Here is a 72,089-nt window from a genome sequence, read left to right as displayed (position 1 = left end):
CAGAATTCTTATAAAGTTTAATGCAAATCCAAATTAAAGAAAAAAACAGCAGGCTTCCCATACCAGGATGACCGAGATGACTCACTCATCATCAGGGATTGTTGGACCTTCATTATCACTAACATATTGCCACCTAGTTTCATCTTCATCATCGCTTAGCTCATTTTCTTGCACATCCTGCTCCCTTTGTCTACGAAGCTCACCTACTACACTTGCATCGACATTTAAACAATCTTCATCATCTGGATGCTCATTCTCCAAATTTCCTTCATCAGCCAAAATTTCCTCATTTACTTGAACATGAAAACCTGCATTGTTATCATCATACTAGGCGGCCGGCCGGTATGAATTATTTGTTGTAAAGTTTGTGACGATTTGTTAATTGTTTTGTGTTATAAAATATTAATTTGTTTTTCTTGACTTACAATAGAAATCATTATAAAATGTTAATTGTCTTTGTGTCAACAAAGATCAGATTTTGTTAGATTTGTGGTTTTGTCTAATGAGTTTTTTATTCTCGAAAAAAAATGCAGATTATGTCTACATAAATTGCAAAGAACAAAAACTATAATTTTAGCATAAAACATATGTAATAACCGTCGCCTAAAAAAAGCTAAAATTTCAGGCACCTAAATTTTAGCAAGTCCTTTTTTTTTGTCCAGCCCCAGTTACCAAGTGCTTGGCCACCAGCTTATCCGAGTCGGTAATTTTTCCGTTTTTTTTTTGTTTTTGCGTCGGGTTCCAAAGTCTTTTTTTCTTTTCTTTTCTTTTTCTGCCCGTGTCTATTTTGTTTCCCGTAGGACTTTTGCTTTTTGTTTCCGTGGGACAGGGGGACTTTCACCTTCCGTGAGTTCCTTTTTCTTTATCTTTCATTTTTTTCCTGTAAACATAATAGCGTCGGTCTTTTCTTTCTTTTATAGTATAGAAAAATGGAAATGGATTATTTTCCTTTTTCTTGTAAATATAAAGTTAAATAATAAATATGGTATTATGGGATTTATCTTTTATATATAAAAATGGAAACGGGATATCTTCCATTTTTCTTGTAAATATAAAAATGAAATAATAAATATGGTATTATGGGTTTTTGAATTATTGATCCTTCTCAAAACTACAAAAATAGTCATTGGCACCACTAAATAATTGAGGTTGTTTCCACTATGAATAAAACTTATTAGGGAGACCAGTATTCTTATTCATGTCTAGCAATCTAATTATGATTTTTATGCTCTTTTTTAAATTTTGTTATTTTGCCGTCGCGATTTGAAACCAAACCTTCGTTTCCCCTGATTTGGATGCCCATTAGTTAAGGGTGGAATAAACGATTTAAAAAAGCAAAACCTAGGGAAAAGGAGGGAAAAGACGAAGTTGCCCCTTATCTTTATCTCCTTCCCCTCGCTCCACCGTATCTGAAATTCAGAAATTCGAGTCAGGCTTGTGGCAGGTCCGGCAGCTCGGGGTGGGTCCAATAGCGGCAGCTCGTGGGGCGAGGCGATGTGTGAGCCAAGTGGTGTGCAGACGAGCGGGCCAGGGGTGGACCATGCGGCGCGACCGAGGGAGTGTTCGGCTGCCATTATAAGTCGGCTTATAAGCCATGGTATAATATTTTTCTCTCCCAACAAATCAACCTTACAAATCAGCACAAGCGGCTTTACGAGTAGCCGAACAGAGCCCGAGAAGTGCGACGAGTGACGCGACAACCACGGGAAGCTGGCGTTCGTCCAAGAGGAGTAGGCACGGTTCAAGCTAGAGGACCTACTCAGTGTAACCGCCGTGGTGCTGGGCAGGGCGCGTCATACAAGGTGACCCTGCTAGACAGGCCGTCCCTTGTGGTGAAATGATTCAAGGAGATGAACGGCGTTGGACGGGAGGACTTCTTGGAGCACATGTGACGGCTTGGAGGGGGGAGTCATCCACCCAAGCACCTACCTCTTCAAGGAGGAGGAGAAGTTGCTGGTCACTGAACTATACGGTGAACGACGGCATGGTTCATGCTCGATATCTAGATAGTATGAAAATTAAAGTTATGATAATACAAATAAATATTTCTATGTCTTATAATGAAGGGAAAAATCTATTAAGGTAGTATTTAATTTAATACAGACTTAATAGTACATTGTCATATTGTTGTCAATAATAACTTGTATATACAAATGCGATAATCATTATAAATTATAGCTATCAAATTTTACATAAATAATAATAAATATATATATATGCCACATTCATGTCCTCATTTTCTATTAATGTTTGATAGTTTTTTTTTTCTGTCGTTGCAACGCATGTGCATTTTTGGTAGAATAAAAAAAATCGTAACCGGACGTTTGCGATTGTATCCCTAAACCAGACGAGCAACGGCCGTACGGAGGGTGGGTGAATGAGATTCCGGCTCAAGCAACGAATCAACGAACGAAACGAAACGGTACCCTCCCGCATCCGCATCGCATAAAGTTGGCCTCACTGCCCGGCGTTACCGGACCTCACGGCAATATCCGGTCCCACCCGTCAGCCGCCCTCTCATCCACACGAATGCGCGAACCCCACGCGGGCCAATAGCACACGCAGCACGCCGTGTGCGTGCAGCAAGCAAGCAGGGCGCGCACGGCCGGTGGCCGCTGGCCGCACGGGCATCCGACCCTTTTGTTGTGCGCATCGACACGGGACGGGAACCCGAACCAAATTGATCTTATCGAGCTTTTCCACCCCCACCACCACCACCATCTCGGGAAAAAGGAAAATTTTGGAGAAAATTCCCATTGGCCCAGAATACTCAGCGCACGCCGCGACCTTCGCTCCCGTCTCCGGTCTCCGCCTGTCCCCCCTTCCCCCACCTATCGGGAGCGCTCCCGATTCGCGGGAGCGAGAGAAATAGAGCCCTCCCGCTCGCCGCCGTCGCCGATCGGAGGCCCTCGCTTCCCCCCGGCGAGCGGCGCGAGCCGGGAGATGGACGGCGGCGCGGGCGCCGGCCGGAGGAGCGTCTCCTCGTCCTCCGGATCCAGGAGGAGGGTCCCGCCCGCCGAAAACGGGCACGGCCATGACGCCCCGCCGCCCTCCAGGCGCTCCTCCGTCTCCCTCTCCCGCGGCCACTCCACGTACGTGATCCGCCCCGCCGCACCCGCCTTGCTCATTTTTCCGCTGCTGCTCTGCTTTTGCTATCCGTAGACCGTGCTCCGTACCTAGCGCGGTAACGCCTCTCTGGTGTGGTGTCTTCGGTTCTAGACTTACCTTGATTAGCTTCCGCGTGCCTCGCTCTGTTTGCAGCTGGGAGCTTCGTTAGCCTAGATTTGACCCTGCTTTATGGAATCGATGGATGTTACGCACTTTTAGTCTAACAATACCAAGTACGATTCCTTTTTCAGTTCCTACAACAGAAAGTGCTGAATCCCATTCAGCTCGTACAACCATGTTGTACTACATACGCATGACTCTGGCTGTGGAATTTTTGTGGGTAACGTAAACTACACACGTTTCACTAACACAACCAAGCTTGGCTACAACACGTGTCAAACCGTGATTGGTCAACTATGCCTGCTCTCCCAAATGGACAATACCAAAATCCGCTCCGCGCATTACAGACATCACAGCTGAAAAGCACTACCTCGTTGGATCCATTTCAGGTCACTGACCGGCGAGAGGACCGTGAAAAGGCTGAGGCTGTCCAAGGCGCTGACGATACCGGATCACACGACCGTGCACGAGGCTTGTCGGAGGATGGCGTCACGCAGGGTCGACGCCGTGTTGCTGACCGACTCCAATGCTTTGCTCTGTGGGATCCTTACTGACAAGGTGAGGGGATGTTGCCCTTCGCCTTTTTTTCGTGTCTCTGCTGCCTTTTAGACGTTCCCGATTTCTCACTGTATGCTGTATTTTGGCGACGCTGGTCAGGACATAACCACAAGGGTGATTGCCCGTGAGTTGAAGATGGAAGAGACACCGGTTTCCAAGGTCATGACCAGAAACCCTGTATTTGTTCTTGCGGACACGCTTGCAGTCGAAGCGTTGCAAAAGATGGTGCAAGGTCTGTGGATGATGTGACGATTTCTGCGCGCCTTACCTATAGTCATCTTTTAATGTTGCCTGATGAAAGGTATCCCTTGTTTCCAGGTAAGTTCAGACATCTGCCTGTTGTGGAGCATGGTGAAGTCATTGCAATTCTGGACATAGCCAAGTGCCTATATGATGCTATTGCACGGATGGAAAGGGCGGCGGAGAAAGGAAAAGCAATTGCCGCTGCTGTTGAGGGCGTTGAAAAGCATTGGGGAGCAGCTGTATCTGGTCTGTACTTGAGATATTCCCTACCCCTTCTCATCTTCATTCTACTTTTGAAAATGAAATTATGCATTGAACTTCACTCTACGTCTCTACCCTTGGTCTTTATGTTTCGAACGTATTATAAACTTTATGTACTGAAAAGTTTGCCTTCATGGATTTTCTAGTGTGCCCCCTTTAATCATTTCTCCTCCTATTTTGCAGGTCCTAACAATTTTATTGAGACTCTTCGAGAACGGATGTTTAAGCCATCACTGTCTACCATTATCTCTGAGAATCCAAAGTAGGTAATATCCTTTCTTTTTCAAATTAAGTGCCTGCTTGAGCATTCATATAGTAAGTGCCAGTTCAGAAAAACTTACGCGCTGACTTAATTCTTTAGAGTGGTCACTGTTGCACCATCAGACACAGTTTTGACAGCATCAAAGAAGATGCTGGAATTAAAAGTGAGTTCAGCAGTTGTAGCAATTGAAAACAAACCTGGGGGAATTCTAACGTGAGTACATTTTCTTTTTCTAATCACAGTAACGGCTATTTCTAAGCCTTTAACTAAAAGCCTTGCTTTGATTTCTATGACAGATCTAGAGATATATTGATGCGTGTTATCGCCCAAAATCTTCCTCCTGAGTCCACTACAGTCGAGAAGGCAAGTCACATTATAATTATCTTTGCATCATTATGCAGTCACATGTCATTATTCTCGACCTTCTCATCAACTAACTGCCATCATGTTTGAAACTCCTTTCAACAGGTCATGACTCAGAGTCCTGAATGTGCCACAGTGGACATGCCAATCCTTGATGCTCTTCACACAATGCATGATGGAAAATTTTTACATTTGCCTGTTCTGGACAGGGGTATGTCTATGAACCATGATCTAACTAAATTCAGGCGATGTCTTTTGTAAGACTGTTAAAACGGGTATGACATGTTGTATTTATCCAGATGGAAATGTTGTGACTGTTGTTGATGTTCTTCACATAACTCATGCTGCAATTGCTACGGTGAGTGCCAACTTCCTTCTACTTGAATCTAATGCAGATATTTGTGCTTCCATCTTACTGCTTACCCCTATGCACATAATTTTGGGGTCTGAGGTTAGAAACCATTTTTGGCTATATGTTGGTGCCCACAATACTCAGTTTTTCAGTGTGCAAAATAAAGTTTCTTGAACTCAGACTCAGTTGTCATTTGAACTGTAATTTGTATAAGCTGTCACTGTCATTCGTACTGCAATTTGTGCTATAATAACTTTTAGTAAGATGTACGTACATGGTTCATTATGCTAGTGTACTTGTTTTCTCAACTGAGCATGCCTGATTACCTTTTTGTGTTTAGGTTGGAAACAGCGGGGCAGCTGGATCCGAGGCAACATCTGCCATGATGCAGAGGTTCTGGGATTCAGCAATGTCCATTGGACCTCTTGATGATGACGATGACTCCAGAAGGTTAGTTTGCTCTTGCATCCTACTCCCTCCATTCCAAATTATAGTTTGCTTTGGTTTTCTCCTAATTCAAACTTCTTCAACTTTGACCAAGTTGTTGAAAAATGTATCAAACATCAAATTAATTTCATTAAGTTCTCCATTAAATGTATTTTGATAGAGTATCTTTTTGAATTTGTAGATGTTATTTTTTTTTTTTCAAAAAACTTGGTCAAAGTTAAAGAAATTTATTTAGGACAAAGCCAAAGTGATTTATAACTTGGAACAGAGGGAGTATCATTCTGATGGCATCTTGTGTCTTTTGTGTGACTGGTTTACCTGGCATTTTCCCAGTGAAGGATCGACAAAAGTGGCATCTGAGGCAACAGATATAGGAAGATCAGCCTTCTTTCCAGCTTCTGGTTTACCAAACACTTTTGGGTTCAAGATTCAGGACAAGCAAGGGAGGATGCACAGATTTAACTGTGGTATGCATCCTCACCTCAATCCATGTGGACTGGAGTTTCAGTCATTTTGTTGGCTCAGCGATTTAAATTGCTCTCTGAACTTTGTGTTCTGAATGTCAGAAACGAGCAGCTTGACAGAACTGATAACTAGCATTCTTCAGAGGGTCGGCGATGACATTGACAGAAAACACCTGCCACAAATTTTGGTACTGGCTGAACCTAATGCCTTTCTCAATATATGTAACAATATTCACATCGCTATTTCAAATTCCTAAGTTTGTTCTTTGTTCTTTCCCTGTGCCACTTTACAGTACGAAGATGAGGACCATGATAAGGTCATACTTTCGTCAGACAGTGACCTTATAGCCGCTGTAGACCATGCAAGACAGATCGGTTGGAAGGTAATGTCGTTTCCCAAGCAAAGGTGCACCTTTGTTTCCTGCCAAAGATGCTTATCGACGCTCCTCTTTGCAGAGCCTAAGGTTGCACTTGGATTACGCCGGTGTTGGCCGCCGGAAGAGAGGGGGTGGTTCTTCAGACTTCGAGTACGCTGGCAAGGACGCATGGGCTTCTGCGTACAGTGCTGTCGCGGCTGGGGCGGCTCTGGTTGCTGGGCTCGGCGTGATGGCATACTTGAAACGGTCAGGGTAAGCTTGGAGGCAAGCACGGCAGGGAGCACGCTTTTGATCGTCTTTGTGATACAAATGCAACTGCATCGGAATGAGCAGAATGACTGTGTAAGTAGTTCTTGTGAGAGAAAAAAGGAAGATTTTAATAATACTACTGTCAAGGCAGTGGATGGCCGCCTTCATACATGTACACGGAATTGGTCGAGTTTTTTTGGTGGGCTCACAGTCTCCATGATTAATTACCATGGCTGTCAGCGTCGTCACGATTGTATTTGTATCATAAATCACATGATCATTACACAACTTACTAGAGTCATGATTGGCCTTTCTCAGGCAGCGTCTCCTTGTGCAAATTCTCAGTGTCTTGTTGAGCCTCACTCAGTGTCTCGTAGAGCCTAACTGGCTGATTAGGCCTTATTTGTCAGCCTTGTTTGTTTTAGCTTCCGGCTGTCTTATGTAGGCGAAGCTGAGCCTGAAACAAAACTAGCAATGAAGGTGATTTCTGAAAGACAGAAGCTATGTTCGTACTAAAAGCCAAAAGCTGGTTAGGCGTTATGCCTGTTATACGTTTGTACATTTCATTCATAATACAGGAGTTTAACCAAGGCGATTGTTCTCCAACAAACAAACATGCCGGGCGTGAATTACTACTACGGTTACTACCTAGACCGGGCCTCTTTGCTGCAAGGTCATATTGTTCCTCAAGACCCTAAAGCCTTGTTCCAGCAGACTCCGGATGGGTTGGTTTTGCTTTTGCCATATGGCCCAATGCTCCGTGAAAGAAAACAACCACCGCACAAGGCACACCTTACCATGACCGCCTACAGTACAGATGCAAATGGCTCCGATCCCCGATTCTCCTATTAGCACATGTTTGTGAAAGTGCATCAAGTGTGATTTGGCGGTCGAATAACAAAACAATTTAAACAACTAACGAGTTTGATGAACTTTAGATAGGTTTCATGCTAAATGATCATATCAAACTTACACCATATTTCAAATTGATAAAAGACAAGCCATTAATAAGGCAAAATGAGACAAAGAGAAATGAATATAGTTTAGTTTAGTTTAGTTACAATGATGGATTGCTTGCATAAATGAGAAGAGATTGATAGTTAATTCATATGGTTGGAATTAAATCAATAATGGATAAGTGAACAAATGACAAGCAAAAAAATCAAATAAAAAGAGAGAAGATAAAACGAAAATATAAGATTGTCTTAATATTGATTTGCTTGTATGGACATGTATATGTTGATAAAATTGATATATGTCAAAATATGTGATCAAGAGCAATGGTGCATCAAGGTAATTTCCATCATGCCTATTTATTTATTGGGCCTAAAAGACTAAAATGACCCAAGCCCAGACTTCAACTTCAAAAGGGCTTAAACCATTGATAGCCTTTTTTTTTTTTTTGTCTAGGACCCATATGTTAGTGGGTGGGGGGGGGGGGGGGGGGGGGGGGGGGGGGGGGGGGGGGTGGAATCCCTCATCTTCTTCCTCTGATATATGATGCTGGAGGCAGCACGGCGACGTCTACCCAGCACGACGGTGGCGCGGCAAGGGCGGACCGCCCTGAATGGGGCGTGGCAACACAGTATGAGCCTGAGACGTCGTTGGAAGAGGAAGAAAGAAATGGGATTAAGAAAAATGTTATTTGTCCCCCTTTGTTTGAGGAAGAGAGGGCTGATTTTAAGGGGTTGAGAAAATTTTTAGGGAAAGGGGATTGGAAAATGGGATCTACTAGAGCCGTGTTTCTGCAGCTCAATCCCCTTTGTGCAAGAATAGGGAAAGAGAGATCTTTTCTCAATCTGGTGGAGTTGCTCTAAGAGCGTGTTTGGCAGGGTTCCGAATTTTCATAGAAATGTTTCAGATCTGGATTCCCTTTGAAAACGTTTCTATGATGATGAGAATAACCGCATGGAACCATTTGGCTACATAGCTGAATTCTTGAAACTAGAGCTGGAATCATGGACTAGTATAAAAACAAGAATATGTTCTAAGTTATTCTTCCTTAAACGCTTCTCTCTTGTGATGTATCTTTGTGACGTATGACAATGATTCTAGTGATTATACTATGAATGTGAAACGTTTTTCATTGCCAAACAAACACTAAACCTACAAATCAATGTAACTTAAGACATTTCTAAATAGAAAAAGACAACCGCCGCCAAGATCGAAATAAATCAAGTGAGGACTATAAAGCTCCTCAGGGTATATTTTTTCCTACCGACGTGGACGGGCTAGGAGCCATTCCCAACTGAAATTCTTAGTGTTTGGTTCTCAAACTAGTCTCGTCTGGCCTAGCCTTGCCCCATGGACACGGACAACAAGAAACTCGTTTAAAGGAGGCGAGCCATTTTGGCTCTCTCCCATGAGCAAGAAAAATCTTGTCTATACAGATTCAAACACATTCTATCAGAGGAACCAAACCGTGAGACTTGCTTGCAATCTTTGCTCAGCTAGATACATGGGCATGGCCCTGCTGCCTGCTGCTCCTGTCCAAAGCGCGCGGTAGGGACGGCGTCACGGCGGGCACCCCCACGCAGGCATCCACACACACACACACACACACACACTCCATTGTGATGCCACGCGCTGCAGGCAGCAGCCCCATTGCTCCACTAGCTGGAACAGATGCTGGATCAAGCTGACATGGGGGCATTTCAGCATTTGATGCCTATGCGGCGGCGCGTGTTCCAGGTAGCGGCCCGGTGCAGAGGGAGGCATGAGTATTAGCGTACGCTGCGCTGGACTGGCTTGTTCCGGTGCGGCAGCTAGCCTAGCTGCCCTCCCTCCACGGACCACCATCTCTCTGCCGATCCAGCCAGCAAAACGGCAGGAGCCGGACCACGCGAAACAAGTGCAGGCGCTGTCACTGCATGTGCCAGGGCACCAGCTAGGGATCATAGACCTGTCACGTACCACTGCACCACACATGCCTGGGCAGTGGCGCTGTGCAGCCTAGCCCTGTGTGGCATGTGGGCTCTGGGCTGCGTGCGCGGGGGGCACGTCCTGCGTGCTCGCTCTGGCCGTCTGCGGTGGCAGCGCGCAGCGGTACCGGCACGGTGGCCAGTGGTCACCACCACAACTAGCGCGCGCCATCCTATGTTTCCGAGTTCCGACGCCGGGAACGACAAGGCTGAGCTGGCGCGCGCGTGCCGGCCGGCGAAGGAGCCGCTGTGCACGCACACACGCACAGCGCTCGGCGCGGCGGGGGGCCCTCGTTCGTCTACCACATGGCGGACTGCCGCTACCTGTTGGTGGATGCCTGGATCGCTGGCGCCGATCGAGCACGCGCAGCGCGCGCTTGGTCCAATGGTCCAGCACACTCACACACGGCCACGGCCACGCTGGCGCCCGCCGCGCCGGCCCGGCGACCGTCGGCCGGAGTCTCCGGCCCAGCCAGCTGGCTGGCCGACACCAAAGCCTAGCCCTCTCGTCCTTGAATTAATGCGTCCGCCCACCAAAATCCGTGCTTGAGTTCCAGTAACTGTTATGTGAGCCGTGCGTGTGCCCACCCCACGACACCGTACGTGTACATGCGCGCGCGCACCTCGGCCGCCGGCCTGCCCGCTAGCTTGTCGCCGCCGGTCGCCCGGCCCGGTGCCGTACGTGCATGCGCATACCCATGCGCTTGTGGTGCTCGATCTGATGGCCCTGTTCGCTGGTCTGAAACTTGGCTGAAACTGGCTGAAAAACACTTTTTCGGCTAAATTATTATGAGAGAAAAACATTATTTCGACTAAAAAATAAAGTCGGACAAGCCATTTTTAAGAAGCGGACAGGGCCGATGTCATGCATGCACCTCGTACTGATGTCGTCGCCGGCCGGAGCCACGCATCACGTATGCATGCATGGCGCATCCCTCTCTCCTCTTCCGCCTCCGTACCTAGGTACCACACCCCGCAAGCTTTGGCGCGAGGCACCTTGCCAGGAATATAACTGAGGAGAGTATAGAGCAATTTGGCACGAGGCACCTTGAGTTTGGTTCCAGGCAATTCAGTGGCATTATATATTATAATATGCTCGTCACTCTTCAGAACTCGGAATTAAAGGGATCGCGACGACGATGTCAGGACGACGATATGATGCGTGTTGCACGTACTGTTGCGTGCGTGCATGCACATGCACCGACAAGAATAAGAACTCGAGTTGAACACTGAGCAGCAATATACTCCGATCAGCAGGTGGGGGTAGTTATGAACAGATCCTCCGATCTAAGTGACCGTCAACGACTCAACGACATGCATGCATGCACAGCATGGTCCCTTCCCTAGTTCCTTCCCTCCCTGCATGTAGACTTGTAGGAGCCGACTCGTAGAGTGCTTGGAATTCGCCATCGCATGCAGGCGCGTACGCCCTTGGATACTTGGATTCAGAGCTATCGCGCCCTCGCTCCAGCGTATATATAATTAAGGTATGGTCTTCAAACTTGTTCCGACGTGTTATGCTAGTTTTTTTACTCGTAAATTACGTTATTTTGGTGTGTGTCACGCTGGTTCTCGTACTCTCAAATTGCATCATTTCAATCTTTAATCTCTATTTGTGTCTCGGTGAACATCCGTACGAATCTAAGAACACACCCACACATCGTCGTGGCATGCTGACATAAAACCAACATACATGTCACCTTCATATCTTCTCTCCTAGCTCACTCATGGTCATCGCCGGTTGGGCCATGCTGCTCGTCGGTCATTCGGTAAGAGCGAGGGGTGCAGGCGGCCGAAATTTTTATTTTTTAGTTTTTTTTGAAAAAAATTTAACAAATATCCTTATGAAGGTAAGATTTTAAAATCTGGACTCTTAGCTCGGTGCCATCGTTGCTGGCGCCGAGCTCTTGGGCTCAAAACAGACGTGGCGGTGACATGGCGGAAAGCTCGGCACCAGTCACCCTGGCGCCAAGCTCGGCGCCGTAGATCTTGACGTCGAGCTTGGCGTCATGATCTATAGCGCCGAGCTGGTGTTTTAACCCCGGCCCCAACCTTCCTGTCCGAGCCTTCTTTCTCTTCTTTCTCCTCCCTCTCGGGTTTTTTCTCTCCCCGCTTAGCCCTACCTCACGAATCGACATATTGGACCTTGGAAACTTTGATTTGATCTGTAGATCTTCGAGAGCAAGGTATCCTCGCTCCCCTCCTAGTTTTTTTCGCATCGATTCGGTATATATTAGTCAGATTTTTGAACCTAAGAATCGTCATTACTTAGGGTTTCATGCAATTTTTAATATTTGTATTATATCTAGGTAACCGCAGCGCATGTTGTTATGTTTTATGGGTTCATTGTTGTGCATAACATTAGAAACCCTAGGTTTATGGTTTAATGTTAATTGCTTTCGGTTCTTAGAATGAAATTGGTTGTATTATAGTTATGGTTCTCATTGACATAATTTGTGATTTTTTTATTTTTGTTTGTTAAATTACATCCGTTTTGTTAGATGCAAGAAATGTATCGGGAGGAGTTTTGGCGAAAACAGGGTCATCCTCGAGAATTATACCCCGACGCGTCTAGCAAAGATGCCCCCGTCCCTCCTGACCTCCCCATCCCTAACTGTGACTGTTGTTTCCTGGCCCACATGTTTCAATCGAAACATCCGGACACAACGGCGTGCTGCTTCTACACATGCAATCGTTTTAATGTAAGAAATTATTTCCACTATATTTTTTTTTTCTTTATTTGTGTAAGTATGCTACTAATATTTTGTTGAAATCCTGTTGTGTAGGACCATGAGAGGTGTTTTTTCTTTCAGTGGATCAACGGTGCAGACAAGTTTGACCCTAGGTACCTCCTTTTCGATGATTGGTTTAGAGGAAGACATCCACGTGAGCACTTCAAGCGGTGGGTTCCACCCCCCCTAACCCCCCGCCAATGACAGCTAAGGAGAAGCATCTAGCCGTAGTTAGACGACTCGAGGAACCTCCTCTGTGCGAATGCGGAGATCGAGCTGTGATAAACCCTGAGAATACTTTGGAGTTTGTGTGTCCGAACAAACACGAAGTAAGTGGAAAGTGTATTTGTTTAAATGTTTAGCTCTATGTGTGCGTGTACTAATGTCTCCTCTTTTAGGTGTATGGATTTGCGAAGTGCCATTTCAAGGAGTGGCTCTATGGTCCTAAGAATCAATGGCCGGAGCCACCAAAGGCAAAGGAAAAGAAGAAAGAAAGATTAATTTACAAAGCACTTCCAGTCAAGTGCGAATGTGGTGTTAAATCCAACTACAGTCTAGTCCCTTCGGAACTTAGAATAGGCCATTATTGCGGCCATATGGTTGATTATGATGAGGTTGGTTATTTTTGTGGTAAACATAAAATCATATTTTGTTTCTTTTGCTAAGACATATATGATATAATTTTTCGTTTGAACAGAACACTAGAAAATGCAGGTGGGAATGTTATGATGGTCAAGCTAAGTTCTTGGATGTACTCATAATGCATGCCTGGATTCACCGCTTTGATTGCATTGAAGAGTACTGGCAGCTGCTCATACCCATCTTCCCGGTCCCCATATATCATCTTCCACGCTCGCTGTTTAGCCCTCTAAGCTTTACCATAAGTTATCACATAATCTCCATACAATGCCTCAATGGTCCTGATAATTGTCCTAACCTTCATGTTGGGTTCTCCCTATAATATTCCCATCAACCGCTTGACAATGAGGGTAGATGTCAACAGCCGATGCCTCAGTGTCAGCACATGGTCAATACAATTGTGTGGCCCAACAACTTTTGTGATCTTCCACTTTCCGGTGACCTTTTGCTTCCAACAGGGTGATCATCATCAGAATCAAGAGCCCTTGGCATCTCATATGGCTTCGAATCATGCATAATTTCAAGACTATTGGAGCCACAGAATTCATCTTCACAGTGCACTTGCGCAGCAACAGAGGGGCACAGCCACATTCTTAGCAATGTCTCCTGCAACATAAGTAGAGAAATGAGGAAAGAATGAAAGAAATGGATGTAAGAAAGGGGGTAAGCTCCCAATAACCATGCGGTGAAGACATTTACTCAAAAAATGCTGTGTCCAAGGGATCTCATGAGGATCTGCAACAACAACATGAGTCTGATAAGCATCTCCAACTACCGCATTGGGGCAGATTGAGCATCGAAAACCGTAGGTGCAACCTCCACATCCATATCAGGTTCCGGGACAGGAGGGTCGATGTGTGCCTGCTGACCCATTGGTGGAGAAAACCCATGAGGGATGGGATCGACTAACACCCGACGCACAACCCACGTCCAAACATTGCAGTTGGTTCTTCATAGCCGATCTCACATAGTTCTCCCACTGATCCGCACGGCGGTCCGGCGCGTGCGTGGAGCGCAGCGTGGCCACGATGGCAGCGCGGCGCGGGCGGCCGAGCACGGGGCACGGCGAGGCATAGGCGAGGGCGAGGGCGCGCGGGCGCGGCCGGCCGGGGGCGGGAGATGGCGCGGACGGCGGCGGCGGTGCGCTGCTCGGGCGAGGGAGGTGCGAGAGAGAGAGGGAGAGGAAGAGAAAAATAATTGGGACCCATACGTAAGACAGGCTCGACACCAGTCATCCTGGCGCCAAGATCTACGGCGCCAAGCTCGGCGCCAGGGTGACTGGCATCGAGCTTCCTGCCATGTCACCGCCACGTTTACTTTGAGCCTAAGATCTCGGTACGTGTAAGCTCAGCGCTAGCAACAATGGCGCCGAGCTAAGGCTACAGATTTTGAAATCTTACCTCCAGAAGCATATTTATGAATTTGTTTAAAAAAAAAGAGCTAAAAAATAAAAATAAAATTGGCCGGGCACGCCACCGTCGCCGGTCGACTATCTGGCCATGCCTCGTCGCCTCGTCGGAGCAGTGGCCCCAAGGTAACTTCCAATTGGACGGTTTCCAGTTGTTCTTGTTTGTTTATTTTTTTGCCTCACATGTGAAATCTCCTAATGATTAGCTAACTCATCCTTAATGCTAAAATTAATAAATAAGACGTTAACAGTTGATTCTATGAATAATCTCCCTTTATATATATGACTGAGTCAATTGCCCTGTTCGCTTGGCTGATTAGCCATGGCTGAAAGTACAGTTGACTGATTTGTTGTGAGAGAAAAATACTGTTCGTTGACTGAAAAAATACGGCTTATAAGCTAAACGAACAGGACGAATATATATATGTTTATTTCACATTTAACTTACTATAACCGTAAATTTTGTCTACATACACTCAGGGGTTTAGTCCCAGATAGACCATTCCTATATCTGAATCCTGAGTTTGTCCTGTTGCTGCTACACTATGAGTACTCTATCCGTCCTAAAATAGAAGTCGTTATGTGATACGTGCAGGTCAAATTTTCTTATATTTGACTAGCTTTGTAAAAAAACGTGTAATATTTATGTCTCCAAATAAGTTTATTACACACATAAGTGGTCAAAGTTGAAAAATGCTGACTTCTCGGGAAGTGAGAACGACTTCTATTTTGGGATGGAGAGAGTATTTAATTTACTAGACCTCGAGTACAGTAACATACTCAAGTTAAGTCCTTGTTTAGTTTCCCCAATTTCAAATTTTAACACTATACAAAAAAAAAAAGAGATTCTCCGTCACATCAAACTTGCGGTATATGTATGGAGTACTAAATATTAACGAAATCGAAAACTAATTACACAGTTTGGTTGTACTTTACGAGATCAATGTTTTAAGCCTAATTAGTCAACGATCGGACAATTATTACCAAAACTAATTGCACAGTGTTTCAGGCGGCGCTGGATCGGGCGAACTAAACGCGCGGCCTAAGTATGTCGGCAGCATGCAATGGAACCGATCCGATCCAACTTCTCCGCCGGCTGCTATCAGCTACTGGGGTGACCACCGGCACGGGTGTAGGACGACGTTGACAGTACTGCAGAGGATACAGCCATGCACTCTCGGTCAGTACAGTGACAGGCTAGGGACTAGGGTCGTGGGAATGGAATCGAAAATAGCTGTACTGATGTCATAGTGGTGTGCACATGGCAAGACTTTGCTGGGATTAACCAACCGCAGGCGATGGCTAAAGTCAGTGAAAGTTGCTGCTCGTTTCACACTCTGTACGGCTCTCTGAACAGGGCTGTGTTTAGTTAGCAAAATTTGAAAATTTGGCTTATGTAGCAATTTCGTTTTTATTTGACAATTAGTGTTTAATTATGGACTAATTAGGCTTAAAACGTTTGTCTCGCGATTTCCAACCAAACTGTATAATTAGTTTTTTTTCGTCTATATTTAATGCTTCATACACGTATCGTAAGATTTAATGTGATGACTACTGTACCACTTTTTGAGAAAGTTTTTATGAACTAACCACAGCGTGGAATACTTTATATGAACAGAAGGAGCCGTTATATGAGCGTGGAATACTTTATATGAACAGAAGGAGCCGTTATATGAACAGAAGGAGCCGTTTCTCGCGGCTCCGAACTGGCTCTTTCGTGACAGGATAAGGGCACGCACACCACGCAGCCTCGTATGCCCCAGCTAAATTTGTCAGACCGCACATGCAAGTAATTGCTGGTTTAGTTTCCTAAAAGTTTCCTAAAAAAATGCTACGGACATCGAATTTTACGATATATGCATGGAACATTAAATATAGATAAAAAAAAATAATTGTACAGTTTGATTGGAAATTACGAGACGAACATTTTGAGTCTAATTAGTCCATAATTAAACACTAATTACCAAATAAAAACGAAAATATATGGTAGTTAAATTTCCAAAATTCACGAAATAAACTCGCACTAAACCGTTTGGGAGGTGTAGCCCCCAACGCAGGCAGAGCAAAATATGCTGCTTTTCGTCAGAAGCATTTGACAGGGCATGGAGCAGCCTTTCTCCATTTCTCTGTTCATGCAAACTTTGAATAGTGCATAATTTTGTTACTGTAGCATTGCGTTTGTATTTATGAATTATTGTCTAAACATTAACTAATTAGGCTCAAAAGATAGTCTCGCAAAGTTAAAGCAAATTGTACAATTAGTTTTTGATTTCGTCTACATTTAGTACTCCATACATATACCATAAGTTTGATATGACGAAAAATCTTTTTTTAAATATGCACTTTGGAGAACTAAACAGGCGCAGTCACTTTTTCTCCATTCTTCACTGCTAACTTTGTGCTTTATGTCAGGCCAGACCATCGGCTCTTCTGTAGGAGACTATAAGCCCTTATTTAGTTTCATCCTAATATCCTTAAAAGTGCTACAGTACCTGTCACATCGAATGTTCATAGCCTGTGCATAGAGCATTAAATGTAGATAAAAAAAATTAATTGCACAGTTTGATGAGAAATTACGAGACAAACATTTTGAGCATAATTAATCCATGTTTAAACACTATTTACCAAATAAAAACGAACATACTACAATAGCCTCAAATTCCAACTTCCTATAACTAAACACAGCCTAAACAACCGTGAAACCACCGGTCTAGGTGACAGAGTCTGGACGCCTTGGATGCTGGGGTGGACGCCACCGTGAGCCCTGAGAAACCGGAGCTAGAGTGATGAAGTAAAAAATAATAGTTTTATCGTCTTCTTATTATAGAAGAGATAAAAAACGACTACAACCATCGAACAAACGGACCTAAATGATGTTTTTCTAATTGTTGAAAGTTGAGAAACAAATTAAGGTCTGATACATGCATGGTAGATGTAGCAGAACGTTTTAACCTAGAGCACAATATATAGGTCATGTTTTGACTCTAGCTAATAGCTCAACTAATAACTCAAAATGAACTATTTAGCTAATGGAAAGTTATTAACGGGCTCTTACTGGCTAAGGCGATGGTTGGATCTAGTTACCTATTATTTGGGTATTGTTTGGACCCACTAGCTAGCTAAAAGATGGATGCATTGCTGGTTTTGTCTATTCGTTATTGGTAGGGCACATGGATAAAGGTAGATGAGAGGGTGAACATATCTTTTTGCAATCTATAAGTTGTCATTAGCTGCGTTGTGATAGCTAGTGAATTAGTTGTTATCTGAGTCTACTTAGATCAACCTTAGCTAATTTTACTCCGTAGCAACTAACTATTGACTGGATGGATTCAAACAGAGCCTAGCTATTTGCTGGTGGATCTAAACACGACTCAACTAATACGTCCGCTAATAGCCCCGCTGGTAAAATTTACTTGTTGGCTGGCTAGCAACTAACAATCAACTACCTACATTTTTTTCTACTGAAAATTAGAGTAGTGTCTTACAAAAAGTTTGTGTTTTCAATTTGCCATTGAATTTTTTCTTCCCAATTTTCTAATTGAGAATGTTTTTCTTCCTTATTTGCCATCTCTGTCCGTACCTTTGTAGCCTAGTAAAATGTAACTTTTCCGAACACCCACATTTCCCTTATGTATCCTTATCCCCATATCTGATTGGCATGTTCTCTCCCATCTCTCACACCTCCCTTATGCGCTTCTTCCTTCTTTCCCTAACCTTGTCCTTCTGCAACCCTAGATCCAAAGTTCTAGAACCACCGGCGCTAGAAATGGTAGGACATGAGGAAAATGGAGAGGGTACAATGGCTGAAGAATTCGAGTGGTGAAACACTTGCACAAGTAGAGCGACTCGGGTGGGCATAAGCGTAGCGCTATGGTGGGGCGGCCCGAGTCAGGAGACACGGCGATATAACTCGGGTGGTGCAGACCAACTCCGGCACCCTGTTGTGTCGACAACCTCTCTCTCTCTCTCTCTCTCCATCTCTTCACCCTGCAATTCCCTATCCAAATCATGCTTAGTCCACCTCTCGCCGAGATCCCAATGACCGGCCATCCCTACTCATCTAGCGGCACGTGTGCTCCATGCGTGCCTAGAAGAAGTCGTCCTTAGCCATCATGGTGCGGTCACGGACCAAGGGCCGACTATACTAATTAGCAAAAGTTTGCTAAATTAGAAACTAGCGAAACACAAACAACCTTTGTGACTTTATTTCTGTGGAAACAAATTGTTTCTACAACTTTCCATTTTCGAAAACTTACAAAGTTATACTCATAACTTTTGTGCTAACATTGAGTTAGTCACATATTAGTGGGATGGCCATAGGACGATAGGGTTATCCACAGCGATACTATGCCCTTGGTAGAAATGACTTTGCCGAGTTCAAAAAAAAAGACTTTGCCATCAATAACAAAGTAGTCACCGTATGATCCAGCGTGCCCGTCTCACACCTGGTGGATCGTCCGGTGAGTCCTAGTTCTTGGTTGTGGCCAAGTGGCCATCCCACAGATATGCACCTATTATCATTGTGCCTTGGTGCCACCATGGATCGTCCAGTGAGTCGATTACTTAATGACAAGTTGGCTAGGTTACGGGTGTGCGCCTTAGATCCTTTGGGGACTTCGTGATATCCCGACGGATCATTTGATAGGCCTAGCTTGACTGTGGGACAAGCTTGACTAAGACTTTATGATGCACCGTGTGTTCCAACAAACTATACAACGAGGAATATTTTGATATACTCTCAACTACTCGTTGTCATCTGGGGAGCAATCTGTTTTCGTCTACAGTTCACGATTGGTAGGGGAAATATGTGCACGGGTGTCGTCATTTTCATCTTCAAAGCATGGTGTCACCATTTTTCGCAGCGTAGAAGTTTAGAGAGTCTGTGTACAGAACTGGAGTCTAATTTTTATTATTCCTTGCCAAAAATCAAGATTAAAAGTGGGTTCAGTAAATTGTTGGATATACTTCTATGGCCCTGTTTGGTACAGCCTATCTGGGAAGCACTTCCTAGTTAAACTGCACAAATAGAGTAAAAGCGGCGGTCAAAATAAGCTGGTCTGATCCAGCTTCAACTTTTTAGTACAAATTAAAGCTGTGGGAATAAGCGTGCCTAGAATAAGCTGCTGAAAAACGTGGTGTTTGGCTGTTAATTTCAGCTTATTTTGGCCATAAGCAGCTCATAAGCTGTACCAAACAAGCCCTATGTCTTACTCCCTCTGTCCTAAACTAAGTGCACATCTCGCTTCTTAACGAGTCATTTAAAAAAATAACTAAATTTATATAAAATAATATCGACATCTATATTTCTAAATAAATTTATTGTAAAAATATGTCATATATAATCGAATAATAACTATTATGTATCATAAATATTAACGTTTTTAGTTAAACTTAAAAATATTTAACTTCTCGAAACAAGATGTGTATTTAAAAGACAGAGGAAGTACAAAACTAGTTGTTAAATCTCAGTCCGTTCGGATAGGGTCGATCAACGATCATCGATGCTCCGATTACGGTGAGATCGATGGAACTGCAGGCTTGTTTGGATTGGATTGGAGGTGGCCGGTGCTGCCCTGGCCTCGGTATCGGCTATACTTCTAACAACCAGACGTACCAATCATATGTGCGTTATCGCTGAGTGTCAAGGTTGATATTTTTATAGTCTCAGGCCTTGTTTAGTTCTAGAAAGTTGTAATTTGTAGGGTTATTGTAGCATCTTCGTTTTTATTTGGCAATTAGTGTTCAAACATGGACTAATTAGGCTCAAAACGTTCGTCTCGTAATTTTTCACCAAACTGTGTAATTAGTTTTTTTCATCTACATTTAATGCTCCATGCACGGGCCACAAACATTCGATATGACAGATACTGTAACACTTTTTTTGGAAGTTGGGATCCAACTAAACAAGGGCTCAGCATGTAGGTACGTGGTACCATCTGCCAAGCCAAGCCCTACTTTAGTTCACGAAAGGTCCATCCCATTCACGACGAGGAAGCAAATGCTACTTGCATCATTGGGGCTTTGCAGTTGCAGTGATCAATGTATCTTGGACAGTAATTTACTTTTAGGGCGTGTTTGGCGACTGCGTGGGAAGAGGGATGAGAATTAGTGGTGGAAGTTGATAAAGGGAATTAAGGTGAGAAATTAGAAGAGGGAATTCATATCCCCTATTTGGTGTGGGGGGTTTAAGAGGGAAATTAGAAGGCAAATCATGTTGGACGGTGAGTATCTTTTTTTTATTAACAACACAACTCCCACCCAATTCCTACCCCTCCCTAGAGAATTAATTAGTGGAAGTTGGTCCTCTAAACTCCCCATTCTCTTCCCACCAAAACTTCCATTCTCACAAAACAAACAAAATATTTCTAAACTCTTATCTCTAAATTCTCATTCCCTGCTTCCAATTACCCCAACCAAACGAGCTGTCACATTTTTATTTTCGGTTAGGACTTAAAGAAGTGAGACTGGCTCAATCAACTGGGACATAATTGTATATATTATAACGCCAATCTTAATAGAGGGTTTCATCTCCTAGTTTTCAAGACTCAATGTGTTGAAAACAGTGTAGATGAGTTTCATCCTCATCAAACTCATTTCATCCCATAAAACTTTTGTCATCTTGCTCTTCATCTATTCCATGCTATATGAGCTTATTTAATGCTATGAAACTCCCATTGAGGTTGACATAACTATTCGAACTAGCTTAACTTGAATTTAGCTACCTATTATCTATATCTATACCTAATAATAATAAAGAGGCAAAAAATTTCTCCACCTTTTTTGTCCAGCCATCCCTTAACTAACTTTGTGAATGTGGAAAACCGCCTATAACCACTCTCTTTATATAACTAGGAATCCTAATCTAATTAGATCTCTCTGATTCGGGTGAATATGAATCTTAATCCAAATAGAAAAAATAAAATAATATGGACAACTGGGAATCTTAATCCAATTAGATCTCTCCAACTCCGAGTAACCGGAATAGGAATCTTAATCCAAATGCAAAAATATAAGAATACAAATCTAATAAAGAGGAAAGAAGGGTAGAATCTTTTTGTTTAGTTTCTTTCCGCCTATAACCCTTCTCTTTATATAACTAGGAATCCTAATCTAATTAGATCTCTCCGATTCGGGTGAATAGGAATCTTAATCCAAATAGAAAATATATAATAATATGGACAACTAGTAATCTTAATCCAATTAGATCTCTCCAACTTCAAGTAACAGGAATAGAAATCTTAATCCAAATGCAAAAATATAATAATACAAGAAGGGTATAATTTCTTTGTTTAGTTTCTTTTCTGTTCTTTTTTCACTTTTTCTGGTTTGTCGATTTTTACTTGCTCTGAGTACGTGTTGCTTTACGTTCATTTAGACGCTTTTCACTTGGCTCTGAATATGTTCTGATTTTTTTCCGTTGCTATTTTCTAGAGTACATTCTAATTTTTGTCATGACTGTTTTCTATTTCGCTCCGAGTATGCTCAGCTTTTTTTTTCCGTGGATGATTTTGACACTGGCTCGACTTTTCTGATTTTGTTTTTATTATTTTCTCCACCTGGTTTTTTCGTGTTCTAAAAAATATAATAAGAGTAAAAAGAAACAATAAATAAGAGATCACATCCATTTTAATCTTTGACTCCTTAAGAAACAAAGATTTTTACCACTAAGTTAATTTAATTTTTGACACGAACTCATGACCCGTGCTATAACTCACTACGTATTGGATCCCGTTGCAATGCATGGGCATGTTTGCTAGTATAATTAATAATGAGAATCCATAACTTTTTTCTTTACTAAATTAATAAGTGGGTTGATCCTGGCCTATTTGTAACTCTAGAGTTGAGACTTACTAACGTAATAGTACTAGTACTAGTCAAGTTGTCCTTGATTTCTACCATAACAACTTAAGTTCGCAGAGGTACCCATTTCGCTGAATTTCGGTGTCATGGATGAGTGACTGGTGCATCCTGTTGCAGATATGGCTATTCCTTATGAGGGTTTCATAGCGTTGTTTTAGGAAATACCAATCAAAGAAGTGATGGATAAAACGACTTCCCTCACATAGTTCTGTTTTGTTGTTTCGTAGTCTGCCATTTCCCCCCCCCCCCCCCCCCCCCCCCCCCCCCTCAAAATGCAACAATATCATTACGTTGAGTGGGAGATTCATAACAATGTTTGGATATATTGGGTGTGAATAAAACAACCTCCCTCGGCACATTTAATTATATATGACTTATCTTTAGAACGGAGAGTCAGGTGTATTTCAATTGGATGAGACTTCTCACTTCTTAAAAATAAAGTAATGTTCTTAGAAATGTGTACTCTTTCATTCCAAAAAATGCAAATATAAATTTAGAGCAAGTCATTTTTTTTAAGTTTGACCAGTTTTTATAGAGAATAACATCAACATTTACATCACCAAATAGATTTACTGTAAAAATATAACAAAATCAATTATAGTTATTTAGTATCTTAAATGTCAGTAATCTTTTATTAATAAGTGGTTAAACTTAAAATTGGTGATGCCATTTTAATTTTGATCAAATTTAAATTAAAAACTCATGTATATCACAACAAATAAGTGTCATTAGATTTTCTATGAAATATATTTTCATGATATATTTATTTGATTCATGAATGTTAATAATATTGTCCATGTTCGCTTATCTTATAATCCGTCTTTTTCAGCTTGTTTTTTTAGCCGGAACAGTGTTTTTCTCTCACAACAAATCAACCGGAATAGTGTTTCGCTTTTTTCAGCGAAGCGAACGGAGCCATTATGAGTTAATTGCACCAGCGGCCCTCGAACTTGTATATCTGTGCCACGTATGTCCATAAACTTGGAAAATGCATTTCTGTCTTCCTAAACTTATTAAGCGGTGTACCGCAGACCCATGCCAGCCACATGAACATTTTTTTTTGCTGACGTGGCACACTAGCATAACATGTATTTTTTTAATTAACCCCTCACATTAGTTGTCCTTATTAAAAATAGACCATTCTTTCTCTCTCACCGTCCCGCGTTGGTGCACACTGTCGAGACCATGGCCGCAAGCTACTCCACGCCCCTCGGCCAAGCCTCCCGACACCGCAGTTGCCGCGCGAACTCCTCTGCTGCCGGCTGGAGCACGGGCACCGCCGCTGGTCATGTCACCTGCCACCGGGCCGTCAGTCGCCGACGCAGGGGCCGTGCGGGGCTGGCCACCACCCACGGGCATAGAGGTCGCGTGAGGGAGGTCGCGGGCACTGGGTCGCAGAGGACGCATAGGGCTACAGCTAGGAGGTTGCGCGAGCTGCCTACCGCGAGCGCGAGCGTGATCGCAAGGCGGTAGGGCCACTGGCCGCAGGGCGCACCACGTGCAGTCAGTCGAGCACGCGGGCTATATGGTCGGCTTGGCGCACGAACACCGTCGGTGCACGCCTAGCGCGTAGGTAGAGTAGAGCACCGGCCGAGGCGAGGAGACGGAGCGCGTGCTAAACAAGCAGATCGACTTTGTCAAATGGTAAGAACATCGTCGACGGATGAAAAACCATGATGTCTTATGGCTTCAGCGATGAATCCCCATAGTAATCAGCGGTGTTGCAGCGAGGGTGGACGGACGATCTGGATGTAGCCATGCTTCCATCGCCGGCGAGACCAGATGCATGGCCTCTGGAGTCTTGCCAGCTAGCTAGCTTCTTGCATGCGTTAGAAGGGCTGGAGGTTCTGCTTGGTTGATTCGGTCCCTAAGGACACTACAGATCTCGATGAGGCGGGCATCGAAGCCAAGGCTGCGTGTGGCAGCGACGTCGTGGCTGCAACCGCGGTGACAGCGACCGATTCACCTGCTCTGCCATCTCGGCCAAGGGGAGCACATCAGAATGTAGTGCGGAACCATGTGCCTCTCCCTTGTCAGCGACGACCCTGGCAGGCACGCCCGCTAGCACCCGCGGGGACACATCAGGACCCTCATCGGCAGCGTCGAGGTCCATGACGAGGCCACCAGGCTTGGCGTGGCCCAGGCGGAGGTCCCTCGTTAGGTCGTAGCCGCACCCGAGGAGCCCCACATCATCATTGTCCGTCATCCGCCCCCTGCTGCTCTGCTATGGCAGAACCGTCTAAAATAACACATTTTCGAAGACGCCTCGTCTTTCTCTAAACACTAAGCACACTAAAAGTTAGTTACATCAAACAGTTTCGTCGAGCACACCTCAAGAAAAAACTCGAAACAATCCACGTTTTACATCCAGGATCCAATAACGAGGACGAGCTTACAATACTCACTACTGGAAAATGCGAGTTTCCCTACCGTTTTTATTGTTCCCTACGGTTTTGATTAGTTCTAGGGAATGAAATGTTTCCCTAGGGTTGCTTTTTGGAACCGTAGGGAACCTGGTGTTTCCCTAGGAAGTTCATGATTTCGTCGGGAGCAAGAAGAGCTGTAGTCCTTCAGCTGGCTGGGCCAGCTCCTACGTGGAAGATTCCCCTAGGAGGTATATATAAAATCCTAGGGAACGAAAAATCGGAACCCTGTATGAAGGCGCCACTTCTCCCGCCGCCGCCCAGTCCAGGCCAGTTCTCCCACGTCAATTCAGGCTAAGGCGCCAATTCTCCCGCCTGCCCATCCAGTTTTTTTATGAATGGCCTCCTGAAAGGCAAAGCCCACAACAAAAAAAAGGAAAAAAAAGAAAAAAAACACAGCGCCGCGCGAGCGTCTTCTCCATCGTAGAAGCGCCGCGCCATGCCCCCAGCGCATCCCAGCACGCGGCCGCCTGCCCGCCCACGCTGCCCAGCACGTGGGCGCCTGCCCGCCTGCGCCGCCCAGTGCGTGGCCGCCTGCCCGCCAGAGCCGCCCAGTGCGCGGCCGCCTGCCCGCCCACGGTCGCCTGCCCGCCTGCGCCGCCCAGCGCACGGCCGCCTACCCGCCAGCGCTGCCCAGCGCGGGCCTGCCTGCCCGCCCGACACCCGGCCGCCGCCCTTCCCCAGGACGCCGACCTCCCCCAACCCGCACCCTCCCTCGAGCTGCCTCCCTCCCCAAGCCGCCGCCCTTCCCAAGCCACCGTCCGCCCTCCCCAACCTGCTGCCATCCCAAAGCCCCCTACTCTGCACCCTGCTGCCCCCTCACATCTCCACCTTAAGCCCTCCCCAATCCCCATCCCAAGCTTTCACTCCAATCACCCATTCTCGATCTGCTGCCTCCCATTCCCTCCCTCCATGTCCTGCTGTTTAGATCTGTGGAAGCAAAGGATGGATTGACAGAGGTAAGGTATTTTCTGGGGATTTCTAGTGCATTCTTGTGTGGACAGCAGTAAGAAGATTCACAAAGAATTGATATTGATGTATTATATTCAGTCTTCCCATTCCATAGTGGAGGCACCCTTCTACTGCTTGGTCGCCTGGAGCCAAGGAGGAGTCAAGGAGTAGGGGCGGTGTTGCCCGGAGCTCTGTTGTGAAGAAGGAAGGCACCACATCTGTAGAAAGAAGGCTTCACAGTCTGCTTGTCACTCTTGAACAAAGGATTTAAGGTGAGAAGGAAAATTTCCTTTTCTTGCTGCTTTTTTTGTATTGTTAGCAGAATTGGCATGTCTAAAATATTTTATACGGTCTGTTCATTTCTGAAAAATTAGAAACTAAGAAGCTTAGCACTATGATAATTTTGGTGTTGCAATCTATTAGGTGAATATTCTTTTTTAAGTGAGTTGTCTACTGGGTTCAGAGAATAGTCAATATTGTGACTCATCTGATGCAGTCTAGAAATTTTGTTACTAGTAATAATCAGTATATGTTCTATATAAACTTGTTTGTCTATTAGTTTTAGAATACATGCACTAAATCATGTGAGTTACTTGCAAATTTTTCAGTTTCAGTTCATTGTCACAACAATAGCCATGTCAGTAGAAGATCGTAGTTGGATGTATGACGGCTGGAATGACAATGGTCGTCATTCCTCGGATTGGGTGCGAAATACAAATGCTTTCCTAGACCAGGCTTTCAATTCGGTTTCTAATTCTGAAAAACTTGGAGTAGTGTGTCCGTGTTCAGATTGTCGCAATAGAGTTAGACGGAGAAGAGACGTCATGAGCATGCATTTGTGTAAAAGAGGGTTTATGCCTGGCTATTTTACATGGACTGAACATGGTCAGCGGCCTATTAGTCAGCCTACAATGGATTATGCGTATGATACTGCCGATGGTTTAGATCAAATGTTAGCTGATTGGGGTGATGCAATGCAAACAGATAGTGTAGAGCATGAACCAACAGCTGATGCTAAGGCATTCTATGCTTTGTTAGAAGCTTCAAAAGAGCTGCTCCATAGCTACACTAGTGTTGCACTGCAAACTGCTGTAGCACGCTTGATGGCAGTTAAGTCACAATACAATCTCCCCGTAGAATGCATTAATAAATTATTGGATTTGTTTGGTGATGTACTGCCTCAGAACCATAAGATGCCAAAATCTTTGTATGAGTGCCAGTGTCTTCTTCGTGGTCTAAAAATGCCTTACATCAAGATAGATGCTTGTACAAACAATTGCATGATATACTACAAAGAAGATAAGAACAAGGATAAATATGATTTCTGTGGGGAGAGTAGATATGTAGTTACTGAACCAGCACACCAAGGGCAGAAACGAAAACCCATACCATGTAAGGTTCTACGATATCTCCCACTCATACTAAGGTTGTAGCGGTTGTTCATGGAGCCAAACACTGCAAAGCACATGCGGTGGCACAAGGAGGGTAGGCGAGCCAACCCAAATGTTATGGTGCATCCTTCTGATGCTGAGGCATGGACACATTTCAATAAATCTTGCCCAGAGTTTGCAATGGACCCGAGGAATGTTCAGATTGCTTTGGCGACAGATGGCTTCAACCCATTTGGCTATGGAAAAGCTCAATATTCTTGCTGGCCAGTTTTTTCAATTCCTCTGAACTTACCTCCAGCTCTTTGTATGAAGGAGGAAAATATATTTCTTAGTTTAGTGATTCCTGGACCGGAGTATCCTGGCAAGAATATGAATGTCTTCATGCGGCCACTTGTTGATGAGATCAAGGAAGCTTGGCCAGATTGTGATATACCTTCTCTCTTTTTGGAGCTTAGGATTATAAGCATTTGCAGCTACTAGCTCATATAGAACACTACAGTTAATGCTGAATGCTGGCAGCAGCTTATTCTTGCAAGCTGTAGTGCTTGTTCCTACTTCTCATAGCTGCTTGTTTCTACTTGTCATAGCTACTTGTTCCTACTTGTTCCTAGTATGGTACATGGATTCTGTACAACAAGAATTTTAACCAGTTTTAGCCAGATTTTAATAGTATGGTTTCAGTACATATGAATTGCTTCTATACATATGAATTGCTGGCTGTTCATATGAATTTAGCTCGATTTTAGTAGGTTTCTATACATATGAATTGCTGATCTCTCTTTTACTTCTTTGTCAAATGCCCACACATTATTTTATTTATGTGGCAGGAGAAATATAAAGCTAAGGCCATGGAACTAAATGGACCAAATTTTGATTGGTTGCACTCGCCGGTTGATGTTAGAGCTCTTTATGAATGCTCTTGTGGCCGCCCATATGGAAAATGGGCTACATTTAATGGGATGGTCAATGACAAAGAAGTCCTCCCTGACTTAAGGAGAAGTCGTGAATCTGCAATGGCTGCTAGGCGTCAACGCCAAGAGGAAGATGAGTGATTAAGAAGGGAAGCTCATGATGGTCGTGTGGCCAAGGAATATGCCCAAAATGTGTCGACGTGGAGTACAATGGTACATGCTTACACTGAGAGCATGCAAAAATTTATGGAGGTGACGTCTCACATGCATCCTTTTTCTATCCATCTTATTGCCACTTGAGTTACATGTTAATTAGTATACATATACATTTGATTATTGAACTGTAGAGAGTTGCTGAGGTAAATGGTTTGCCTGTCACATCTGTTCCTGCTCCCATCCCTCCACCACTTGTGCCTCCTGTGTATGCCGATGTACCATCTTCAAATCCATCTCCTAATGATGTAAGTCTAATTGTACTGTTTTTGTGTGTTGTCTTTGTATAATTGCTGGTTTAAAGGGTTGCAACTGCAGTTATTTGTAGGGCTGTAGCTGCTACATTTGCCCTGCATTGGCGTATTACTATACTATATGTTTGACTGCAGTTATTTGTAGGGCTGCTGCTGCACCATTTGCCTTCTATCCATTGTTCCTGTCTCTCTCACGTGCACAGTAGCTGTAGCTGCAAATGAGTACAGTTCTTCTAGCAAAAATACATGTCTGCCATAGCATTAGCATCTTGATTTCCAATTTCCATTACATGGTGTGCTTCCATCTTTTATTTATTAATGTTAACTGTTGTACACATCTCGGCTAGTCTTGTGAGACCTATTTTCAAATGCTATCTTTGAACCTATTTTTTGGCATAGCGTTTACCATGAAGTTTCCACTTATATTTAATAAAATCCCATTTGTTCAATTGAATAGGCTTGTACTGGTGGCTCTTGTGCTGGGATAGAAAGTCCTGAAGAAACATTGAGTAGGATTGCTCAAGGAAGATTCCGTGGCCATGAAAATGCAGGAACTACAAGCGGTGGTGGCAACTACTCTCCTCCGACCGACGAGTTTCCATTTTTCTAAAAACTTATGCCGCCAAAACATGGCACTTATCTTTTGTCGCCAAAACATGGCACCTATATTCTATTGCCAAAACTAGCATGGATTAGACAACTCCATTTGAGTTAGTGATTAACTGTTAGATGGACAACTATTATCAGTGAACACCATAATTGTAATGTGATAATGCACTGTTTGAGCTGAATGCATTAAATTATTGTTGATGGTTGTCAACGTGTTCAAATTTAAATTTTGTATATGAAATCATTAGAATTATTTGAGGTCAAATATGGTGCCATGCTAGATTTATTTCCCTACAGATCAGTATCCTAGGGAACTTAAGTTCTAGGGACAAACTTTACACGTTGGTTTTGTGTTCTTGTGTCAGCATGCGCAGCAGGTTCCCTAGGGAGCCTTTTTCCTAGGGAAACCAGAATCCCCTACGGTTCCCAGACAAACTGTAGGGCATCTTCCTATTTCTCGTCAACATGTTCCCTAGGACTGTTTCCCTACGAAATACGGTAGGGGATCAGGTTCCCTACGGTTTTAAGGCTTTTCCCTAGGAATTTGAACTCTAGGGAAACTCGTAGTTTCCAGTAGTGACTTAGTCTATTTCATAAAATAAGAGTTCTTAGAAATTATTTATTACAATACCAGAGTTCAGAGTGCGATAATTAAACAGCGAAATGAGAATGAACATCTAGCGAAAATGATACAAGGATCCGTATGTGTCCACCAGAGAAATCCTCCACACAAGAGCTACTCCTCAAGCTGCACCTACAACAGGGGTAAAATAAACCCTGAGTACATAATGTACCCGCAAGACTTACTCGACTAGTGGAATAGTTTTCTGACTCCAAGAAATATGATAGACAATATGAGTTTGCTATTCTCTTTATATTTACGAAAGCATTACTAATAGTTAATCCTTACAGTCAAGTTTTATTAGTAGTCATGATTACTTTATTAGCTAACCATTCTAGGTAAGCATCTGTTCTACTTTTAAGCGAATGAATTAGGAAAAGGCCAGGGGGTTAAGTGACAAGGTTTGAGAGAGGAAGAAATAGTGTTAGTACTTAGTCGTAATTCGGGAGAAGTTTGTGGTCTCTTTTGCAAAATCACCAGCGCACGCGAGATTCCTCGCCGTGGGCCGTCTCGCACTGCGGGCCGGCCTCGCGTTGGCCGCAGTGTGCTCGCGCGCACGCTGCGTCGCATGGGCCACGTGGGAGAATTCATTTTTTCTTTTTCATAAGGAATTAGAAATAGTTTTCTAATATAATTTTTGAGCCGATCTTTGGTAAATCATATAAAATCATGTAGGTGTCAAAAAATTATGAAACAAATTTTGTTAAGTTCCTAAAATTGTGGTATATCTATTAGTATACTTAGTTCTTATATATACATGTTGATATCAGGAGCTATTAAATCATTTAAAAATGTTTAATATTATTAGGAGAATTATTGTAGGAATTTTTGTGGTAAATTGGTGATAGCTTTAACCCTACAAATTTTATAGCAGCATCGTGGTATTATTATGTGCTCACTATAATTTTTGTAGATTTAGAATACACCAAACATAAGGCTAGTTAAATGCTCTTTGTTTCAAATATATATTAAATCATTAGTATAAATAAAGATATATCCTTCATTTGTAAAGTTAGGTGTTTGTTAGTTGAACCCAACACTTTGCTTGGTAAAGATGATAGTTAGATTAGTGCCTTAGTTATTAGAGCTAGCTTAGTAGCTTAGTATGCGTATTCTTATTTTAAGAGTTGCTCTTCTACAAATGTTAAGTGTTGCATCATCATCGCATGCATGTAGAGAACGAGTTGGTGGAGTTCATGACCACCGAAGAGTAGGAGTACAAGGAGGTGATCGAGGAGTACGAGGAGGAGGTCCTCGTACAGGAAAAAGCCTCGGAGCCACCGACGACAAACATAGCTGACAATCCGCCTGTCCAAAGCAAGCCCCGGTGCATAATCCCTATTTTGAATAATCACTGGATATATATATGTGTGTGTGTGTGTGATGTGAATTTATATTACAGGATTTATATTGAAACTACATGCATAGATAAACCTACCTATGAGTCCTACTAGCATAGGTCGAGTAGCTGCTATGCTTAGGCTATCGGTAGCGTGAGTAACCTACCGTTACTCACAATAGGTGATTATTATTATTATTATTACTCTCATGATAAAATAGTAAAAGGAAATGGAGATCGGGTAGAGATATGATACGAGTATTGGTGGGTGTAATAGGTTGTTCCACGGCCAATGGAGCATAGCTTGGTTACACTATTTTCTCTGTTCATGTCGGTTAAGGACCATCCATTGCTATGGATGGTAGTCAGGTCATAGACTTATTATCCTAAGCACATACTTGCTTATGGGAGCAGAAAGACTCGTTGCTCTCTTGTCGTGGGTTTTGGCTCTTTCCGGACCGACTAATTGGAGGCGGGGATGGTGGAGGTCTAAGTACCACACTGAGTCCGGGACTCAGGAGTGGGGGCTTGGAGTCTAAGTTTGGACGGGGACCTAGAACCCTTGATAGGAGAGTGGTGGGTTAGTCTTGCTTGTGCCTGGGGTACAAGCGGGGCGTGTGTTTCGGGGTACCTAGCTGGGATACATTGGTTCATGATTCATCATGTGATACGGTATGACTTGGCTATGGTCTAGCACCGTAGTAAGAACTAAAAGATGAAAGGGGATAATTGAATTTGATTGCTCAACTCTTGCTTGAAAGTAGAACAGGTGTTTACATAGAATAGTTAGCTAATAAACTAATTATGACTGCTAATAAAACACATACATAAGAATTCACTACTAGTAATGCTTTTTGCAAAATGAAAACCCAGCAAACCATAAATCTTATCATATCCTTTGAAGTCGGGTAAATTATTCTCACTAGTCGGGTAAGTCTTGCGAGTACATTGTGTACTCAGGGTTTATTTACCCCTGTTGCAGGTGCAACTTGAGGAGTGGCTGTTGTGTGGAGGATTCTTCTGGTGGATACAGACGTATCATTGTATCTTATCGTTAGATGTTTATTTCAATTCCGCTATTTAAATTCCATACTCTGAACTTGGTATTGTAATAATGTATTTCCGAGAACTCTTATTGTATGAAATGTACTAAGTATTATAAACTCGTTCTTATTATTGGATTCTGGATGAAAACGTGGGTTGTTCGGGTTCTCTCTTAGGGTGTGCTCGACGGAACTGTCCGTTGTAGCTTACTTTTACGGTGCTTAGTGTCTAGCGGAAGACGAACGCCTCCGAAGGTATGTTATTTCGGACGATTCTGCCACACCATGGGCCTGCGGTTACTCCACGTGGCTACCATGGGCCTGCGGTACAGCGCTTAACAAGTTTAGGGACCCGAAAATACATTTTTCAAGTTCATAGACCTATGTGGCATAGACATACAAGTTCGAGGGCCGCTGGTGCATTTAACTCTAATATTATTTATAAATTTACTCACCTTAAGATAATTTGGCTTTGAGCAAATCTAAAACTACATTATGAGGTAGTAATTTTTTATATAAAAAAGTTTGACTAGGACTATAAAATTGTAATATTTGGAACGAAGGTGGCAGTAAATAAGTAAAGCTGCTGTATTTGTCATTAAAACATTCAAAGATAGGCAGCCCCACCTAGCAGCCTCCAGTTAATCACTCCTTTGGATGTATTCATCTTGATGACAGTAATTTACTTCTCTTTGCCAGTCGGTACGGTGGTAGACATTTGCTCAGTCATGCAGGCTGAGAGATCGACCAACCGGTGGCCTTCATCTAGCCCTCCGTATGTACGGCTGCAATGGCGAGTTGGCAACGGAACTGTCGGAGTCGATAGACCATTGACCGATTGACTAGGTGGACCCGTTCATCAGCAGTGCAGTGCAGGGGTAGCAACGTAAAAATTAAAGGAGTGTAAATACAGTGTCCTCACTCCGTTGCAAGAAGGGTACACATGTCGTTTTATGGTAAATCGATTAATTTTAACTTTAACTAGATTTATAAAAAATATTATCAACATTTATATTTTAAAGGATTACTAAAAATATATTGCATGATTAACCAAATGATATTTATTTACAATTATAAATATTAGTATATTTTAATAGTATTTAGTTAAACTTGAGTTTGATTGGCTACTCAAAAGTAAGATATGCACTCTTCTTAAGACAAAGGGAGTATAGTATGGTGTCATTGTCTCTGTCTAAAAAGATATAATTCTAGCTTTGTTCTAAGTCAAACTATCTTGAGTTTGATTAAACTTATACATAATCATATAACATTCATAACTCCAAATAAGTATATTATTAAGATATATATTCAATAAAAAATGTATAACACTCATTCCCCTGTAACAAAATTTATGTACCTAAAATGACAGAACGACATACAATTAGAACAAAGGGTATATTTGATATGATAAATATTAATATTTTTTATAAAAATATGGTCAAACTTAGGATGGTTTCACTCAACACTATACTAGAATTGTATTATTTTTAGGACTCAACAAAAAAAACCCAATAGTGCCTGAGGCTGAATATGTCTCTTAGATATTGTGGAGTCCTCGTCCCAAACACCCTTATACCATATTTTCCTGCAACCTAATAATTCACCTGGAAGTGCATCTAGGCTACCTAGTGGCTTTTGGTGATTGAATGACTAGGCATCGGAGGTATGCTTTCAGCTAGTTTCTGCTTGCCCATCGTAGAACGAGACCTGTACGGATTGAGTGGTGAAATGGATGCCACTGGAGGAAGGGACCCTGAAGATTACTGCAGATGAGGTCTTTCTGCGTGATGATGGTACGGGTGCAACGGGAGTGGTGATGTGTGGTAGTGATGGCAGGCTACGCGCAGCCTCGGCTCGTTGGATCAATCTGTAGCTTGTTCGTTTACTTGTATACGATCGTGGATTATAAGTTGGGATAGTATTTTTCTCTCATACTAAACCAGCCAGTAGTAAATAATCCACGATCGTTTACGACGAAACGAACAGGCTGCTGGTTGGCTCAACTTTGTTGGCTGAGGCAGAGGCGCTACGTGATGGTGTTCGTATGATCCCGGCAGAGGTACGAGGAACACATCATTGTGGAGACTAATTCCCATGAGTTGGCTTCGCTTTGGAGAAATAGAGGAAAGCACCGACCGCCGCAATTGTGGAGGTCGTAGTGGAGTTTAGTTTATGCCCAAAGATCAGTGATTTTGTAGCTCAACGCTGCCTAAGCAAGCACTAGTCAATAGGGAGAACTTTGTATGGCTTAGCCCTTCTAGCTTCTTGCGGTGTTGTCTTCAAACCGATTGTGATGATTTGATATAATCAATGAAGCGAAGTTTTAAAAAAAAATCCAGATGGATCATATCTGGCCATCTCAACAGGCGGTCAAGGCACAACGAGCAAGGCAGAGTTTTTTTTTTTGAGGGGAGCAAGGCAGAGTAGGAAGTGTGAACATATGGGAACCGCTGGTTTTACTTTTATTTTATTTATTTACTCCGTGAATGGAACATGAAAAAAAGAGAATGTTGGGTCCCATCAAACCGTTGGCTGCGACAGGACAGTTCCGTTGTTGGATCTCTACCCGTATGGGCATAGTTGTCCATCGGGCCAACCCGGTCCGGTACGGCACGGGCACAGGCACGGCCCGCAGGGGTTCGGGCTGGCACGGCACGTCGTGCCTCCTGTGCCGTGCCCCTACGGGCCTCGTGCCTGGCCTTCGGCCTAAGCACGGCACTACAGGCCAAAATTCATGCCGTGCAGGCTCGCTAAGCACGGCCAAATCTGCAGGCCATGCTAGCCCACAGCTGAAAGCTCTAGTTTGGTTTTAGTGAATTGATGAAATCTTAAGTGCTAACCTAGTTTATTAAGTGATTATAAGATAGCTAGCACATTCCAAGTGATGAAGCAAATGAAGACCATGACATGATGATGATGATGCTATGGTGATGATCAAGCGCTTGAACTTGAAAAGAAGAAAGAGAAAAACAAAAGGTTCAAGGCAAAGATATAAATGATATGAGCTATTTTGTTTTGGTGATCAACACACTTAGAGAGTGTGATTATATTTAGGTTTAATAGCCGTACTATTAAGAGAGGTAAAACTCGTATCGAAATGCGGTTATCAAAGTGCCACTAGATGCTCTAACTCATTGCATATCATTTAGGATCTAGTGGAGTGCTAACACCTTTGAAAATATTTGTGAAAATATGCTAACACATGTGCACAAGGTGATACACTTGGTGGTTGGCACATTTGAGCAAGGGTTAGGAACTTCACCGGCGGAGTACGGACAGTCCGACGGTGCTACCGGTGCCCTAGACAGAAAAGATGGAGGTCACTGTAAGTGACCGGACGCTGGTCTCGGAAGGACCGGCGCGTCCGGTCAGAAGAAGCAGCAAAGACGCTAGTGTCGGTCTCTGATCGGACGCTGGGTCACTTAGTGACCGAACGCTGGAGGGTTACATCCGGTCCTGCTGATGTGGTAGTGCACAGAGGAGACACCGAGTGACCGGACGCTGGGTGAGTCCGGTCGAGCATGACCGGACGCGTTCGGTCATGAAAAGTCGTCTCTGGATGTTTATTGGAGACGACCGGACGCTGGGGCTCAGTGTCCGATCACTTTGAGCTGCTGCGTCCGGTCATCACTTGACCGCTGGGATCGAGCGCTCAGTATTTGAAGAAAGGGGACACGAGGCGTGCATCGGATGATCGGACGCTGGAGTCCTACGTCCGGTCAATATGACCGGAGCGTCCGATCACCCCGTGTTGTGCCCAGTGAAGGAGTACAACGGCTCTATTTCGTGGGAGCTTCTATTTAAGCCCCATGGCCGGCTCAAGCTCACTCTCTTGGCTATTTGTATTGACATAGCAACCTTGTGAGCTTAGCCAAAGCTCTCTCACTCATCTCTATCATTGATTCATCATCGTTGTGAGATTGGGAGAGAATCCAAGTGCATTACTTGAGTGTTTGCATCTAGAGGCACTTGGTGTTCGTGTTTCGCTGCGGGATTCGCTTGTTACTCTTGGTGGTTGCCGCCACCTAGACGGCTTGGAGCAACGAGGATCATCGAGCGGAGGTTGGTGATTGTCTCTGGCTCCGATCATGGTGATTGTGAGGGGTTCTTGACCTTTCTCCGATGGAGAGCCAAAATGTACTCTAGTGGATTGCTCGTGGCTTGTGTGATTCTCATCTTATGTTGGTTGTGCGACACCCTATTGAGAGTTTGGCGTGTGATGCCAATTAGCGTGTGAACCTCCAAGTGAGTGAATTGCCACAATGAGGACTAGCTTACCGGCAAGCAAGTGAACCTCGGTAAAAAATCATTGTGTTATCAATTAATTCCGAGGTGATTGGTCTTCCTTGTTATTTATTCTTGTGATTGATTGGCTCCTTCCTTGACATGGCGGTATAACCATCTTGCTCACTCTCTTTATATTATCGCAAACTAGTTGTCAAACTCTTTAGTGTAGCTAGTTGTGAGAGCTTGTTAGTTTAGTTAGTGTGGCTCTTTAGTTAGCTTTTGAGGGCACACTAACTTAGTGTAGTGTCATAGCTATTGTGTGGATAGAAACTATATAAACTAGAATTATGGTAGGTGGCTTGCTATTTTAGTAGGCTAGCGCAACACTTGCTTCGCCTCATAATTGTCTAACCGGTTTGTTAAGTGTTGTTGTAGAATTTTTTTTAATAGGCTATTCACCCCCCCTCTAGCCATTAGGACCTTTCAACAGCCTAGCAACCTAAAAACACCTTAAAAATCATCTCAACCAACACTTGTCAAAATTCACGGTTTCACAGATTCATTCATCCATCGTCTCAATTCAAATCACAAATATAAAATCTAAGTTCAAATGACCAAATCCAACAAAAAAGGAACCAAAAGAGACACATAATTAAGATAAATGAGTTGTATGCAATGCTGCCTCACTAAAAATCTTTCTAGGTAAAACTCACCCTTGTGAGAAACCCTAGAAAGGAGAAAAGAGTGCAGCATAGCTCTTATAAGTCTTTAAACATTGTTCAGAGGTTCATAGATCATAGTCACAGATACAAATAATGATAGATCACTCTCAAGTCTCACACTCTCACAACTCTTAAGTCTCACATAGACACTAAGGGCTTGTTTGCTTAAGGCCTTGAGACCCTGGCAAAGTTGCCTGGTCGAGGCATCAAATCCAGCTCCTTGGCTCCTCGCCACTTTGTCTACCTAGGGTCCAGATTGCTGCCTGGCCACAGTTGCCTAGCTCAAGCCACCATCCAAACACGCCCTAAGTACCAGCAGAAGCAACAGATGCAGATGTGCTAGCCCCAGATGTGTTAGCAGAAGTAGCCCCAGATACATCTTCATCAAGATAGAGATTCTTGAAGGTGTCTTCCAGCTCTTGGTTGTCAATAGCGTGCTGCAATCTTCTTTCTCCTAACTCCCAATCCTTTATGCAGGTCAACATTTCCACAGCTTCAGGCAACAGGCGGTGGCGCCGCTCTTCAATTATCCTTCCTATCAAGCTGAAACATGATTCTGAAGAGACAGTAAAAATAGGAACAGACATAATATCTCTAGCCATTATAGATATGATTGTATATGTTAGTTTGTGGTCACATCACCAGAGAAGTAAATCAAAATCATCCTCATATGCAGTGACATTGTCACTATCCACATAAACTGAGAGCTCGCTAGCAGTAGAAGTAGATGAAGATCTAGTGGGGGCATAGGCAAGGGAAGGACCAACAACAGATCTAGGGCATCCAAAGATTCTTCCCCATGCATATTTTTTCTTACCTGTATGGCTTGCAGGCTGTGTAGCCATTTGAGTCCTAGCTGCACCAAACTTTCTCTCATATTTATTAAATAACTTATAAATTTCAGCTTTCACATCAACATAATATAAAGTATAATTACAACCAGTGCTCTCTTTAAGTAATTCCATGACTCTAAATAAACCTCTCATCTTAGCTCTAGGATCAAGAATGAATGCAAATGAATATAACAGAGGTATATGTTGTCAATATTTAAGGAATTTAAGCTTCATAGGATATACAACAACAATTAGATTTTGATCTTTTTCACTTGCATGTAAATGAGAAGTAATTTCTAGCAGATGGTGTAGGATAAGTGGACTAGTTGGATAGTAGACACCAAAAAGAACAATAGTGGAGTCATAAAATAGCTCTAAAAACTCTAATATCTTTTTTAGCTATATACCAATGCCTTGCAGACAACAATTTAGAGCCATAATTGGAATTAATGAATACAGAAAAAACATGCTTATATGGAACCAAGTGTTTAAGCATAATATATGTAGCATTCCATCTAACATCCATATCTAAGCCAAACTTTTTAGGTCTAACACCCTTAGCAGTACAGTAGTTCTTAAACATAGCAATTCTTTGATTAGAGGAATTTAAGAAGTTAATAGCAATTCTAAAATCTTCTGTGTAAGGTTTGAACCTCTTTAAACTAGAGTTTATAATCAAATTAATGATATGACAAGCACAACGTTGATGTACAAGACTATACTTATACTTAGAAGGATCAATAGGCTCAGGTGTGGAATCATGAGCCAAATAACCAGCAAACATAGGTGTCAAAGTTTTCATAGCCTTAACATTAGAAGAAGCATTGTCTAGAGTTATAGAGAAAACCTTATCAATCAGACCAAACTTCTCAATCATACAAGCAACTCTTTCAGTAATATTTTCACTAGTATGTTTCACCTCAATCAACCAAAGCCCAATAACATTTTTCTGTAACTTCCAATTAGCACTCACAAAATGAGCAACAACACTAATGTAATCCTCCTTAGCATTACCAGACCAAATATCTGATGTCAGAGCAACAAAGGAAGCAACAAACAACACAGAGTTCTTAAGAATATTATGGCCTTTAGTAAATAGCTTGCTAAGATCTCTAGTGGTGGTCTATCTAGATACCTTAATAAACCTAGGGTTATGAGCATGAACAATATATTTTTCCTAGACCTCTGTCTCATCAATACCTAACGACAGATCAAGCCTAGCAATCAAGCGACACAACTCAGATCTAGCAACATCAGGTTTATAGTCCTAGTTATGCATAGAACCATCAGGATTGTAAGCAAGCCTAGACTAAACCCTAGTTTGTTGATTAGTTTTCTGCCTACAAGATTTCTGATGCCTCTTCAAGTGGTCAGTGTCGGCATTAGATCTAGCAGACAAGGTTTGCTTACATATTTTACAGGTAGCTTTAGTGCAAATCTTCCTATCATTCATAGTCTCGTATATCTCATCAAAATCAGCCCACACAGGTGATTTACGCTTACCAACATTAGAGTTACCAACAATAGATGGAGTAGAGCTATTGGAGTTGGAGCCTAGCGGGTTCCCAGTCGCCGTCGCCCCTTCACCACCGTCACTGTCCAGATCGATCAGAGTCGGAGCAGCAGAGCCGCTACCGACATCGATACCAAACAATGCAACAACGTCCTCTCTAGTGTCGTCATCATCCTCAGGGGCTAGGCCTGCCACGATCAAGTCGTCGTTGCCGGTGAGCGGCCAAACAATATCATCATCAGTAGCTACCATGGCGGACGGCTCTCCAGCACTGTTCCTCAATGGTGCGTAGGGCCGCCTTAGTCGCTCTATGCCACAACTAGAGGACTACGCATCGACTACAGATCTACGCAAAGAGATGGAGGAGGATGAAAAGATCACATCAGAATACATCAATGGAAGAAGATAGAAGAGGAGGGTTAGGGTTAGGGTTAGGGTTAGGATTTTACCTACGCAACCAGAGCTCGGTGCTAGAGAAGACGACGGCCACCTAGAGAAGACAACACACCGGTTAGCAAGGACAGTGACCGGCGGAGGAGGAACAGATGGGGACAATGAACTCATATAATCATCAACATCTAGAGGGAAGATAGGGAGATAGAGAAGGGAGAGGCAGAGAGGGAGGGGATCAAGGGAGGTCGTCGGCAACAGGCGGAGTCAGAATCGGTGAGGTCGAATGCCAGTAGACTATAGACAAGACAACGAGGTGTCAACTATCGAGCGATCGAAGCGAGAGCTAGGCGAGACCACGAGAGGCAAGAGCAGCGAGGTGGTGGCCGGTGGGGGAGCTAGCTAGCCAGGAAGAAATGATTTAGGGTTAGGGTTGAGGAGGGAGAGCTAGGCAAGACCGCGAGAGGTGAGACCACGAGTCACGAGCATGAGTGAAGGGTCGAGATGGCGGACTAGAGGGGGGGTGAATAGTCTTTTCTAAAAATTAAACGCGTCAGCTAACCGATATAAATACGGAATTAAAACAATCGGTCTAGCCAAGACTACACCCCTCTATATATGTTCACTAGCACCTAGCAAAGATACTAATTATGCAACTAAGGTACCGGGCTAACTAGAGCTCTCTTAAACAATTCTAGGAGCAAGGTCACACAAACCTATGCCACTAGTACTTTAAGCAACAAGGGAGCTCCTACACATGCTAGTAAGCAATAGCACAAAGCTAACTAAGCTCACTAGCAATGCTCAATAACAAAGCAACCAATGCCAAATTAGAGAGCGCAAATACTTAGCTACACAAACTAAACAAAGTGACTAACAAGGTTACACAAACCAAATTAGCCACGCAGGGGAGCTACTTCTATGCTACACAAGCAAGAAGATAATTAGCAAGCTATACAAGCTAACTAATTATTAAAGCAACAACACAAGCTCAATGTATATAAAAGTAATTGCAAGCTTATGTAATGGGAATGCAAACCAACGGGAAGAACAAGGTTGACACGATAATTTTTCTCTCGAGGTTCACTTGTTTGCCAACACGCTAGTCCCTATTGTGTCGACTGCTCACTTGGTGGTTCGGTGGCTAATTGGCATCACCCGCTAAGCCCGCACATCGGGCGCCGCAAGAACCTACCCCTTGAGTGAGGGTAGCTCAATGACACGCTTTACTAAAGTTGCTCTTCGCGACTCCCGCGGGGTGAGCACAATGCCCCTCACAAAGCACTTCTTCGGAGCACCGCACAAGCTTCTTGCGGGCTTCGATGGAGACCACCACTAAGCCGTCTAGTAGGTGGCAACCTCTAAGAGTAATAAGCACCACCAGCTTGCAACTCGATCACCTAGTGCCACATGATGCAATCTCACGATGCAATCACACTAGAATCGCTCACTCACACAATCAGATAATCACTATCAAGTATGTGTGAGATGGAGGGCTCCTAAGCATTCTCAAGCATGGACACAAAGTCTCGCAAGGTGCTCAGCACCAGCCATGGCCGAAGGCCACTTCTATTTATAGCTCCAAGGGCTAAACTAGCCGTCCCTTCACTGGGCAACTGTTGGGTCGACCGGACGCTTCGATTGTGTTGACCGGATGCTGGACCTCAGCGTCCGGTCGCCTATAGATGGCCACGTGTCCCGATTCCAACGGTCACTTGACCTGACCAGACGCAGCAGCTTCAACTGACCGGACGCTAGACCCTCAGCGTCTGGTCATTTATAGTAAGGTACCGACCTTGACCGGATGTGTCCGGTCGCATGTGATCGGACGCAGCCCAGCGTCCAGTCATACTCTAGCTCCTGCGCCACCATGTGTCAGCCTGACCGGACGCGCCCTACCAGCGTCCGGTCACTTCTAGCGCCAGTGTCCGATGCACCCAGTGAGACTCTGTCTTTTCTGTGTAGGGTGCCAGTGGCATTGTTGGACTGTCCGCACTCTATGGGCGGACACTCCACCGGTGGAGTTTCTTCACCAAGTTGATCCACATCAACTCCAACTCTATCTCCTTTGTAAATGTACCAACATCACCAAGTGTACACCACCATGTGTATGTGTGTTAGCTTTTTCACAATCATTTCCCAAAGGATGTTAGCCACTCAACTTGCCACGCCACTCGATCCTAGCGACGATGCAAAGTTAGATCACTCGAGTGGTACTAGATGACCGATATGCAAACAAGTTTGCTCCTCTTGATAGTATGGCCATCTATCCTAAACCCGGTCATAAACTTCTCTACACACCTATGACCGGTGAAATGAAATGCCCTAGGTTATACCTTTGCCTTGCGCATTCCATTCCATCTCTTCCAACGTCGATGCAACACATGCACCAAAATGATCAACAATGATATGATCCACTTCATATCATTATGTGATCATATTGGTTCATCGATCTTGACTTTACTTGCTCTTCACCGTTGCCATCGTCCATCGGTGCCAAGTCTTGCTCAAGCTTCACCGCCACGCGGTCCATCACTCCAAAGCCTTTGACTTGCCCTTCACGCTTGCAACCGGTTCATCAAGCCAAGTCTTGTCTTGATCTTCTCCACCTTGATCACATAACTCAATGCCATGTCTCATGTGCATTTAAGCTCCTTTATCATCACATGTGTGAGCTTTGCAACATCTCCAAGCCATTTTCACTCATGGCATATGTTGCTCACACACATGTACCTATGGACTAATCACCTGTATATCTCACATAAACATAATTAGTCCACCTAGGTTGTCACTTAATTACCAAAACCAAACAAGGACCTTTCAATCTCCCCTTTTTTGGTAATTGATGACAACTCTACAAAGATATGGAAATTAAGCTCTTTTGGATTCATGTTGCTTGCCCAAGCAATTTTACTATGTGAAAATGATTTTGGACAAGTACCACAAACCCAAAATGATAGTATTAGCTCCCTCTATATATGTGCTAGAGTATTTAATTTGAAACTTGCACATATGCGTAGATTGAAATTGTGGGAGAGTAATTACTACCGAATGATGCTAAGATGTATAGAATAAATCTTTGAAGCGTGTACCAATCGGAGTTGCATCTTTAAGTTCATCATTAGCACCATGGTTAGCTAGATATCACTTGGCAATAAAAACACTAGATACCTTATGAGATCAACATTAAAAGCAAGGTACTAGCATTACTTGAAAAGCATACCAAGTGTCTAGCTATCATCCTATGCATGCTAGTTATCAAATCATCATTCAAGTTCTACAACTAGCATACACCACACAAGCATGTATGTTGAATTTGAAAGCTTATGCAATGCAAGCAAGCATATGAATATGCACATATCAAATGCAATCAATCAAAGTTCATGAGCTTGCTCCCTATACTTGTGTGCTTCTCTTGTCCAAGAATTTTGATCCATCTCTTTTCTTCAATGTTGCTCCCTCTTTGTCCATGTCCAACCTCTATTTCTTTTATATCTCATCTCTCCATGTCCAATTTCTCCCTCATTCAATTAAGCTATCATATCTTTGTATAATCTCTCCCTCTTTGTCATCAATTTCCATAAAAGGTGTGCTTCTCATTAATGCAAAGGTATGCATTTGGGGTAGATGGTTGAGGCTTAAGTCTTGTATTTTTTATGGACATCTCTTTGTTTGTTGGAATGACACCACTTGTATATACCACTTGTAACTTGTGTAGGGCTTCTTAAGATACCACACATAAGATTTTGATCTTGATACCAATTTGTGTGACACCTTCCCCTATGTGATAGCATGGGCCATTCATTTGATACACTTAAACTCTTGTAGTTGAGGGATGCATTCTTCATTTGATGATCACTTAAAGTTGAGGATCACTTGTGGAACCATCATCTACTATGTATAGATACTATTTGTAGGAAGTGAATACTATTTGAAAGAATCTTCTAGTATGGAACCACTTGTTTGATTTATCAATAAAGATCATTTCTTGAACATTTGCTATCTTCATGAGTACCACTTATAGGATATCACTTGTGAGTTGATCTAGACATTATTTGTAGATTCTCGATATAATACTTGAGTCTAGATAGCATTTGAAACAAACTAGATATCCATTTACATTGTTGTCTTGTGCTTGTACTCTTATCACTATCATGAGTTTTTATGATTGACTTGAACTAAAATGATTTGTCTAAGCTTCCAAGTTCGGTTTGAACCAATGACAAGCTTCTTCACACCTCTTGCAAGGGTTATCTTGTCAATGTTATACTTGTCACTTGTTAGCAATCCAAATTAAGTCAAGTACTTGGGTTCACTAGCTCATGAACAAATTCATGTACTAACCACTAGATCAAGTAATCATTCAAACAATAGTGGTAGGCTATGAATTTAAACATTTCATTTGTTATGTATGATCCTATGAAGCATGTACTATATGCACTAACCGCATACAAGTAAGGTATGAAATGATCATGCATATTACAATGATACCTTTGCTATGTTGGAGTAGAGGATAGTCACATAGATTCCAATTCATTACTCCAATAGCAATGTGAAGTCCAATTATAAGCTTGGTGAAGACCAATAGATACCATGTTGAATTCCATTCTTCACCCATATGAAATGAATACCACTTATGATCAAGTGCACTTTCTTATTATGGTTGACTTGCTTTATCTTTTGATCTTTGTTTGCATGAGAGTATCAATTTGTGAATATCACTTGAAATATTATGACTAGCTCTCTTTTAGGTGTTGCTTGCTTTTCTTGATCAGTCCTTTTGATTGTTTCAACTAAGCATCTCAAATGTTCCTCGGATCACCACTTCCATGTTAGCCTTCCAAGTATCACACTTGGTTCACCTACACATAGGTGGCAAGCCCCTACACTAGGGAGAAGTGACATCTCTCCAAGAATCATTCTTGATACTCACTTGAAATGACTTGATTGATTGATCCAAGTGATAGACTTAACTTAATGAGTAACCTTGATTCCTTCTTTAAGTCCTTTTCTTTCTTCTTGTTTAAGTCCTTTTCTTTCTATCAAATGATTTCCAACAGTCACTAGAACTTAAACTTCATCTTCAACTTGAGTTTGATCTTTATCTTCATCTTGAGTACCAAAGGTGTGCAAAGTACACTCCACAATCAAATGGCCTTGTACTCATATCTTGTCATGCTTCTAGATCATCTCAAAACCAAACTTAGGTACCTCAAACACTTGTAAACATGTTTCCAACTTGAGGACCTTTCAATCAAAGTGACTCTAGATCAATCTAACATTTATTACTTTTCTGACAGATTTTGTACCCTTCAAAGAAATAAGCATATCTCCCGAAGTACAAATCCAAATACCACTAAATTTGGTGGAGGTGTTCTTTACTAAGTTATTTAGCAGCTGTAAAAAATTTGAGCTTCATTTGACTTTTAGATTGCTGCTATATATCAATTCTTCCACCACTGCTATATACTGAAAACTGCTGCACTATAGCTGACAAGATCTACTCCAAAACTGAAGCATTTCTTATCCAATTCTCATGAAAATGTTACAGCATCTTATACCATAAGTCTAGAGCATGTACACCAATTTTCATGCAAATCCAATAAGTTTTTAATACTCAAACATAGCTAAGTTCACAGCTAGCTCAGATTTTGCAACATAGGATAGATTTCAACAATTGAGCTATACTTCATCAAATGTGAATCAAACTTGAAACTAACTTGTTTGAATACTTCCATAAGACATATATCCATTCAAATCACTTACTAAATGTCATCTTATGAATTTCTTCAACACAAATCAATCCAAACTTGATTACTAAGCAATTATCCATTCAATCAACTTGTAGCAAGCAACATTACATATTTATCCAATTCAACCAACTCATATGCACTCAAATGAAATGATCAACAAGAGATATACCTTGGTTATCTCATGATCATCCAACTAGCAAGCTTCAACTCAATTATTTGCAAGTCATCAAATATATCCAATGAATTACCAACAACTTGAATTATAGCACTTGTATGTTGATAGCACTTTAGACTTCACTCAATTTTCACTTAGCATTGGGTTTGGATGTGCACTAGGCTTCATATCTTGACTCAACATATGATGATCAATATGAAATCAATTGAATCAAGTCTCCAATGCCATGGTACCTACACACATTGATCCACTTTTTGATGGTACCCAAACAAGTTTGGGTCCTTTCAAGTTAGGAGCAACATACTTAGGCATAGCCTTAGTATGAATAGCGGGATGTTTTGCAATTGCAACCAATGAGGTACCATTTCCATCCTTCCTAAGCATAGAATCATCATAAATTGAAATAGGCTTAGGAGTGTTACCTAGGGGACATGAATGTGCCATGTGTCTCCTTTCTCAGTATGAGTAGCACTTTCTCTTTACTTGAGCCTTTTCTTCTTTGCTCATGTGGTGCTTCTCATTGCCTTGCCTCTCATGAATTGCTTGAGCCTTCTTCTCAAGCTTGGTAGGACACTTAGAGGCAAAGTGTCCCACACTTCCACACTTGAAGCACTTGATGTGAGCATGATCTTTTTTCTCATTTTCATTCTTACTCATCATTTTGGCATCTTGAGTTTGCATTGGATGTCTTTCCTTTCCACCCCTTCTTGTTTTATTCTTCTTTATCATCAAATCATCACCATCTTCATAGTTGATCTTGATTTGCTCTTAGGGTGTCTTCACTTGCTCAACTTGTGGCTTTGGTTGAGGCTTCACTTGTTGCTTCACCAATTGCTTGGTTGGACACATTGAGGTAAGATGACCCCAAGTGCGGCACTTGAAGCACTTCACATGCCTTAGCCCCTCTTCTTCTTTCTTCAACTTGAGCTTTTTTTCATTGGGGCAACCATTTGCAAGATGTCCCACTTCATGGCACTTGAAGCACATAAAATGAGAGAGCTTCTCTTGTTCTTGCTTCATCATTTCTCTTTCATATCTTCTCTTGCCCCATCTCTTGTCTTTGATCTTACTCTTGTTGAAGCCAATGCCACTTGTGTCATTGTGGCTTTCTTGATGATTGACTTTGCTAGTCTTGAAGCCGACTCCACTTTTGTCACCAAAGTTTCTTTGAGTCTTCAACATATGCTCAAAGGTGACTTGAGAGTTGTAGCATCTCTCCAACTTGTTGCTCAATTTCTTCACTTCATTTTTGAGCTTAATGTTCTCCTTCAAAATGTTAGTCTCACAAGACATAGAAGTAGAACAAGCATCTAATTTTGAAGAGCATGGCATATCTAATAAATCATCACAAGAGGTGGATACATGCTTCTTGCCTACATCACAAGGGTTAGCAACATTTTGTAATTTATGATTTGATCCATGTGATGAACTCTCATAATTTTTAAGTTTCTTTGTAAACACTTTAATGAGAGAAGCATGTTGTTCTAATAATTCATCATGAGATGCAAGTAGTGTCTCATGATTCAATTTAAGCTCATCAAGTGAAGATTTATAAGCATCAAGTAACTTCTTATGTTCTTCACAAGAGTTCTTTAGAAATGAGTTTTCATTTTCTAATTCCAATGTTTTAGCTTTCTCATTTTCTAAAGACATGGTTATGCTAGCAAGTCTACTAACAAGCTCATCATATGATTCAACATGATCAACCATATTATCATTTGATACCTTAGTGTCACCTTGTGACATGAGACAATGTGGTGTGGTTGGAGAGCATGTAGTAGCATCTTCATCATGGCTTGAGCATGAACCATCATTACCATCAAGTGTGCAATGGGTAGCATCATCACTTGCAACACTTGTAGCATCATCATCAACCTTGTCAAGTGAACTTGTAGTTGATCGATCATCATCATCATCATCACTTAACCATGAGGTGGAGCAATCTTCCACAATCACTAAATTGTGGTTATGCTCAACACACTCATGCACCTCCTTGAATTTGCCATCATCCCATATGGAGAAATCACCGAAGGTTTCCTTGATGGACTCCCATATCTCACGAGCGGTTCCCTTGATGTTTACTTGTTTCATCAAATCAAAGCTTAAAGCATCCATTAGAAAACAACAAGCATGAGCATCAAATTCATATAGAACTCTTTGAGCTTTGGTGAGATTTCTATGGTCCAAGACATGGGTGAGACCACTTGTGACAACCCACCAAAATTTAGGTCCCTTTGCACGAAAATGATCAAGCATGTGATTTTTCCAAAGTGCAAAGTTTGTGCCATCAAAAATGTGTGTCTCACAAACATCTAGCCCATTAGACGCCATCCTCTCGGGTCGGTGAAGACCATAAATGAGAGATCGGGCTCTGATACCAATTGAAGGGCCGAGATGGTGGACTAGAGGGGGGTGAATAGTCTTTTCTAAAAATTAAACGCATCGGCTAACCGATATAAATGCGGAATTAAAACAATCGGTCTAGCCAAGACTATACCCCTCTATATATGTTTACTAGCACCTAGCAAAGATACTAATTATGTAACTAAGGTGCTGGGCTAGCTAGAGCTCTCTTAAACAATTTTAGGAGCAAGGTCACACAAACCTATGCCACTAGTACTTTAAGCAACAAGGGAGCTCCTACACATGCTAGTAAGCAATAGCACAAAAGCTAACTAAGCTCACTAACAATGCCGAATTAGAGAGCGCAAATACTTAGCTACACAAACTAAACAAAGTGACTAACAAGGTTACACAAACCAAATTAGCCACGCAAGGGAGCTACTTCTATGCTACACAAGCAAGAAGATAATTAGCAAGCTACACAAGCTAACTAATTATTAAAGCAACAACACAAGCTCAATGTATATAAAAGTAATTGCAAGCTTGTGTAACGGGAATGCAAACCAATAGGAAGAACAAGGTTGACACGATGATTTTTCTTCCGAGGTTCACGTTTTTGCCAACACGTTAGTCCCCATTGTGTCGACCGCTCACTTGGTGGTTCGGTGGCTAATTGGCATCACCCGCTAAGCCCGCACATCGGGCACCGCAAGAACCTACCCCTTGAGTGAGGGTAGCTCAATGACACGCTTTACTAAAGTTGTTCTTCGTGACTCCCGCGGGGCGAGCACAATGCCCCTCACAAAGCACTTCTTCGGAGCGCCGCACAAGCTTCTTGCAGGCTTCAACGGAGACCACCACCAAGCCATCTAGGAGATGGCAACCTCCAAGAGTAACAAGCACCACCGGCTTGCAACTCGATCACCTAGTACCACTTGATGCAACCTCACGATGTAATCACACTAGAATCGCTCACTCACACAATCAGATGATCACTATCAAGTATGTGTGAGATGGAGGGCTCCTAAACACTCTCAAGCATGGACACAAAGTCCCCTAAGGTGCTCAACACTAGCCATGGCCGAAGGCCACTTCTATTTATAGCCCCAAGGGCTAAACTAGCCGTTACCCCTTCACTGGGCAACTATCGAGTCGACCGGACGCTCGGGTCGTGTTGACAGAACGCTGGACCTCAGCATCCGGTCGCCCGCAGATGGCCACGTGTCCTGATTCCAACGGTCACTTGACCTGATCGGACGCAGCAGCTTCAACTGACCGGACATTGTACCCTCAGCGTCCAGTCATTTATAGTAAGGTACCGACCTTGACCGGACGCGTCCGGTCACATGTGATCGGACACAGCCTAGCGTCCGGTCATACTCCAGCTCCTGTGTCACCATGCGTCAGCCTGACCAGACGTGCCCTACCAGCATCCGATCACTTCCAGTGCCAGTGTCCGATGCACCTAGTGAGACTCTATCTTTTCTGTGTAGGGTGCCGGTGGCACCATCGGATTGTCCGCACTCTACGGGCGGACACTCCGCCGGTGGAGTTTCTTCACCAAGTTGATCCACATCAACTCCAACTCCATCTCCTTTGTAAATGTGCCAACATCACCAAGTGTACACCACCATGTGTATGTGTGTTAGCTTTTTCACAATCATTTCCTAAAGGACATTAGCCACTCAACTTGCCACGCCACTCGATCCTAGCGACGATGCAAAGTTAGATCACTCGAGTGGCACTAGATGACCGATATGCAAACAAGTTTGCTCCTCTTGATAGTACGACCATCTATCCTAAACCCGGTCTTAAACTTCTCTACACACCTATGACCGGTGAAATGAAATACCCTAGGTTATACCTTTGCCTTGCGCATTCCATTCCATCTCTTCCAACATCGATGCAACACATGCACCAACACGATCAACAATGATATGATCCACTTCATATCATCATGTGATCATATTAGTTCATTGATCTTGACTTTACTTGCTCTTCACCATTGCCATCGTCCATCGACGCCAAGTCTTGCTCAAGCTTCACCGCCATGCGGTCCATCACTCCAAAGCCTTCGACTTGCCCTTCATTCTTGCAACCGGTTCATCAAGCTAAGTCTTGTCTTGATCTTCTCCACCTTGATCACATGACTCAATGTCATGTCTCATGTGCATTTAAGCTCCTTCATCATCACATGTATGAGCTTTGCAACATCTCCAAGCCATTTTCACTTATGGCATATATTGCTCACACACATGTACCTATGGACTAATCACCTATGTATCTCACATAAACACAATTAGTCCAACTAGGTTGTCACTCAATTATCAAAACCAAACAAGGACCTTTTAGCGAGAGAGGCAAGGCGGTGGGGGAGCCAGGAGAGAGGAAATGATTTAGGGTTAGGATTGAGGAGGGACACCCACGGCCATCGCTTTTATACGTGCCACGCGGGGGAGGGGGGATGGGCTGCTTCGCGCCTTTGTCGCTATCCACTACGTGCCGGTGTTAGGCCGCTTCGCCGCTCGGCCCACTGCCAGGCCGACCCCTTAAAACTGGGCCATGTCGTGCCAGCCCATGGGCTTGAGTATCAGCCCATGCATGACCTGCTTTACCAGGCCAGGCCAGCCTAGGCCCGCACACCACCGGGCCAGCCCGTGCTTGGGCCAAGCCAAATTTGTGGGCTTCGTGCCGGGCTGCCGGGCCTCGAGCCTACATAGACATCTATACGTACAGGTACGGTTCAATCCAACATCTATGTCCACATGTGCGTAAGCATAATGTGGAACTTTGGATTGACTTTAGATTTGTAGTTAAGTTAATCGTCAGATCAGCTAGTCAACGCACACTTTCGATCTGACGACCGATCATTGCGTGGCTCCCATCACAATCCCTACGGACTAGGCATTGTCTTGATGTTGATCATGACAAAAAATTTGTCATGCTGTAGATGATAGAAAGTAGACAGGTAAACACACGCGAGGCTGCCATGGATCACGTATGATACGTCAAGTATGAACACGACCCTGGCCTAGGCTAGTTTGGTTGACTGCCCTGGCACATCTGCCTCGCACAGGCATGCATCCTAGGCGTTGGTTTTTGGATGCCTAGGGGTCAGATCCATGTGCCTGGGTGCAGCTCCCTAGGCCAGGGCTCAAACCAAACAGCGCTGCGGCAGCACTTGTCATTTCCTGCCAGTGGCTCACAAGCGAACATGTGTGCTTGCGACACTAACAATGAGCTCGCTGCTATCGTCGTGGTGGCTCCAGCCCTTCAACGGCAGATTGCAGATCGCGGTGGCTAGTTTGGTTGACGCCCTGGCAAATCTGCCTGGCATAGGCATGCATCCTAGGCGTTGGTTTTTGGATGCCTGGGGTTGGATGCATGTGCCTAGGTGCAGCTCCCTAGGCCAGGGCTCAAACCAAATAGCCCTATGGTAGCGCTTGTCCTTTCCTGTCTGTGGCTCACAAGCGAACATGTGTGCTTGCGACACTAACAACGAGTAACAACGAGCCCGCTGCTATCACCGCGGTGACTCCAGCCCTCCAGCGGCAGATTGTAGATCGCAGCGGTTGTTAGGGCTAGTTTGGTTGATGCCCTAGCAAATCTGCCTGGCACAGGCATGCATCCTAGGTGTTAGTTTTTGGACGCCTAGGGTCAGATGCATGTGCCTGGGTGCAGCTCCCCAGGCCAGGGGTCAAACCAAATAGCCCTGCGGCAGCGTTTGTCCTTTCCTACCTATGGCTCACAAGCGAACATGTGTGCTTGCGACACCGACAACGAGCCCACTGCTATCACCGCGGTGACTCCAGCCCTCCAGCGACAGATTGCAGATCGTGGTGTGTCGGTGCAGAAAGTGACCAACACATAAATATTTATAGTTTTGTTATACGCTGTGATCGGATGTGGCCTAGCACTCAATGCCATAGGGTTTATACTGGTTCAGACAACGTGTCCTATGTCCAGTTTGAGTCGGTTGGTGACTTTATTCCCGAGCCTAGATGCTTGAAGTTTGCTGTTGGGTTACAAACGGAAGGGAGAAAGATGGGGGGTGCAAGAGGTCCGGTCGGACTTTGGTCTGAAGGGCCGAGAGTGACGGGAGCTCTGCTATGCGCTAAGTGTTCGAACGTCTGTCGTTCATTGGGATTCTTGATCGTTCGGATTGTGTGTGTTGTTTGAGTTGTGAACTGATGGATCTCTGGTTGGAAGAGGGCGCATCCCCTTTTATAGATGAAGGGGACGGCCTTTACAAGAGGGAGAGAGAGAGTAAGAGTACGTATGCTTCTAAGTCTTGTTGCCCACGTCGTCGGGTACAAGATGATGGTAGGCGTCCATAACACTGTTTGTGTCGAGACGCATGTGGGAGGTTTTACCGTATTCACCATGGGTGGTAAATGACGACGCCCACAACACTGTCGATTCCCAGAGACATATGGGGGGGGGGGTTACCGTGTTTGTCATGGTATGGGAGTTGTGGGCGCCCACGACACTGTAGGGCAAATGTCAGCGCCCACAACACTGCTTGTGTTCTGACATGCCTAGAAGGTTGCAGGGCACCCTTCTGATATGTCTTGTTGGTACTGCAGGTGTACAGGGTACGGTCCTCGATATTGCAGTTGACTTGAGTGTCATGTTTTACTTGCTCTGCCTGTTTCCTTGGTCCTTACCGAGCGGACGTCCCCGGTCGGTTGGTCCTCAGTCGGCTCCGACTGCGCTAGTCGGAGAAGAGATGTAAGCAGAGGTTCGATGCATTCCCGGTCGAAGACGCGGGTCAGGAGTCGGAAAGCGTTGTTGGCTAGGCCTTCCGGTCGGAGAGGCGGGCCGGAGTCGGTGAACGAACGATGTTCCTCCTCGGCCAGGTCTTCCGGTTGGAGAGGCGGGCCGGAATTGGAAGCGAAGCCTTTCGGTCGGAGAGGCGGGCCAGAATAGGAAGCGGACGCCGTTTCCTCCTTGGCAGGCCTTCTGGTCGGAGATTGGATCACCCTTCTTGCCTGTCCTTAGGTTTTTGAGCCGGCTCAGGAGTTACGCGTTGTTCGTAACGTCGTCTATTGTGCCGAGCTTTTATTGGAAGCAGGTCCATGAGAGATCCCCGGATTTATGAACCCGACACGACGGTTATTGGCTAGCTTGGTTGACGTCCTGTCAAATCTGCCTGTCACATACATGCATCCCAGCCGTTGGTTCTTAGACGTCTGGGGTTGGATGCATGTGCCTAGGTGCAGCTCCCCGGCCCAGGCTCAAACCAAACAGCCCTGCGGCAGCGCTTGTCCTTTCCTGCCTGTGGCTCACAAGCGAACATGTGTGCTTGCGACAGATCTGCCTGTGACACTGACAACGAGCCCGCTGGTATCGCCTCGGTGACTCCCGCCGTCCAGCGGCGGATTACATATCGCGACGGTTGTTAGGGCTAGTTTGGTTGATGACCTGGCAAATCTACTTGGCACAGGATGCATGCCAGGCGTTGATTTTTGGACGTCTGAGACTCTGAGGTCGGATGTATGTGGCTGGGTGCAGCTCCCCAGGCCAGGGGGCTCAAACCTCAGCAACCGCCGCGTTGCGCTCGCGCAGGGGAATCTGTCGCCGTGTCGCGCACTTTCCCCTTTCCTCCGCCTGTTCTCACGTGTTCATCGTTTGTTCTCGCTCCATCCATCGCTCCACTTCCATCCCTCTCCCCATCACTCAGCGCGTTGCTGTCGCCTGGGAACAATAAGAGTTTGCGCGTCTCGCGACTGATCGCTGGCAGCCGGCACTGCCACTCGGCGGCGACTTGGACTTGACTTCTGGGCAACTGGGCGAGGAGAGGGGACCAATCCACAGGGTTTAAATCGGCCTCGGCCCTGCCGCGAGTTCTTGCTGTGTTCGCTTCGGAGCGGGGCGAGGAATTGTCGGCGCGGCGCGATGCAGCAGCAGCGGCAGCAACAACAAGGTAACGCCGAGTCCCACGACGCCTCGCTTCAAAGTTGCAATCTTTCGATGCTTTTGAGCGTTCTTCGAGTGCGATTTTGGGCAAAAGAACCTATGTGGGGGGTCGAGGAAGAAGGGGGATTGCGGCAGGCTGCCTGAAACTGCCTCCTTTGATCGAGAAATGCAACTGGTTAACCATTGATTTTGTTTGCCTATTGTATTACTACTAGTATGAAATGCTACTGCTTCATCGCTATATATGCCTTTTAATTTAATAACAAGGTTATTAGTACTTCTTGGTTGAAGAACGAAGTTAGCAAGCGTCGTTGCCGCGAAAACATTAAAAAAGATATTCTTTTCCGTCCTTGTCTTCTTTATTTCTATTTGAGCGAGACCACCAGCCACCCGGGGTGATTTTGGAATGGACTTCTAATGCTCACTTCGGTGGCCTGAGATTTCCGGGGTCTCTTGTCAAGTGTTCATTATAGAGTAGTGTAGGAAAGAGTACTGCCCTACACTACACACAACCATTTGAGTGCAACCTGCATATAACTCACGATCCAACGTTTAAAATTACTTAGATGGAAACATCATAAATGCATAGGATGGTTACAATTACGGTTGTACTACTTGAGTTGTATGTCAAATGGTTGTACCAGAAGCATTTCACTTCATAAATTTGGAGGTTGATTGATATACCAAATTTAATTGTTGTTAACCATCCACTGAACACTTCTATGTAATTGTGATCTTTGAGTTGCTATGTGTTGGCTGTGTCGTAGTTTCATATCTCTTGTCAACCAGTGTTGTTGCCTATGGTTTTACTGTTCAGGCTTAGACATAGACAAGCTACAACAGGTAGTGAAGATCCGCTGGCTAAAGCCTCAAGAAGTTCTGAAGATACTGCAGAATCATGAGTTGTTCACGATCTCACATAAGACCCCACAGAAGCCACAGAGTAATAAATGCATCCTTTGGTTTTGGACTGTAAATATATGACCAAGGCTTGTGCTTGGTTTCTTTAGCCCTGAATGTGACTAAATGAGCCAATTCGAAACCTGCAGGTGGTTCTTGGTTTCTTTTCAATCGTAGAGTACTCCGGTACTTTCGAAGTGATGGATTCGAATGGCAAAAGAAGAAGAATGGGAAGACCATTAATGAAGCTCATGAGCGCCTTAAGGTCCGTTCATTTACCCTTTTGGTGAACTGCGCTGTGTTCATGAGATCTCTCCAAAAGTTAATAGATATGAATGCTACTCAGAATATGCTTGGGAGCAGTCATCTGCTTGGGAGCAGTCATCTTGATAAGCCAATAAGCTATTGAGAGATGTTTGGTTTGTAGTCCAACTGAATCGGACGGATTGTATAAGAAATAGACAAGTTCATAATGAAATTTGTACCTAATGGCCCTTCATAATGATACAAATTTCCTCCCCTTCAGTTCTGATGCTGGAAATTTCAGGTTGATAATGTGGATGCACTGAATTGCTACTATGCTCGTGGAGACAAAAATCCTACATTTCAGAGGCGGATATATTGGATGCTGGATCCGTAAGAATTATCTACTCTCAACTCTCATTCTTTTGGTACATCAGGCGATGCATTTCCTTAACGCACTGATGGTATTATACCAGTCATAATGCCCTGCTGGAATGATGATATTATACCTGCCATTTTTATGACTTATTCTACTTGTGGTTTGATCTGTTTTGTTTTAATTGAATCCCATTGGTCAGTATGTAAATCAATTTGCATCTTGATAAAAGCTATCCATCTTTGCAGGGCTTATGAACACATTGTCCTTGTCCACTATAGGGATGTTCTAGAGGTCTGACTCCTTTTCTCTTTCTTATGTCAATGAAAATATGCAGTTTTGATGCTCAATAATAATTGGGGGGGGGGGGGGGGGGGGGGGGGCGGATTCCTTTTTTTCCTCTATTTGCCAGACATTATTCTGCTTTCACTGTCTATTATCTTAGAGAGCAAGGCTGGCATTGAATCATTGAACTTATTAGGTTAAATAATTGATTAATCCCATTTGCAAAAAAAAAAGATTAATCCACTTGTGTCTGGGTGTGGGTCGGTATGTTGTATGGGCTCTTACCCTTTTTATTCGTAATATAATGATTGATTAATCCTACATGTTTGAGAAAAAAAAGTTGATTAATCCTTGTCACTAAGAACCAATTTTTCAACAGTTAACTCACCTTTTTAAGCTAATGCAGTTAATACTAGAGTGATTGAATCCGCGACATTAAATTTAGTTTTTCATGTGTCTCGCCTTTATTTATTGATTGCTTACCAGGGCAGCATTTCAGTGTCTGCACGAAATGATTCTTCAACATTGAATCAGAATGGCAGTGCTAGCAGAGCTGAAGTACATAGTTCACCTGGTTGGACAAGTGAGTTAATTGTACAATGTCCCAATTCGTGCAGTCCGGGATCTGCGGAAGAAGTTAGTTCCCGAACTAGTGCAAGTGAATCTGATTGGATTCAACATAAGGCAGCCTTGCGGAAGCTTAAAATGCAGCTGAGTCTGGAAGACAAAGAAGATTGTGATGTTAATGCCGAGGAAGTTCCAGCAAATAATGAGCCTATTATTTTGCCTGGGATTCAGAATGAGGAGCTAGGCACTTCTAGGAATCATGATGATATCTTTGATGTGCTGGACTTTAGTGAAGATTATATCAATGGAACTGGAACCCCCCACCCATGTCCCAGTGCTATTGATGTGCTAAAAAATTCAGGTGCAGTAACACATGTATTCCAATTATTTCATTGCTAAGAACTGTCTGAGACATAGTGGAAATCTTTCTTAGGATTTGTTGCATGTATGTTTTAATATTCAGACACATGGTTAGAGGAGGATCAACTTGAGGCAATTCTGCATCCAGCGTGTATGACACTGACTGAAAATCAATGGTTCAAGATCCATGAGGTTTCTCCAGAATCAGCGTTTTCTTCTGAAAGTACAAAGGTATCATATGGCGTTACTAGTCTTGATTAAATTACTGCAACATGCATCCTTCTTTCTTCTTTTCTATTGTCATGATATTGAACAACACGTCCATATCCTCATGTGGTACTTATATACTCTGATTGCAAATATAAGTTGTTTTAGGCTTGTGCATAGGAATTAATAAAGTGTTGAAATGATTCAAATGACCTTATTACCTGCGATTAGTGGATTAGTTAGCAAGGCATAAGAAGAAAAAATTGGGGACAGGTTCCTAGAATCCTATAATGACTTGTGAGTGGCAAAGTCTAAAAACGAATTACTTTTGGAATTGAGGGAGTAATACTATATAAAGTATTTTGATCTGATAGCTTGAAGCCCGAGTCCATCTCTGGGTCCAATGAAACGAAAAAGAACCTATCAGTTGGGACAAACCTGTGTCGAGAACTACAATGGTTGTGGACTTATGAAAATGTAATGCAGGTTATCATTGTAGGAGACTTCCTTTGCAATCCCCCTCACAGTTCATGGGAAGTGCTGTTTGGTGATGTTAAGGTACCTGTGGAAATTATCCAGCAAGGTGTCATCCGTTGCCATACTCCATGCCTTAATACTGGAAAAGTGAGAATGTGCTTGATCGATGGGAATGGGAAGTCCTGTAGTGAAGCACGAGAATTTGAATTCCTTGAAAAGCCTACCAAAGGCATGATTGATGGAAACAGGAACCCCTGTGATGAAGCACGAGATTCCAAAACCCATCAGATACCAACCAAAAGTAGTGACAAGTTGTCACTGTTACTACACTATGTTCAGACGCTTTTTGATGGTCGTGCTTCTGGGCTATTTTCAAATTTTAGCTTGCCACTCCCAAATCTCGGCTGTGAATTCCAAATCAACCAAATGGATATCATAAAGAAGGCGTATGAGCAGCTGGACCCTGAGAATATAGTAAATAGTGTCATGGAAGCATTGCTTAATGACAAGTTTAAGCAATGGCTGTCATCTAAATGTGAACAGAATATTGATGGAGACCATTTGCTTCCTAAGCAATACCACAGTATTATACATATGATTGCAGCCTTGGGATATGTCTTGGCTTTGAAGCCACTGCTTAGTTCTGGAGTGCCTATAAACTACCGTGATGCAAATGGATGGACCGCTCTACATTGGGCTGCAAGGTTTGGCAGGTATACAAAACTCTTTACATCATATGCAGCGTAATGCTATTTTATTCATGTTCAAGTTTCAAGTGGATCTTGTTGGTTATATTTCTCCTATTTACCATTCATTCATTGCCAGGAGCCTTCTTATTTTTGGACCTAGACACAAAATTTTACTTGCACAATTTGGGCAGTTGATCTCTTATGTAATGGTTTTCTCTAAGCTGTTTTTCTTACTGACTTCATAGTTTTCTATTAAAAAACAGAGAAGATATGGTGGCGTCTCTTCTTACTGCTGGTGCTGCAGCTGGTGCACTTTCACATCCGACATCAGAGGATCCTGCTGCCAAAACACCTGCTTCAATAGCTTTGGCATATGGTTTCAAGGGCCTATCCGCATTCCTTTCAGAAGCACAATTAACAACTCATCTTGATTCTATCGAATCAAAAGAAAATGGAAAACTTGATTCTACGGAAGGGGGGATATGTCGTGCTGTGGACAGAATATCAGACAAAAGCAGCCACGTGCATGGTGGAACTGATGATCAGCTTGCGCTTAAGGATTCCCTAGGAGCTGTCCGGAATGCAGTTCAGGCTGCAGGACGCATACAAGCTGCATTCCGAATTTTTTCCTTTAAGAAAAAGAAAGAGATGGCTCTTCAGAGCAGAAATAGCTGCTGCTTGTCCATTAGTGAGACAGGAGCATGTTTCACATGGTATGCTGGAGAAAGCTGTATTATCTATCCAGAAGAACTTCAGGTGCTGGAAAAAACGTAAAGAATTCCTGAGGATACGAAATAATGTTGTCAGGATACAGGTAAGTCTTTTGCAATGTTGTGCTTATAGTGATCGGATCTCTCAAGTGTATGTAACACGTGCAGAGTAAATCACAATATGTATTAAAACCTCAAATGGGTAATTCTTATTGTCATCCTGATAGGCCCTGGGTGAGAGCTCATCAAGAAAGAAGAAGTACAAGGAAATACTTTCAAGCGTCGGAGTCCTTGAGAAGGTGATGATACGGTGGTACCGTAAAGGTGTTGGTTTGCGTGGATTCAATTCTGGGGCGATGCCTATTGATGAAGAGGTGGACGAAGACGTTGCCAAGGTTTTCCGGAAGCTCAGAGTGGAAACAGCCATTGATGAAGCTGTTTCAAGGGTATCATGTATCATTGGTAGCCCTAAAGCAATGCAGCAGTACCGTAGGATGCTCAAGAGGTACCAACAAGCAAAGGTGAATCTCTTTCTTCTCAAAAACTTGTAGTACCACAGCTACCATGATCATAGTTGTGATCCATTAAAGACTTGCATGAAAAGTTTATAAAATGATTCCTGAAAAGGAAAAGGTAGCTTTAGGACTAACTAAAACGGGTTCCCCATTGCAGGATGATCATGAAAAGTAATGCTTGTGTTAAGCCAACAGTGATGGAGCAAACAGCAAAGCACAAGCCACCCACTATTTACTTATCTCCCTTATTGAAGGATCTCGGATCTGAACATCGGTTGTCTGGGGTAAAGTAAAGCCTTGGTGACTGAATGGACAGTGGATCCCGAGAAAAACTGAAAATTTCTTCGGTGATCTAGTACTAACTCCAATTCATGCTGGGCGCTATTTGAGTGTACATAGCAACGTCATGTGCAATAGCGACTTTTGGCTGAAAGTTGACAAAGGTGATGACAGTACATGCAGAAGCTTCCAAGAGCCTGAGCAAGGTAGATGAGGTCTGAGCAACACTGTATTCGATATATATGCCTTATGTACTACCTTCAGGCATAGTTTGTAGTAAGTTGTACTATAGGGTTATATTGTAATTTGTAGCACAGTGAATGTTGTAAGGAATCTCTCAGTGACATTTACCAATTAGAAATACTCCATCGTTTACACATGGATGATTGATGACTGACGATCAATTTTGCCAGTTAATATGTCGCTCCAATCGTCCATTTCTTCTTCAAGACAGTGACATTCCAACAGTTTAACGCCAGTTGTTTCATGCTTTGGCTCAGCTTTCAAATGGAGCAGCGATCAAAAGAAGCCTCCTAGCATTAAACTTCTCCCGTAGTCTCGTGATCAGAATTCAGATGGTTCAAGCAACTGCAAACAGAATAACAATCAGGCAGGGTGCGAGACACTGGTATATAAGCACTGAACCGGACAAACACAAAGCGACTGGCAGGCTCCATTCAGCAAGAACCAGAGGATTAGGCGTTTGTAAACCACTGGCATTAGTTTAAACAGCAGCAATCAAGTGCATCACTTTGGACCTTTTGTGGTGACTAACATATTGCGGCAGTTAGGTACCGTCGCAATATGTTCCAGACCACACATTAAACAAGCTCCGTGACATCAGGCAAAAGCCATTTCTTCAGATAAAGCCACACCAACAGGCAGTTTTCAGTGTAATAATTGGCTGGTTGAGAGAACCAGTAGCGCGAGAGAAAATCAGGACGACAAGCTGATGGCGACTGATGTTTTGTCAAACAAACACTTCCGTCTTTGAATGTGTCATTTACAATTTACAGCTTCGACCCATACAGACCGAAGATGATGCATACAAAATGCCAAGAAATGCCTGCACAAACAACCAATACCTAATATGTACAGCCGAACCTTCCGGGGGAAGGAAAACTTCTCTCCCTACTCTATATTATAGTGTCAGAGGACATCTGCAGTTAGTGAATGCAGCTGAATTTTTTCACACGCCTTGACCTCAGCAAATTGTCGAGTAAATAGCTGCACATGCATCTTGATTTCAAGACATTGCGCATTTAGTTCTGCAGCTTGGTCAGGTGTACCAAGGAACCGAACATGGGTTGGTTCCATCTCCAGCCTAAAGTGTTTCCACCTGAAAGAATGAGAAGAATCATGACATTAGACCTGAAGGATTTCCATGGACTTAAAATAATGATTGATGAGCTCTAAAATATTGACATCAGAGCTTGCTTTAAGAAAGCATCAGAGTTCTTCAGAACCCCTACCAACAACTTCCACAAAAAAGAAGGTGGTGCCAAGATAATAGTAAGCTTTTTAGATCTTGATAGTTGTCAAACTGCACTATTTTGATTCTTAAATCGATTAAGTATTGCTTTTGCTTAATATAAGCCTTGACATGTCTATTAAACAGTGATATTCGGAATAAGTTTACCTAACTGGAGGCCACATCCCAGCATCTCTGCGAATTGATGCCCACCTGTAGCAATGTGAAGCAATGGTGATGTAAAACTTAAATGATATTGACCATTTGAAAGAATTGACCCACAATCGTTGCTACTCATTTATATTTTAGTTCACTTTCCATGATGACTCTGCATAACAACAGCCAGACATGTTACAGCAGGAAAAATAAAGAACAAACTAGGGGAAAATGAACTCCCAAGAAACTAGAAAAGTAAAGAACTTACTCTCAAGAACATGGGATCTCTGACAAAATTCTTTCAGCCTCGATGGGTGAACCGTTGCCGATATCCTCCACTATTTTACACTCCATATAAGCCTACCTACTGAACTTGGTCTTGATTTAGGAAAAAGCGAGCTACTTCTCTGTACAATTGCTCGCCCTCGAATGGCTTGGAAACATAACCGTCCATTTCAGATTTTAAGCATTGTTCATGTGTCGCCTGGATAACATCTGCTGTCATGGCTAATATTGGAGTTCGCCACTGCCGGACGCCTGCGCATTCCGGTGGGGCTTCTCCACGTTCTATTTGCTCATTTAGATCTCTTTCCATCTCTCTAATCCTTCTTGTGGCTTCAAATCTGCAAAGGTACCAAATGCATGACACAAGAGAACAAGAAAATGTAAATCCATGACAAGAGGAAGTATTGTGTATCAACTGAATATAGGTACAGATAGTGTCTAAAGCATGGTGAGATGATGAGTATACAAAGATAAAACTCACCCATCCATTTCGGGCATCTGTATGTCCATGAAACAAGCATCAAAATTGTGAGGAGGTTTCAGCAGTGTGATTGCTTTCTTCCCACTATCAGCACAAGTTACTTCTGCGCCATATTTCTTCAGAGCGCCTGCAGCAACCTTAAGATTTACAATATTGTCATCAACCACTATGATTCGTTTCTTGTGAAGAAGGCTGCCCAGTGTTGAATTGCCAACTACCCCATTCCTGCAATGCATTTTATCTATCCCACCCAATGCTCTTTGTAGGGAAACCTGAAGCATGCTTGCACGAAGTGGCTTCATAATTACATTCAAGTTATATTCCCTGAATATATGTGAATTGCTTTTGACAGAACTTTTAGGGTTCTCCAAAAGAAATAACTTTGTAGAGTCTGGCTGATCTTTGTTCCTCAATTTAGTAACCAAAAGAGGCATAGAGTGGGATTCCTTCAGCCAGGTTTCTTTGTCAATGAGCACAAGCTTTGCAATCTGTGATCCACAATTAATTTCAGAAATATACTGATCTAGGTCAGTTGTCAATTCGGTGTGAACTCCCAGTCTCTGCAAATGGTACTTAGTGACCTTGGCACGGACCGGTCTATGATCTACCACCAATGCATTGATCTCTTTAAACTCTGACAATTTATTCTCATTTACACTGGAATGGGCCCTCGTAAGCACCGCAGTGAAGGTGAAAGTAGAACCGACTTGGGGTTTACTTGCAAATCCAATCTCTCCCTTCATGAGGCCGACCAAGCATTTGCTGATGCTTAATCCAATGCCAGTGCCCCCATGGATGCGAGCAATGGATGGACCTACTTGCATGAAAGGGGTGAAGACACGGGACTGAGCATCGGACGGGATTCCAACACCCGTATCTTCAACTGATATTATCAAGCTTATTGAGTCCGATGCAACGGGTGCAAAAGGCATCTCGGATGAGTTCAGTTCCCTACTAAAAAGTCGAAAGTTTTCCCAACTGCGCTTCCTGTTTGCCACTGGGTAGCCACTTAAGGTATTTGCATATTGAGTTCCGGTCTCAACCTCCAAACAATGCATAACCTCCTCAACGACATGAACAGTCAAGTAGATATGACCCCTCTCTGTGAACTGTGGAAAATATAGAACTCTTTAGCCAATAGAGAACAAATGCATATAAATATACAAGGGATATCCTATTTCCATTTGCTATCAATATACAGTGATTATCTTACTTTTATAGAGTTTCCGACAAGATTTGTAATGATTTGCCTTATTCTGCCTGGATCGCCAATTAGTGTTTGTGGAACTTGGTCAGAAACAAACACTGCCAACTGCTCCCATTGTGCGTCATAGTAAGGAATAACCAAAATAAAGTCAGTGCATTTATATAATAAAATACAGTAAAACTGCAGTGTGTGATAGCAAGGCTGTAGTCTTTGATTACCTCCAGTCCTTTCTCCTGAGCTTTCCCACAGAAGAGAGACAAAATGTCATCACAAACTGTTCTAAGATCAAAGGGTACCGCCTCAAGCTCAAGTTTACCAGACTCGATCTTTGCCTGATCAAGAACCTCATTGATGAGAGATACCAAAGCTTTGCCACTGGCTTGTGCGGTTCTAACATAGTCTTGTTGTGTTGTGTCCAAATCAGTATCCATGAGCATTTGGAGCATCCCTGCAAAATCAGAAACATCATATCTCCTTTCACTCTAATTAAGAATGAAGAATATTGTACAATTTAGATGGACTAGAACCTCACCTAGAACACCATTCATTGGTGTTCTGATCTCATGAGAAACAGTAGCCAAGAACTGCATGCAAAAATGGCATTGAATTAATAAGGTACTATTTTTTGGTCCCTATCTCAAAAAAGAGAGAAAAGAACAAGCCTTTGGCCTCCAATCCAAGAGAAACAGTAACACAAAACATGATTATTAGTAGCGAAGCTAATCACCTGTGACTTGGCAATATCTGCATCCTCTGCGCGCTTCTTGAGCAGACTCATCTGCTGAAAGTCATCTTCAACTCTGGCAATCCGTTTTGCAGTAGCATAAATTATGTATCCAACCAGTAAACCAATCACAAAAATTCCAATTGATGTCGTTATTGCCACCCAAGGCCAAGGTGGGCTCTGAATGAACCTATTAAAGAGAAACATATGAGACACAGAGCCTTACAAAGAATAGACTACAGGGGTAACACATTTTAATTACAGGTTTCTTCGAAGAAGAAATAAATCACCTGCAGTGCATCTCATGCTTCCTTGTCGGGTCACCAAAGTTCAGTGTGCTGACCTGGCACATGCCACTGCCTGTATCATTCGAACCATACATACTGATCGGTTTCTCATTAGTAGTATCATACACGTTCACCATGATGGATTGCTTGCCCGCGAGCTGGTGAAGCGACTTATCAACAAGCGCTTCAATGTCAAATATGCCACCTAAATAGCTGTTTGCGCGCGCGCGCACACACACACACAAAAGGCCAGCGGTAATTCAGTTGCACGATTCCTGGCTGGAAATAGGAGGCCGGACTCATGAAAAGCTTACCCTATAGCAGCCTGAATGCGCTCCTGTGGCCTGGCATTTGGGGGAAGCTCATACTTGTACACAGCGTAGGTGGAGATCACTCCGAGGCGATTATTGAGCAGCTTGAAAGGAGCAGTAAGAACACCCTTCCCAGATTCTCTAGCTCGGAGCACGTTGTCGCGGTCATCCTGTAGTAATAAGAGCAAAAGGAGGAATAGAGATTAGTGGATGGACAGACCCTGTTGCTCGTGGCATGTTTTTTTTTTTGTTTTTTTTTTTACCATGAGTAATTGAGCCCCGGATTAAAAAGAAAAAGAAAGGGAAAAAATCCGAGGTGAAAAAGGGGTAGCAACAGATGATGACTGGTGAGCACATGGTGAACACCAAAGATTGCAGCTTTTTTTACGGCCGTGGGCCTGCTCTGTGAAAAAGATGAAATCTTGCGAGGGGAGGGGAGGGGAGAGCGAATGCTCACGGCGCCGGATAGCAAGTCGAAGGAGATGACGTGCTTGTAGGCGTCCTGCGCGAAGATTACGGGAGCATACTCCTCCGCCGGCTCCCGCACCTCGGCGTCCTCGGCGTTTCCTGGTCCCTGCGACTGCTTATTGGTCTTGGAGGAGTACATCTTCTTGATGCTCCATCCCTGCTGGCGCTCGAACTGCTCCCGCTCGGCGTGCGTGACCTTCACCCCGTACGCGACCCCGCTTGTGAGCGGCCGCTCGAACGCCGTCCTCTCCGCGTACCAGGCGAACGTTTTCTGCAGCAACGACAGGAAAGGGTGATTTCGCCACGTCCGATGACGGAGAAATCTTGCTTGAATTTGGATTGAGGTACCACCTACCTGGTCGATGGCGGAGGGTGTCTTGGAGTGGTGGAAGGTGGAGACGAGGATGGCGAGCGCCTGGAGGTGGTTCATGCTGACGTTCAACTGGTCCTGGAGCATGCGCGCGCGGTCGTCGCACATGATGGCGAGCGACTCCCGGCGCTTCTCGACGGCCTGGTAGCTCATCCGGAGGTAGATGAGGGAGGCGATGAAGACCCAGATGCTGACCCAGAGCGGGATGAGCCACCTGGAGCTGTCCCGCACCTTGCGCATCCGGTAGTTGGTGAAGAGGTGCGTCCGCAGCGTCCTGCTGGCCGACAGCTTCTCCGGCAGGCGGAGCGGCGGCAGGAGGACGCGCATCCGGTCGAGGCCCAGGAAGCCGAGCCCCGGCGCGTCGCACTTCTCCTCCATCCCGGACCCGCCGCCGCTCCTCCCGCGCACCGTAACGGTCATTCCCCTTTCCCTTTCCTCGCGGGTCGCGGAGCTATAGCTACATCTCCTTCCGGACGCCGGCGACGGCGTCGGCAGCGCGGCAGCTGCGGCTGCTCCGGCGGCAGAGGCCCGCGGCGCGCATGCTCCGGCGGGCGTCCGCGTGATCGACGGTCCGATCGGTGGAGACACGGGGCGAGACGACAGGGGGGCGGAAGGGGCCGACGCGGGGGAGCTAATTTATGGAGGCCGCCGTGCTGTAGCAGCCGCCCACCCGCCCACTGTTGGTGGCAATTGAATGCCCCGAGGGAGCAGGCACGGCCGCAAGGGGCTGGCTTCCTTTCCTCTTGCTTCTCTCCCTCCCTCCTTCTTGATTTCTCGCCGCTCAGGCTTGATTTTCCTCCAGGAAGGAAGCAGCGGCAAATCTTGGGAGCCGCTGGCTTTGACCAGAGGGGGAGGGGGGGGGGGGGGGGGGGGGGGGGGGGGGGGGTGGGTGCGGTGTTGAAGCAGGGCGGCGGCGGCAGGTGGGAGAGGGGAGAGGATACGAGACGACTAGTGAGGGGAAGCCCAAGCACGGGGGAGACGGGAACAGCAACAGCGGGCGAGAGCAAGCACAAGTGAACAGGAAGCCCGAGCCGAGGGATGGTATTGGTGCTGGGGGAGACGAGGTGATTGGTCTGATTGGAAGGGGGGAAAGGGGAGAAAAGCGGCCAAGCTGGTGAGGCGAGACGAGACGAGACGAGACGAGAGGGTGGGGAAAAGGGTCGAGAGCAGAGCAGAACAGAGCAGAGCAGCACTGCAGCAGCAGTGGTAGGCTCGCGCGCTCTCTCGGCTGGTACCTGGTAGAGAGGAGAGGATTGGGGCACGGCACGGAGGAAGAAGGGAAAGCAGGAGGGAGGGGAGGTGGCACCAGTCACAACAGTGGGAGAGGCCAGCACGCAAGTGGCTCTTCCTCCTCAGCACACTCCTCCGTGGGCCTCACCTCCCCTCCCTTGTCAGGCTTTATGAGCCGATCCTCTCCTTTCACAAACTCACTCACTCACACTCGTAAAGATGGCAACGGAGAATTCCCCGTCGGAGGTTGCCTCTCCATCCCTGTCCCCGCGGGGAGAAAAAATTCCCGTCCCCGTCCCCGCCAAAGCTCACGGGGACGATTTCTCCCCCATCCCCGCCCCCGCGAGGGGAAAAATCCCCGTCGGGGATCCCCGTCCCCGCATTTGTTCATCACCATTCAGGTTAATTCATCATCATTCACATGAGTTCATCGACACAATATTAGAGTACACCACGAATCACAATCCAAAAATAGCTAAATAGCAAGAAGCAGGATATTAATCATCACAAAGGTGTAGAACTAGGGTTATTGCTGTTATATATACTCAGAAGACATTGGGCCTTCGTGGGCTGGTTGGGCCATCAGGAAAGAGAGCAAAGCCTGTATATAAACGGGGCGGGGATGCGGGTATCGGGGACGGGGAATGCTCCCCAGACCCGTCCCCGCCAAACCCGACGGGGGACGTTTTCTCCCCGTTTAGATCCCCGTGAGGGCATATTTGACTCCATCCCCGTCCCCTAATAGGGGAATTCCCCGCGGGGAATCGGGGATCGGTCCCCGTTGCCATCTTTACACGGACCTCAGAGCAAATGAAGAAAAAAAAAAGAACACCTCATTCAGTCCATACGGGTGCTTTGGTTGGTTTTGTTTAGGATAATCTATAGTGTCCCATTGAATGGCACTTCCCTTGAATCCCGGAGGTATGATCTGGTCAACAAAAAGAAATCATGGGGTTACTATGTGCCACTATGTATGTACGGAAGGAGATAATATACGAGAGGCCTGGCTCCACGTGTCAACCTCACAGCAAGTGAAGTGTTTAATCTCTTCATGTCCGTCTCTTCACACGGTTCTCCATTAAAGCCTTACATTTTTTCAAAAAAAAAGAGTAAATTTCTTGAACTAGATACATATTAATATATCAGAAACAAGTGCTCCATTACAAGGTGGGTTTTATTATGAGGTGGAAAAAAATAAAGGTCACATATTTTGATAAAAGAATTATATAAAAGTACAAGCAGTGGCGTAGCCACAGGGTATGCAGGGTATGCACCGGCATACCCTGTAAACCTGGCCAGCAGTAGTACATATACTATTATATTGTATATACATTGTATTTGTTAAAAAGAAAAAACATACGTGGACACCATCACAGGATGACGGGAGGCCCATATGATGCACTGACGCGGCCCATGTGGCAAGGGAACTCCAATTCTCCAAAGTCCAAACATCCGGTGTGTGCGCTCCGTATGCGACCCTTCGAATTTCCTAATCTAATCTCGATCAGACGGGGAGCCACGGAGGAACACGTGCATCGCCGCCTGACAGGTGAGTCTGTGACGCCCTGGCCGGCCACGGGCCCTGGTGCCCTGCCGGCAGCGGCGGATCCAGAAAATATTTCAGGGGGGCTGAACAACATTATTGCTCGATCTTAAGTCTCAGCCCCCCTACACTATAGAACTTTGCCTAAAAATTCATGTGGGCTCCACAGGGGGTTCCACTGTTCTGGTACGGTTAGGGGGGGGCTTGAGCCCCCCCGCCCCACCGTTGGATCCACCCCTGCCTGCCGCCTTCTGCCATGCTCTGAATGCTGGATCGGAGGATCGTCGTCTAATTCCCACGTCCTGGCTGCAGAATATACGGTTGCGCCAGTCAGGACTAGGGATGAAAACGGATCGGATACGGACGGATATCACCGATATTACATTTGTTTTCATATTTCTGTCCAGATTTGGATTCGAATACGGATAGTGTCAACTATGTCGGATAGGATACGATTAGATATCGACATCATAAATATGCGATTTGAGTATTCGGATACGGATACGGATACGGTATCGGATGTTGGATATCCGGACTCGGATATGGACAGATCTCAACCCCTCTAAACGGATTCGGTTTCGAATACGGTCGGAAAATATCTATACCGTTTTTATCCCTAGTCAGGACTTATCGTCTTGATTCGCTATTTTGGTTAGGTAAATTTTGATCTTTGCTCTTCGTGTTTTTTTAGAAAATTATTTTCTACAATCATAGCTATTTGGTAACATTCAAAGCCAGTTGAACCTTCTAATCCTCCACCTGATCAGGTTGAACCAGTGGTTGATCTGGTTGATGAAGAAGATATAGTAAGATATTTATATTCCTTGAAAAGCGTCGAATAAAACAGTCTGGAAAAATAGCATTGTAAGCCTCTGGTACTCTTTTATGCCTATATTTAAACTATCAGTATGGCTTTTGAACTATTTATATTGTATTTAGTAGATGGTTTCAACTTAATCATTGAATTTAAGCCTTATCATGTTACTTAGTGCATGTATACCAAATCACGTTGTAAATTTTACAATTGTTACTGAATTGCTAAAATGGATTTACTAAATTGTATATAATTTTTTTTGACGGCATACCTAAAGTTAAAATCCTAGATTCGCCACTGAGTACAAGTACATTATTATTTGGGGAATAAGTATTGTGCAGCAGAATTAGTATCACACAATATTTTTCACTTTTTTGGTTACTAGCTATAAATGATGCATTACTACATGTTAGTGAATTACAAGCATAACAATTGAAGTATCATATTAGCATTTGTTTTTTTTTCTTTAAACATGTACTCCCTTTGTGTCAAAAAAATGTCGCATAGGGTTTAGGTCGATCTTTCTTAAGTTTAAATAGGTTTATAGAAAATATTAGCAACATTCGTATCTCAAAAAAATTGTTATAAAAATATGTCCAATGACTAATCTAATGATATTATAGTGCACCATAATATTAATTATATTTTATATATATTTGATCAGAATTAAAAATATTTGATTTCTTAAAAAGCGGGAATGGCACTTTTTGTTGCACGAAGGGAGTACCCTACAAACCAGTACGTGGTGAAACGGTAATAAGTTAGCGTACCAGGAAATAAGCAAAAGCAACAAATCATATGTATTGAGACACACGTATATTATATAAATGTTCTTTTTGATACGGCACATGTCAAATATATGTCTCCTTTTTTTTATTACGGCAATATCTCAATAAACAATAACTCTTGTGCTGTAGTTTATGCCCTCGCTTGACCATTACAACATCAATTAGTATCCCAAAATATTTTTCACTTGCATTGGTTACTAGCTATAAATGATGCATTATTACATGGTAGTGAGTTACAAGCATAACAATTCAAGTAAAACATTAGCATTTTTTTTAAGAACATGAACTCCCTTCGTCCCTAAAAAAAATATCACATAGAATTCTATGCTGGTCAAACTTTCTTAAGTTGACTAGATTTATATAACATATCGGCAATACTTATATAATTTAAAAAATGCTTGTTGTGAAATATATTTAATGATTAATCAAATGATACTTATTATGCACCATAAATATTAATAATATTTTGTATATATTTATTCAAAATTAAAAATGTTTCAGTGCTCAAAAAAAATGAAAATAACACTCTACGTGGAACGGATTGAGTAGCACGGGTGCTCGTATTTTTCTGGATTTATTCCAGGATTTAACGGTGTTATGCTTTCAGTGGTAGACGATGTCCCCGTCGACAGCGAGGCGCCCGTGGTGACTTCGTGAATCTCAAGATCTGTCGGCTGAATTCTTCGGATGTGCTCATAGGTGTATGGTTTGCGTGCGTGTGTTCATAGGGACGAGTGTGCATGCGTGCTGTGAGCGTCTGTAATGTACTGTGTAATTTAAAAATATATATAAAGTTACCGTACCAGGAAATAAGCAAAAGCATCGAATCATATTTATTGAAACGCACGTATACTATAGGAATGTTCCTTTTTGATACGGCACATGTTAAATACATGTCTCCTTTTTTTATTGCGACAATATCTCAATAAACAATAGCTCTCGTGTTGTAATTTATGCCCTCCGCTTGACCATTACAGCGTTAATTAGTGTTGTGCTAGAGAGGGAGGGAGGGAGAGAGAGAGAGAGAGGGGTCTGATAAACAATGCTAAAGCATGATTCCGTGGCGTCCGACACTTATTACAGCTCATGATAATCTTCTTTTTTGTCACGGTCGTATATTTCTTGTTTTTTTTAATTGATAGTCCTAGTAGATGAAGGAAGAAGAGAGGAGGAGATCCCGAGGGAAGAGGACAGATTATTTGTATATATTATATTAGCAGAAGGTAGAACGAAGAAAACCACCGCGGGGATGGTAAACCCAAAGGCAGCAAGCCACTCGCCGAATATTTTGGTCTTTTTTTTTTAAAGTTTTTCATAAATAGATCCCTAGCGGAAAGAATTCAGAAAATGAACACTTAGCTCGGTGTTATTAGTGTTGGCGTCGAGCTAACATGTCTCGGCGCCAGCGTCTCTGGCGCCGAGCTCCTGGGCACGGTAGATGACATGGCAGTGATCTCGGCGCCAGTCACTCTGGCGCCGAACTCACTGCCATTTAACCCCAGTCAACCTTCCTGCATGAGCGTTCTTCCTCTTCTTTCTCGTCTCTTTCGGTTTTTTTTTCTCTTCCCACTTCACCCTACCTCACGAATCGGCATATTGTACCTTGAAAACTTTGATTTGATCCGTAGATCTTCGAGAGCAAAGTATCCTCGCTTCCCTCCTAATTTTTTCGCATCGATTCGGTATGTATTAGTCGGATTTTTGAACGTAATAATCGTCACCACTTAGGGTTTCAATGTATTCATCAATATATGTATTATACAACCGTATGATGATGCCAATGAGTGAAAAAGCTAGCAAACCTAGGCGCATGTAGTTATGTTATAGGTTCATTGTTGTGCATCAAATGGAAAACCCTAGGTTTATGGTTTAATGTTAACTGCTTTGAGTTCTTAGAACAAAATTGGTTGTATTGTAGTTATGATGTTTGTTAAATTATATCCATTTTGTTAGATGCAAGAAATGTTTCGGGAGGAATTTTGGCAAAAATGGGGTCGTCCTTGAGAATTATATCCCGATGCGTCTAGCAAAGATGCTCCCGTCCCTCCTGACATCCCTGTCCCTAACTGTGACTGTGGTTTCCCGGCCTATGTTTTTTAATAGAAACATCCGGACACAGCGGCGCGTTGCTTCTACACATGTAGTCGTTTTAATGTAAAAAATTATTTTCACTATCCTTTTTCTTTATTTGTGTAAGTATGCTACTAATATTATGTTGGAATCTTGTTGCGTAGGACCATGAGAGGTGCTTTTTCTTTCAGTGGATCGACGGTGCAGACAAGTTTAATCCTAGGTAACTCCTTTTCGACGATTGGTTTAGAGGGAGACATCCACGTGATCACTTCAAGCGG

At 43.7% G+C, this 72,089-nt stretch overlaps 3 protein-coding genes and 1 pseudogene across 5 annotated transcripts; 3 read left to right on the top strand and 1 right to left on the bottom strand.

The window, feature by feature from the left end:
• The first annotated feature begins 2,679 nt into the window (after window positions 1-2,679).
• Window positions 2,680-7,105, top strand: LOC136459724 (CBS domain-containing protein CBSCBSPB1-like). Its single transcript, XM_066459563.1, has 14 exons — window positions 2,680-3,092; window positions 3,618-3,786; window positions 3,886-4,018; window positions 4,105-4,275; window positions 4,474-4,552; window positions 4,652-4,765; window positions 4,849-4,915; window positions 5,021-5,126; window positions 5,215-5,273; window positions 5,608-5,717; window positions 6,048-6,181; window positions 6,281-6,366; window positions 6,472-6,561; window positions 6,635-7,105. Exons 1-14 carry the CDS (start codon window positions 2,944-2,946, stop codon window positions 6,809-6,811), a joined length of 1,644 nt encoding a protein of 547 aa, XP_066315660.1. The 5' UTR covers window positions 2,680-2,943; the 3' UTR covers window positions 6,812-7,105.
• Window positions 7,106-25,226: 18,121 nt separating this feature from the next.
• Window positions 25,227-25,715, top strand: LOC136461286 (vegetative cell wall protein gp1-like). Its single transcript, XM_066460642.1, has one exon. It carries the CDS (start codon window positions 25,227-25,229, stop codon window positions 25,713-25,715), a length of 489 nt encoding a protein of 162 aa, XP_066316739.1.
• Window positions 25,716-53,573: 27,858 nt separating this feature from the next.
• Window positions 53,574-59,864, top strand: LOC136457036 (calmodulin-binding transcription activator 4-like; annotated as a pseudogene).
• A 704-nt stretch (window positions 59,865-60,568) lies between these two features.
• On the bottom strand, window positions 60,569-66,147 carry LOC136457035 (probable histidine kinase 3). 3 transcript variants are annotated; one of them, XM_066457074.1, is made up of 12 exons: window positions 65,349-66,147; window positions 64,983-65,264; window positions 64,529-64,695; window positions 64,218-64,427; window positions 63,931-64,117; window positions 63,736-63,787; window positions 63,422-63,651; window positions 63,210-63,308; window positions 61,997-63,105; window positions 61,499-61,853; window positions 61,243-61,402; window positions 60,569-60,942 (listed from the first exon to the last, which is right to left on the bottom strand). In XM_066457074.1, the coding sequence occupies exons 1-10, from the start codon at window positions 65,781-65,783 to the stop codon at window positions 61,595-61,597; spliced, it is 3,030 nt and encodes a 1,009-aa protein (XP_066313171.1). In that variant the 5' UTR covers window positions 65,784-66,147; the 3' UTR covers window positions 60,569-60,942; window positions 61,243-61,402; window positions 61,499-61,594. The 3 variants fall into 3 exon arrangements, with proteins under 3 accessions (XP_066313171.1, XP_066313170.1, XP_066313172.1); XM_066457073.1 differs by having other exon boundaries at window positions 61,243-61,287; XM_066457075.1 differs by lacking the exon at window positions 61,243-61,402.
• Window positions 66,148-72,089: the final 5,942 nt, after the last annotated feature.

The sequence above is a fragment of the Miscanthus floridulus genome, chromosome 6 (assembly GCF_019320115.1).
Source record: "Miscanthus floridulus cultivar M001 chromosome 6, ASM1932011v1, whole genome shotgun sequence".
Lineage (NCBI taxonomy): Eukaryota > Viridiplantae > Streptophyta > Magnoliopsida > Poales > Poaceae > Miscanthus > Miscanthus floridulus.
The sequence above is the reverse complement of the archived record's forward strand: the minus strand, read 5'-3'. Positions and strand labels throughout refer to the sequence as shown.

Excerpts from the sequence above, each read along its gene's own strand:
- LOC136459724 (XM_066459563.1), top strand. The coding sequence starts at position 2,944 with ATGGACGGCGGCGCGGGCGCCGGCCGGAGGAGCGTCTCCTCGTCCTCC. Across the intron at positions 5,274-5,607 it reads CTCATGCTGCAATTGCTACG|GTTGGAAACAGCGGGGCAGC; the intron begins GTGAGTGCCAAC and ends TTTTGTGTTTAG. Across the intron at positions 6,562-6,634 it reads CAAGACAGATCGGTTGGAAG|AGCCTAAGGTTGCACTTGGA; the intron begins GTAATGTCGTTT and ends TCCTCTTTGCAG.
- LOC136461286 (XM_066460642.1), top strand. The coding sequence starts at position 25,227 with ATGCCCCCAGCGCATCCCAGCACGCGGCCGCCTGCCCGCCCACGCTGC.
- LOC136457035 (XM_066457074.1), bottom strand. The coding sequence starts at position 65,783 with ATGACCGTTACGGTGCGCGGGAGGAGCGGCGGCGGGTCCGGGATGGAG. Across the intron at positions 65,265-65,348 it reads CACCCTCCGCCATCGACCAG|AAAACGTTCGCCTGGTACGC; the intron begins GTAGGTGGTACC and ends TCGTTGCTGCAG. Across the intron at positions 63,652-63,735 it reads ACCAATGAATGGTGTTCTAG|GGATGCTCCAAATGCTCATG; the intron begins GTGAGGTTCTAG and ends CTGATTTTGCAG.